This window comes from Neophocaena asiaeorientalis, unplaced genomic scaffold (assembly GCF_003031525.2).
Source record: "Neophocaena asiaeorientalis asiaeorientalis breed wild unplaced genomic scaffold, Neophocaena_asiaeorientalis_V1.1 scaffold521, whole genome shotgun sequence".
Classification (NCBI taxonomy): Eukaryota; Metazoa; Chordata; class Mammalia; order Artiodactyla; family Phocoenidae; genus Neophocaena; species Neophocaena asiaeorientalis.
In genome coordinates, this window is record NW_020174712.1 from 3565332 (window position 1) to 3637420 (window position 72089).

The following is a 72089-nucleotide window of genomic DNA, read 5'->3' on the forward strand; positions in this document are numbered from 1 at the left end:
TACTTAAAACCAGGGAGATCTGATCGTCCTCCTACCTTAGATGACCTGAGGAAACTTAAATATCTGGAATGTGTTGTTAAAGAGAGCCTTCGCCTTTTTCCTTCTGTTCCTTTCTTTGCCCGTAATCTTAATGAAGACTGTGAAGTTGGTAAGAATTCTATAATTTGAATAGGAGGGAGAGTGGATTATTTTAATGTTTGTCTTGCTCCATCCTCATGGCCTATTGACTACTTCTTGACAGCGGGCTACAAAATCGTGAAAGGCTCTCAAGTAATCATCATGCCCTATGCACTGCACAGAGATCCAAGATACTTCCCCAATCCTGAGGAGTTCAAGCCAGAACGGTTCTTTCCCGAGAATTCGAAAGGACGTCATTCATACGCATATGTGCCCTTCTCTGCTGGACCCCGAAACTGTATAGGTTTGTATCTGTCAGAACTCGTTTGACCTTTCAGGCCTGCAGAGTAGGGGGTTTCACACAAAAATTTCTTGAGATGTAGCAGCCCATAGGCAACTGTCTTTTTAAAAAACTGGCTTCCTCTTCCCTCCACTTTACTATACATTATTGTTTTAAAATATGACTGTCATAAAGTGTATTAGTTTGCTAGGGCAGCCATAACATGGTACCACACACTGGGTGGCTTAAACCACAGGAATTAATTTTCTCCCAATTCTGAAGCTAGAAGTCCAAGATCAAGGTGTCAGCAGGATTGGTAATAAATACCTACTTAGCTTGTAAGTGATCTTCTTCTCCCTGTCTCCCCACATGGTCTTTCCTGTGTGTGTGTCTGTGTCCTAATCTCTTCTTTTTATAGGGACCACCAGTCAGATTGGATTAGGGTCCACCCATCTGATTATTTTATTTTATTTTTGACCATTTTAATTTAATTACTTCTTTAAAGTTCCCATCTCCAAATAGTCATATTCTGAGATACTGAGGTTTAGGACTTCAACCTATGAATTTGGGGGGACACAATTTAGCCCATAACATAAAGCATAAATAGTTTGAAAATGTTGTAGCTTTTAGATTAAAATAGAACACACTTCATATGGTACAAACCCTATTTATAACAATTAGTTATATTTAGCTTAATTTCTGTGTTTGTTGATTTTAAGAACTGCATTTTGCAAAACCAAAACACAAGATGCTTACCACAAGGCCAGAAGTTCTTAAGCAAAGTGAATGCACGTCACCATGCATTATAAAGACTATCAGCTTCAGAATCTCTAGCATTTCATTGTTTATGTAAATGCAGACATTTGTAAATTAAGGCCAGATTTAAATGGATGAATCTGACGCTTATTTAGTACCTCTAGAGTAAATTAAATTTAAGTTAAAGGCCTAAATAAGAAATCAGTCGAGAGTAGTGATTCTCATGCTTAAACAAGCCCAGGATTCATCTCAGGTTTTGCTAAAATACAAATATCTGGCCCACTTCAGCTGTTCAGATGCACTGGGTGGGAACAGGAAGGGCACTCAAGAATCTTCATGTTTTACAAGCATCCCAAGTGATTCTGATTCTCCCAGGGCCCACTTCGAAAATATGAAATTGCTTGCTTCCTCTAATTGGACTTGTGATTTCTCACATTTGAGATACATCTATCATTAAAGTGTTGCTATTTACATTAATTTGAAGGTCAAAAGTTTGCCATGATGGAAGAAAAGACCATTCTTTCCTGCATCCTGAGGCATTTTTGGGTAGAATCCAACCAAAAAAGAGAAGAACTTGGTCTGGCAGGAGAACTGATTCTTCGTCCAAGTAACGGCATCTGGATCAAGTTGAAGAGGAGAAACACAAATGCATCCTAACTATGCTACTGGGCTGCTCTCTTACCACAAAAAGGTCTTTCTTTAAAGGAAGCTTTGCATTTACAATTTGTAGATCATGAACTCAATATTCTTAATCCCTAAACCTAATTTTTTTCTTGTCCCCATTTACCTTGGGGTCAAGTCTACCAAAGCGCGAGTTTTCATATCTCCATCACCATCATAGCTCTGACCCCTGGTCTTGATCCCAAAAGTAAACTGATGACTGTACCCAAATAAACACATAAAAGCTTCTCAGCAGAGGGATCCACAGGCCAATCCAATTTCAATCAACGGACCCAAAGGATATAATTTAAGTTCCAGAATATTTTTAAGGTATTCTTGTAGACTCAGGAACATATACATGCATGTATATATATACATTTGTTTGAAAAGGGTGAGTAATTAAGTACTTAGACATAAGGAGCTTAAGTTTCAAGAATTATATCAGTGGCATCAATTATGAGAAGAATAACCATTATGATACTTTTCAGATTTAATCATCTACAGCAAATCTCTTATAAATTGACTCAGAGGTTCTGTTCCTATTTCCCTTTGGACGGTGTACTTACAGCCTTCCTTTCATTCCTCAGAGCATCACAATTACCTTTTTATATCATGTATTGCTGGAAAAGATTCCTCTTGGTAATCTCCCGTCCCTCACAGTGATTCAGGGAGTTGATTTATGGCTTTTGGAGCTCGAAGGACCTTAGAGTTTATCAAGTTATGCCGTGGGCTCTCCCTATCCACGAATTCTGAATCCATGGATTTAACAAATGGCTGATCAAAAATATTTGAAAAAAAATTCCAGAAAGTTCCAAAAAGCAAAGCTATTTACATAGCATTTACATTGTATCAAGTATTATAAGTAATCTAGAGATGATTTAAAGTATACAGTTGGAGGTTCAAGATGGTGGAGTAGAAGGACACGCGCTCACTCCCTCTTGCGAGAGCACCGGAATCACAACTAATTGCTGAACAGTCATTGACAGGAAGACACTGGAACTCACCAAAAAAGACACCCCACATGCAAATACAAAGGAGAAGCCCCAGTGAGAGGGTAGGAGGGGCGCAATCACAATCAAATCAAATCCCATAACCACTGGGTGGGTGACCCACAAACTGGAGAACACTTATACCACAGAAGTCCACCCACTGGCGTGAAGGTTCTGAGCCCCACGTCGGGCTTCCCAACCTGGGGGTACAGCAACAGGAGGAGGAATTCCCAGATAATCAGACCTTAAAGGCTAGTGGGATTTGATTGCAGGACTTCAGCAGGACTGGGGAAACAGAGACTCCGCTCTTGAAGGGCACACACAAAGCAGTGTGCGCATCGGGACCCAGGAGGAAGGAGCAGTGACCCCATAGGAGACTGAGCCAGACCTACCTGCTAGTGTTGGAGGGTCTCCCGCAGAGGCGGGGGGTGGCTGTGGCTCACCGTGGGGACAAGGACACTAGCAGCAGAAGCTCTGGGAAGTACTCCTTGGCGTGAGCCCTCCCAGAGTCCAACATTAGACCCACTAAAGAGCACATAGGCTCCAGTGCTGGGTCGCCTCAGGCCAAACAAACAACAGGGAGAGAACTCAGCCCCACCCAACAGATTAAAGTTTTACTGAGCTCTGCCCACCAGAGCAGCACCCAGCTCTACCCACCACCAGTCCCTCCCACCAGGAAGCTTGCACAAGCCTCTTAGATAGTCTTATCCACCAGAGGGCAGACAGCAGAAGCAAGAAGAACTACAATCCTGCAGCCTGTGGAACAAAAACCACATTCACAGAAAGACAGACAAAATGAAAAGGCAGAGGGCTATGTACCAGATGAAGGAACAAGATAAAACCCCAGAAAAACAATTAAATGAAGTGGAGATAGGGAACATTCCAGAAAAAGAATTCAGAATAATGATAGTGAAGACGATCCAGGACCTCGGAAAAAGAATGGAGGCAAAGACTGAGAAGGTGCAAGAAATATTTAACAAACACCTAGAAGAATTAAGGAACAAACAAACAGAGATGAACAATATAATAACTGAAATGAAAAATACACTATAAGGAATCAATAGCAGAATAACTGAGGCAGAAGAACAGAGAAGTGACCTGGAAAACAGAATGGTGGAATTCACTGCCATGTAACAGAATAAAGAAAAAAGACTGAAAAGAAATGAAGACAGCCTAAGAGACCTTTGGGACAACATTAAATGCACCAACATTTGCATTATAGGGGTCCCAGAAGGAGAAGAGGGAGAGAAAGGACCCAAGAAAATATTTGAAGAGATTATAGTCAAAAACTATAACCACCCAAGAGATAACCACCCAAGTCCAGGAAGCACAGAGAGTCCCAGGAAGGATAAACCCAAGAAGAAACATGGTGAGACACATAGTAATCAAACTGACAAGAATTAAAGAAAAATGATTGAAAGCAACAAGAGAAAAATGACAAATAAAAAAGAAGGGAACTCCCGTAAGGTTAACAGCTGATTTCTCAGCAGAAACCCTACAAGCCAGAAGGGAGTGGCATGATATATTTAAAGTGACATACAATGGAGAAAAGACAGTCTCTTCAATAAGTGTTGCTGGGAAAACTGGACAGCTACATCTAAAAGAATGAAATTAGAATGCTCCCTAACACCATACACAAAAATAAACTCAAAATGGATTAAAGACCTAAATGTAAGACCGGACACTATAAAACTCCTAGAGGAAAACATAGGAAGAACACTCTCTGACATAAATCATAGCAAAATCTTTTTTGACCCACCTCCTAGAGTAATAGAAATAAAACCAAAAATAAACAAGTAGGGGGTTTCCCTGGTGGCACAGTGGTTAAGAATCCACCTGCCAATGCAGGCAACACAGGTTCGAGCCCTGGTCTGGGAAGACCCCACGTGCCGTGGAGCAACTAAGCCCACATGCCACAACTACCGAGCCCACATGCCATAACTACCGAAGCCCATGCACCTAGAGCCCATGCTCAACAAGAGAAGCCACTGCAATGAGAAGCCCATGCACCGCAATGAAGAGTAAGCCCAGCTCGCTGCAACTAGAGAAAGCCCACGCACAGCAACAAACACCCAACGCAGCCAAAAATAAATAAATTTATTAAAAACAAACAAAAAAAACCAGATGGGACCTAATGAAACAAAAGCTTTTGCACAGCAAAGGAAACTATAAACAAGACGAAAAGACAACCCTCAGAATGGAAGAAAATACTTGCAAATGAATTAACGGACAATGGATTAATCTCCAGAATACATAGACACCTCATGCAGCCCAATATTAAAAAAACTAACAACCCAAACTAACAACCCAATCTAAAAATGGGCAGAAGACCTAAATAGACATTTCTCCAAAGAGGACATACAGATGGCCAAGAAGCACATGAAAAGCTGCTCAACATCACTAATCATTAGAGAAATGCAAATCAAAACTACAATGAGGTATCACCTCACACTGGTTAGAAAGGGCATCATCAGAAAATCTACAAACAACAAATGCTGGAGAGGGTGTGGAGAAGGAACCCTCTTGCACTGTTGGTGGGAATGTAAATGGATACAGCCACTATGGAGAACAGTATGGAAGTTCCTTAAAAAACTAAAAATAGAATTACTGTATGACCCAGCAATCCCACTACTGGGCATATACCCAGAGAAAACCATAATTCAAAAAGACACATGCACCCCAATGTTCACTGCAGCACTATTTACAATAGCCAGGTCATGGAAGCAACCTAAATGCCCATCAACAGATGAATGGATAAAGAAGATGTGGCACATATATACAATGGAATACTACTCAGCCACAAAAAGGAATGAAATTCAGTCATTTGTAGAGATGTGGGTGGATCTAGAGACTATCATACAGAGTGAAGTTAGAGAGAGAAAAACAAATATCGTATATTAACACATGTATGTGGAACCTAGAAAAATGGTACAGATGAACCAGTTTGCAGGGCAGAAATTGAGACACAGATGTAGAGAACAAACGTATGGACACCAAGCGGGGGAAAGTGGTGGGTGGTGGGGGTGGTGGTGTGATGAATTGGGCAATTGGGATTAACATGTATACACTGATGAGTATAAAATGGATAACTAATGAGAACCTGCTGTATAATAAAATAAAATAAAATTCAAAAACAAACAAAAAAAGGATATTGACAAATACAGCTCTGATTCTAAGGACCCTGTATTTTCAGTTTATTCTGATGTGAAATCCTCCGTTGTTTTCTTATTTCTTTAAGAAAATATTATCTCCTAATAAAAAGAAAATATGTTCATTATATAAGATTTATTTGGAAATTAGAGATGAAAAAATAGAAATCATCCATAAAATCACCCTATGGAGATAGTAGTAATATCTCAGTATATCTATTTCTAGTGTTGTCCTATACCTAAATATAAATACATATTTACAAAATTAAGAAAAAAAATAAAGTATACAGTTGGATGTGTGTATCCATATGCAAATACTACACCGTTTTATATAAGGGACTTAAGCATCCATGGATTGGTGTCTGCGGGAGGTCCTGGAACCAATCACTTGCGGATACCCAGGGATGACTGCACTCCCTTTTATTAGAAGGGAATGAGTTCAGTGGAAATGTACGTTTCTTCCCAAGTTTAGGCCACTAGTGGGTGATAAGGTTGGCAACAGAGGTCTTTAAATCTCTCCACTCCCATTATGATGACACTCCTACAATATGCTCTTGCTTTATGGAACTCATGTCTCGATATGTCATTAGAACACAGATGTTCTGCCTCTGATTCTGGCATATTTCTTCTAGAATTCTTTCATGGTTAAAGGAAAAGAGAAGCCATTCATCTATATTAGGTAACCCAGTTATGACTCACTTAGTTTAGTGTTGGACTTTCAGTAAATTCAATCCTCCAGAACATACCTGTCAAGCTGATAACTGACACCCACTCCCTGAATTTTTATGCCATGGACAACATCTCTAGTCCCTCACTCAGTGACTTTTTAAAACTTCATTTAATAAGTAATTTTAATAAAATTGTTTTTTCAGTTTTTCCAAGGCCATAGCTGATAGAAATGACAAATTAAGAGGATGGAAGATGTATTCTTCAATGCATATCAAAGAAAGAGCTTACAAAAGCAAAGCCACCTGGGAAACACCATAGGCTGCAGCCCACTTTAATATCCAAAAGACACCAGTGTAGACCACCCAGCCCCTAAGCTGGTCGGAAAAAGTCAGGGACACATGTGATGCAAGTAGAAAAGAGTCCCATCCTATGGTTAACCTTCTTATCTAGAAAGTGGATATACGTAGAAAATCTTGTTCCCAGATGACCTTGGATAATTGGAGTTTTATTTGTGGAAATCAGTCTTATTTATCAATTTTATGCACTTATGTTTAATCCTTTGTGTTTGTTTGTTTGAAGTGACCCTACATTAAATGTGAAATTCAATGTAAAGTAAAATATTGCTACATGTTACCTTTTGGACTAAAATCTTCATTTAGCCCCAGAATAATCTGTTACTCATATTTTAATTGGAAATTCTCCAAAACCGTGTCAGAGTTGGAAATGAGAAATTATATCATCTTCTGTAGTATGGATATGCAGATGCTGATTTTTTTAAATTAAAGGATGATCAAATATCCATTTATATCCCCATTACCTGTCTTACTTCTACTCAAAAGAGGTATCTCAAGAAAAATATTAAACATGGGTGCTACATTTTATTCTAAGAATTGATGTCAGTTTGAAATATGAATGATTTTAAAGGATAAGTTAGTGGATGACTGAGTCATAATGTAATTAAAGTAAAAGCACTTTTGAGTTGATGTCATTAGTGTCACTCAGGCTTTCTAACAAAATGATCCTCACGCTGTTATCACAGACTGATTTAGAGTTTCCCATACTCTGAAGAATAAACTAGAGGAGAAGTAGAAATACCAGAACGTTTTGCTCAGCTGATAGCAAAAAGTAAAATCTCTTAGGGCTACCTGGGAGTCAGCAAAAACCATAAGCATCATTGGGTCACAGGGATTTACAGCTTAGAAATCTCTCCAGGTGGTGGACTGTTGAATTGATGTTCTATTCCTTGCCACAGACAACCAAAGAATGTCAGCTTTGAACCAACAGACCTTTCTCACAAAGAGATACTGGGCACAGAAGGGTCAGTTTTTACCCTGGAAGGTATCTGGATCAAATGCATTTATTTCCAGCATCTAATGAGATGCTGACAGAAACATTTAACTTTGACCCCCTTTTGCTAGGAACAGCACCTTCTTTATTTTTGGAGTTATCGTGGGATATCCCCACCTTCTGTTCTCCTCATCCTTTTGCTTCCCCAAACCACACCCGCTGTAAACATGTGGTTCTAGAGGAAGCAATGGAGAGCCTCCCTCCTGCCCAGTCACTCTCACTCTTTGAATCTCTAGGTCTTCTTTTATACTAACAGCAGAAGGAAACTCTGTTTTTAAAGGGGTCACGTGACGAGATTAGGCACACCCAGATAAGCCCCATTTTATTAGCTCAAAGTTGACTGTTTAGTAACCTTAATTACATCTGCAGAATTGCTTTTGCCCTGTAACATAGCGTAATCACGGACAGACAGGGTACCCCAGCTTCTTCAGTCCCTGGGATCTGAGTGGGAAATCTTGGGAGACATTTCAGAATTCTGCCTACCACTGCCTCTTTCCAACTTCATTCTGATTTGGTTCTTCTGAATCTACAAAGAAATTTTTAGTTTTAATGTATTATGAGAACATATGTTTCACTGTAAGAAAAAGTCAAAAGAAACACAGAAGTATATTTAAATAGGTTAAAATTGGTAATTGCACCTTTTTGGGAAACAACCTCCGAGGGTTTCTGCTGTGATTCGGAGAGAGGGTAGTTTTTCTCCCAGTCATCTTTTTTTCCTGATGAGGCCAGTAGCAGATGAAATCTCCAATTTAAATTCTTTAACATTGCACAAGCCAGAGGATTCCCTTTTGTCGTTTGCTGGTGTACCAGGTGATACCCTGAATTTAAATGGCGGTACAGCAGGAATATTTGAAATATGCTACTTCATTACAGCCAGAAACTATTTTATTGGCAACATTATCCTACATTTTTAATAAACACTCTTCTGCATTGCAGTAACATGCATTAAATATTTATTTAAGAACTAACTCCCTAAAAATCTAATTTACTAGCCAGAAAGATGTATTGCATTTTTGAAGAATAGTTAGAAAACCAAGGGGATTTAGTGGGCAAGGGATTATAGTCTTTAAATATTTTTAAAAGCACAAAAAAGAGAATAAATCATTTTGTATGGATCTAGTAGGTTAATCTAGGAATGATGGATAGAAGTGGCAAGGAGGTATATTTCAGTATATAGGGAGACTTTTTCTTAAAAATAAAAATAAAATACAATTCCCTGAACAGGAACAGGCTCCTAGGAAAACCAGTATGTTCCTTGCAGGTCTAGGTGTCCTGACAGAGAAGTCTAAACTCTATGCTAGGAGTGCTAACTTTGTCTGACAAGGGGCAGATAGTAAGTCTTTTCAGCTTTGCAGGCCATACTGTTTCTGTCACAACTACTTAACCCTGTAGGGTGAAAGCAATCATGGATAATACAGGAATGAATGAGCCTGACTGTGGTCCAATAAAACTTTATTTACAAAAACAGTCTGTGCACAGTGGTTTGTCAATCCGTGCTATGTCTTATTTCCTGAACTGGATGGGAGGAAGACCTAAAAATTGACCAATTCCCTTCCATCCTTAAAACTTCAGTGTAAAAAAAAAAAAAAAAAAAAAAAAACTTCAGTGTTACAGGATTCCTTCACTAGGATATAGGAAGGCATGGATACCATTTGCCAAAAGGGTCTTCATGCCTTCCAGGATGATCTATCCATTCCCACCCCTTATTCAGTTGTGTATCCAGGTTATTATATTGGAAAAGTCTACTTAAGATTTATTATGACTCCAAATAACTAGGAATGTTATTATGGATCTTTTAAAAAATGGAAGCCTCTACATGAATTCTGTGGTCTTATTATGAAATAGTTAATATATTTAATAGCTGAACACAGGAATGGGACGTTCATAGAATATGTTGACAGGACAAAAAGTTGAAACTGTTGGCAGAAAACCAAAGTCAATATCGGAGCCAAGCAAATACTGCCTGCCTAGAGCCCCATAGGGAAAGCTCAAAGACTGACCATTTTTAAGTGGCGAGAGACACCCTCACCTCCAGAACCACGAAGCAATTGTGTTTTCAGGTAGAGAATTTCTGTTATTCTGATTGCTTCCAAATAGTTTTTTTTTTTCTTTAAGCATGAAGAAACTACTAGTTGATGTTCTAATTCCCTGTGTATCTAGAGAATGTAGAAGGAATTAATATTCTTATATGTGGAAATATTTAAGTGGAAGATATTTTTAAATCAAAGAGAATACTGAATGATTTAAAAATTTTAAACGGGCTTGAAGATTTTGAATATCGTTCCTTAGGGACTCTGGACCAATACTATTGCTGTGGTTTACAATAATTTTCTTTTTGTTCAAATCAAGAGGCTTCACAAGTGTTTAATTGCCATAATTACTAAGAACATAGGTGCCAAATGAACAATAAACACAACAGTAGTCTAGAGGTCTCAATTTGTATCTTGTGCCAAGTCCTTGGGTACAAAATGTACAGAAAACCCTTGCTTTCTATACTGGTAATTGTGTGCTTAGATTTGCTATTCAGACATTTACAAGAAAATCTGTAACACCTTAAATTAAGGTTCATGTTGAATATGATCTACAACCACTAGAGTTATGTGTGTGTTGCCCTCTCTTTTAGGATGATTTCATTCAGACAAGCAGCTTACTTCATTTGCTTGTTTGCTACAGTTTCCTGTGGTGAGTGGATTATCTATAAGACATAAAGTTAAGGGTGAATGTCTCTCTTCCACTGCTCATTGATAATTCCAGCATGAAATATTACCTGTATTGCTGCACAGACCTTGCAGTCTGGGAAGTAAACTAACCCCTTTTTCATGCTAGCACTCCAAAACATATTGGAATGTGTTTATTTCAAGTAGAGTTTGATAGTTTAGTGATGTAATAAAAATTCTAAATCCCCTAAATAATGGGGCAGTTGCCAAAAATGGAATATTATCCTTCAGAACTACCCAGCCCAGACTTCGAAAACAAACTTATGGTTACCAAAGGGGAAACATGGAGGGGAGGGATATATTAGGAGTTTGGGATTAACATATACACACAACTGTATATAAAACAGGTAACCAACAAGGACCTACTGTTCAGCACAGAGAGCTCTACTCAGTATTCTGTAATAACCTATATGGGAAAGGAATCTGAAAAAGAATGGATATATGTATATGTATAACTGACTCACTTTGCTGTACACCTGAAACTAACACAACATTGTAAATCAACTATGCTCCACTATAAAATAAAAAATAAAAAAAAAACCACTACCCGGCCCAAATTGATGATTTACTTCCAGAAGGGAAACTGATTGAATTTGCTCTATGCGTTTTATTTGGACAGCTTGCCACCGAAACATTTATAAAGGAATTGATATGAGAGGAGTCAATTTCAATGTATCTAAGGTAAGCAGTGTTGAAGAATGCCAAGCAAGGTGCACCGATAGCATTCACTGCCCATTTTTCACATATACCACGCAAACCTTCTTCAGTGCAGGGCACCCGTGAGTAAAATTCACAGTGTCTGTTCTCTCTCATGGTGTTTTTAGGATTTAATTGTATTCTTCATAACCTTTTATTTTTTTCCCAGCTGAAAACCGGACAGGGCTTTTAGATCTAACCATCCCTCTTATTTACTCAATTTTGGCGCCATTTCTCCTGAAAAGAGTAATTTCCATTTGGTCTGCAAATTTCCATTTGTGCTTGCAGAATGAGGGTTCAGCAAATAATGCAGAAGAATGGCTCCCACTGCATCCTCACCTTAACCCTCCCTCTGCAGAGGGGGGATGTCTATTTGATGAATAACACAGAACCCTAACCCAGTCACCACCAAGGTCTTGCTTTGTTTATTTTCCACTGACCATGGATCATTTTCAACTGGAAATGGACTTCTGCAGGTACCTGGAAGTTTAGGAAGCAAAGTAACCTCTGCTTTTCACATTCAGGAACAACTGCCTATTAAAGTACAGTCCATGAGGGACACCTACTAGTATAAAGGTGCTGGCTAACGTGGAATCTGGATTCTCACTGAAGCCCTGTGCAGACTCAGAAATTGGTAATTGTATGGCTCCTACTTCACTCTGTGATTGTAGTAGGCAGAAAAAGAGCCCCCCAAAGACATCCACATCCTAATATCTGGAATCTGTTACCTTACAGGGCAAAAGAGGTTTTATTAAATATGTGATTACGTTAAAGACTTTGAGATGGGAGATTATTCTGGATTATACGGATGGGCCCGATGTAGTCACAAGCGTCCTTATAAAAGAAAGAGATACCAGAAGGGACAGAGTCAGAGAGAGAGAGAGAGAGAGAGAGAGATTTGAAGAGGTTACACTTCTGGCTTTGAAGATGGAGGAAGAGTCCATAAGCCAAGGAATGCAGGTGGCCTCTAGAATCTGGAAAAGGTAAGGAGCCCTGTCGGCCTGTTGATTAAAAAGCCCAGTAAGACCCATTTCAGACTTCTCGACTGCTGATCTCCAGAACTGTGAGATAATACATCCGTGTTGTTTTAAGCCACTACATTTGGGATAATTTGTTACAGCAGCCATAGGAAACTAGTACAGTGACATTGTAGAGAAAACTACAACGTCATTTCTTGGCGGTGTCTGTTATCTAGTGAAATGACTCTAGCATAATGAATCAATGAAACCCTGTAGTCTCAGACACAGAGGTAATTTTAACTGAATTATCCAGAAATTTGCTATGACATTCTACCTTATTTAGCATATCAGCATGTCAATGATAACACGTTATTGAAGCCAAATAGCCAACAGTCACTTCTACACAGTTGTCAAGTGCCGACCCTGTGCCAGGCCCTGAATGGGGAGCTCCTGGGAAGACTGGGAAGTTGGCAACTATGCACACCTTCCCCAATCTGTTCCCATCCTCCCCAGACACACCTCCTCCACAGTGTGTTCCAGATTCATTGCTTCAAATTAACTGATTATTTAATTTTTTAATATTCAGATTTGGTTTTTTTAAAAAATATAATTTCTTTCTCTTTCTTGATATTCTCTATTTGGCGAGACATTGTTTTCATACTTCTCTTCAGTTCTTTAGATGTGGTTTTCTTTCATTCTTTGAACATATTTAAAATAGCTGATGTAAAGTCTTGGTATAGTAAATCCAATGTTTGTGCTTCCTCGGCAATGGTTTATACTGACCTTTAATTCTGTGTAGGGGCCATAGCTCCTTGTTTCTTTACATGTCTCATAATTTTTTGTAAAAAAAAAACAATCAGACTTTTTAAATACTAGCATGTGACAACTCTGGAAATCAAATTCCCTCTTCCTCAGATATTTTTGTTGTTACCATTTTGTGTTGTTGTTACTGTTTGGTGACTTTCCTGAACTAACTGTGTAAAGTGTTTAGTCTTCGTTATACATGGCCACGGATGTCTCTGCTTGGTTTTCTTCATAGTTAGCTAATGATGGGACAGAAGTTTCCTTCAGTGCCTGGAACCAGTGAGTTTCCCAGCCTTGAACAAGGGGCTTTTTGTGAGAGTTAGGGCATGCCTACATTGCCTCCGCAGGGATTTTGCAACTTTGCCCTGGTCTCCACTTTCTGCTGACACAGAGCTCACAAAGGTCAATGTCAGCCAGCTCAGGGCTTCCTCAGATCTCTCACAGGCTTGTGCACAGCCTCGGTCATGCATGCAGTCAGCTCTATACATGCTCATGGCCTTCTAGATGCCCAGGAATATGTCAGAGATTTTCAGGCTTTCCCTGGTTTTCCTTTTAAGACTTTTATTGGCTTGTGGTTTGTCCCAGCTGTTATTGCTGTCTTAGGCAGCTACAATGTTGTGTAATGGCCATACTTGTTTTTTGTGACAAATACTTCCAAGGAAAATGCTGTTAACACTGAGGAAGCTCTGAGTCAGGTGAAAGAAACTCAATCCTTGGGAGTGGGGTTTTCCTGAGAACTTCCACACAGTCAAATAATGACAATGATCTGGGGACAGAGCTTTGGGGCAGCTCCAGCTCCGATCTGCCCCCTCCTGGGGCTGTTAGGCTGCTGGATTTCCCCGTGATTGAGGGTGTTTTCAAGGCTTCTGTGGAGCTGGGGAGAGGGGCTGGGAACAGGGCAAGTTAAAACCCCACAAAACTTGCTATTCTTATTGAGATTCGGCTGGTTTTCTTGAATAAACTCTCCCTGGACTTTTATAAACCTCTGGTTAATTCCTAGAGTTCTGAAACAACGTTGATTTTGACAATTCTGCCAGCGCTCTCCTTACTTTTATGGAGGAGAGGATTTGGGGAGGTCCTTACTCTGTCATTCCCACTAACATCCTGTAGTGCTTTTGGTAAACGAAACAAATGAAAAACAAACTAGCTTTAAAAAAGAACATGGTCTTTGGAACAAGATAGCCCTTGTCCTTCAGTCATCTGGACAGGTCAGACTGTGACTGCACTTTCTATTCAGCTCTGTGTTCCACATTTTGTGTGGAGCAACAGACAAGTGGAACACTTCAAAGGAGAGTAACCCGAATGGTGAGATATCTAGAAATCATGGAAAATAAGATACAGTTAAAGAAGCAGGTTCTTTAAACCTGAAAAAGAGTCAGGATGACTGTTTTAAATTTTTGTTTTTGAAGGACTGTCACTGGGAAAAGGATTAGATTAATCTGTGTAGTTTTATAAGGCAGATACTACTATGATAAAAATAAGAAAAAAATTCCAACACCTGCAGTGATCCACAAGTGAGCCTTGTCATGAGGTAGTCAGCTCCTTGTCACTATAAATGTCTTAAATAAATGTTGAACAACTTGTCAAGGGTATCCTTGAGAGGATGCAGTTATAGGTAGGTATGGATGACCCATAAGTTCTCTTCCAGCTTCAAGAGTCTGGTTTTTTTTTTTTTTTTTTTGAAAAATATAAAAAACGATGTAATTAGTTGAGTTCTAATTTCCTAAACTGCCCATCTGAAGATATTATGTTATGGTGAACACTCCCAAAATATGTCCAAGGGGAGCCTGGACACTGGTGGAAATTAAACTATTTGTAAATAAATTGTTCTTTGTGAAAAATGCTCACTTACATTTACTCAAAGAACAAAATATTCTTCTATTGTCAAAGGTTTGGTTTTTTTTCAAAAATTATATATGTATACTTTTTCCAGTTTTATTGAGATATAACTGACATACAATTATAAACTTATACATGCATAAGTTTAAAGTGTACAGCATAGTGTTTCGACTTATATGTGTTGTGAAATGATCACTGCTATAAATTTGGTTGGCATCCGTCATCTCATACAGATACACACACCAAAAAAAAAAGAAAGAAAGAAAAAAAAAAATTTTCCCCCTAATGGTGAGAACTCTTAGGATCAACTCTCTTAACAACTTTCAAATATACCATACAGAAGTGTTTTTTATGGGTGAATAATATTCCATCATATATATATATATGCCTATATATATGATGGAATATTTTATATATATATATCTCTCACAGTGTCTTTATCCCTTCATCTGTCAGAGGAAACATCTTAAGTTTCCATGTCTTGGCTATTGTAAATAATGCTGCCGTAAACATGGGGGTGCAAATAGCTCTTGGACACAGTGTTATTTCCTTCCAATATATTCCCAGAAGTGGAATTTCTGGATCATATGATAGTTCTGTTTTCAATTTTTTGAGGATTCTTCATACTGTCTTCCATAGTGGCATTTGTTATCTCATATCTTTTTTTTTTTTTTTTGCAGTACGCAGGCCTCTCACTGTTGTGGTCTCTCCCACTGTGGAGCACAGGCTCCAGACGCGCAGGCTCAGCAGCCATGGCTCACGGGCCCAGCCACTCTGTGGCATGTGGGATCCTCCCGGACCGGGGCACGAACCCGTGTCCCCTGCATCGGCAGGTGGACTCTCAACCACTGTGCCACCAGGGAAGCCCTCTCATATCTTTTTGATAATCATCATTCTAACATGTGTGAGGTAATATCTCATTATGGTTTTAATTTGCATTTCCATGATGATAACTGAGGTTGAGCACCTTTTCATATACCTTTTGGCTAGTCATTCTCTTTGAAAAAATGTCTATTCGAGTCCTTTGCCCATTTGACAATTAGATTATTTGGTTTCTTTTTTTTTCTTTTCTTGGCTTTTGAATTGTGTGAATTCTTTAAGTATTTTGGATATTAACCCCTTATTAGATAAATGTTTGCAAATATGTTTTCCCATTCTGTAGGTTGTCTTTTCATTTTGTTGATAAAAATACTAATTTTAAAATTATTTTGAATATGTAAAACAAAAACTGAAAGATAAGAGTGTCTAGGCTTTCAGAACATAGGCAATAAGAGGGAATTTGAGAGATTTTTATGGAGATGAGAGGATGGCAGAGAAAAAGAAAGTTCTTTGGTCAACCTAAGGCTCTAGGGTGGTCCCAATGCTGCATCAGAGCCCAATACAGGGCTCTCTCTCTCTCTCTCTCCTTCTCTCTCTCCTCTCTCTTCGTTTGTGTGTGTAACTCTACCTTCTCACCTTTACTATTTTTATCCAAAGAAATGACCTTAATGTAAAAGTCATCATTCTCATTTGTTTTAAGACTGTAGTCTTACTTCTCTATTTATTTTATTGCCTCCTTCTGAAGTTGTACATTGTTTACCTCATAGGGAAAATCCAAAATACCCTACAAAAGACAAATGTTCCTTTGGTATCAAATGAAGAATGCCAGAAAAGTTACAGAGATTATAAAATAACCAAACAGATGATCTGTGCTGGCTATAAAGAAGCAGAGAAAGATGCTTGGAAGGTAATGCATTGGATTATGAAAACACATAATAGGCCACTTGAAAAAAATCATTTCAAAATATATTTTTTCCAAGAGTACTTCACTATAGTTTTCCAAATAATTCAGAACCAAATAATCTGAAAACTTCACAAGAAGTCTTTAACAAATTGAATATACACATATAATTTTTATATATTATATATTATACATCTCACAATCTTTGCAGGAGCATGCCATATCTAAGGGAAGACAATTGTAATACAATAATTGTGCTAAAATATAAGAGCATTAGATTTATCTCACCTTGGGTGATGATGTCAAAATTTCTTTGTTGGAATGAACAGAAAATGCAGCCATACGCTACTGACTTAAGTCACTTTCACCCCATTCAACAGCTGAGGCACAGGAGTATCTGAAGAACTGAGAAATTTTTTGTGTGTGGTGTGACTACAGAATTTTAAAGGCACATCTGTCATAACCTATCATTTTATTTTTTCTACTCACTGTGACACAGGGTGATTCAGGTGGTCCCTTGGTTTGTAAACACAATGGAATATGGCATTTGGTGGGCATCACCAGATGGGGCAAAGGCTGTGACTGCAGGGAACAACCAGGAGTCTACACCAAAGTTGCTGAGAACATGGACTGGATTTTAGAGAAAACACAGGATGGCGATGGTCAGTCTTTGATGAAGTAGGCAGCTTAGAGCATTCGATTTACAACCTGCGTTCAATTCAAGTACTGAGCCTTGGGGTCCTCATCTGCAGAAACGTGGGGAGTGGTGTCTACCTCCTGTCCTTGTCATAAGGGTAAAAAGGGCTGAAGCATAACGCTTTCAACTTTCAGTAGTAATGCTGTAATGGGAGAGAAAACAACTGAGGATCTCCACGACTGTTTGTTGTGAAATAAAATGGCAAAAGAGTGTGATTAAAAAGTGCTTTCTTCTGATAGTGAAACAGACTGGAAGATATGTGACTCCAGATTCTAGCACAGTGCCTGGGATCATTCTAATCTCACCATCTCCTCTGGGTCTCAGTCTATCTCAGAGATACTAAATTCTCCTCTCGACCTCACCTGCGTGGTTGTTCATACCTACTACTGCCTGCCTCACTTGGGGTGAAAAGCCGGTAAGCTTGGATTTTGTTCTGCCGGGTAGAATCGAAGAAACCTGTGTAACGTGCACCTCTGCAAGGAAGAGGTGGGTTACCTGAGCCTAGAAGAATAGTATAGTACACCTTTTTACGCTGGCCTCCTACCTTGGGGCTAAGCTTCAAATTTACCTTTTCCTTACTGTCTCCTTCAGTAAGTTCCATTTCCCCCACACGTCCCTTCCTGTAAGAGCTTTGAAAGGACCTGCCAGTGTTCCCGATCTGGGGTCATCTTTCTACATAGGCATTTGGCCACCAGGCACTGGCTATTCCACACCTTCAGAAACTGTTCAGATAACGGCAACGTTGTTATGATAGACATAAAATGAGATTGTCTCTCTCTGTCTCCAAATATTGAAATAAGCCAAGTAAACTGGCAACACTTTCTAGATTTGGAAGATCACACTCATATCAGCAATACTGTCCCTGAACAAAACACAATATTTCCTCTGGTACCTATAACTTCAGCAAGCTCTGAAATGGGGACTGACTTGTCATTTTATTCTTCTCTTTGTCTTCAGAATATTTTTTTTAAATCATGACTCCATTTATAAACCTAAGATCTTGTTTTGCTTTTCTCTGGAAAATATGAAGTCTTCTCTGAACCGTAACATCTTTCTCTAAAATTTATTTAAATCAAACGTATTTTAAAAGGTTGTAAATTTTTTATTTCTTTTAGGTTTTCAGGGGACCACATAGAGATCCTTAGAGCTAGTTATTGTTTAATGTTCTAAGCGAGGACCTGAAGTTTGGAGAGAGAAAGCAGCTTGGCCAGGGAAGCATGGGTAGCTAGCATAAGTGCAAGAGTCTGGTTTCTGCTTAAGTTATATGACCAATAAACTAATGAAAGATCTGGGTAAGAGAGGACATGCACCATCCTGATTTCCATAGAGTCCTTGTTCAAGGGAAGGCTCTGAACAGAAACATAATTAAGGGAAACCCCACAAAGTATTTCACAAGCTTTCCTCTCTATGAACTGCAACAAGTCCTACCACTAGGAGGTGCCCTTAAGGACAAAGGGAACTGACTTGCTGTCTTTGGATTGCTTGTCACTCAACAGCTAGACAGTCACTTCTTAGCTCTCCATTGGTGTCTTAGTGCACTGAGATCTAAAGAAAGTTATGTGGACTTCCCTGGCAGCACAGTGTTTAAGAATCTGCCTGCCAGGGCTTTCCTGGCGGCGCAGTGGTTGAGAGTCCGCCTGCTGATGCAGGGGACACAGGTTCGTGCCCCGGTCCAGGAAGATCCCACATGCCGCGGAGCAGCTGGGCCCGTGGGCCATGGCCGCTGAGCCTGCGCGTCCGGAGCCTGTTGCTCCGCAATGGAAGAGGCCACAGCAGTGAGAGGCCCGCGTACAGCAAAAAAAAAAAAAAAGAATCTGCCTGCCAATGCAGGAGACATGGGTTTGATCCCTGCCTGCCAATGCAGGAGACATGGGTTTGATCCCTGGTCCGGGAAGATCCCACATGCTGTGGAGCAACTAAGCCTGTGTGCCACAACTACTGAAGCCCACGCACTCTAGGGCCCACATGCGGCAACTACTGAGTCCATGTGCTACAACTACTGAAGCCCACACGCCTGCTCGTGGTCTGCAACAAGAGAAGCCACCACAATGAGAAGCACACACACCGCAACAAAGAGTAGCCCCCGCTCACCGCAACTAGAGAAGCCCGTGTGAAGAACCAACACACCCAAAAATAAAAAATTTAAAAAAAGAAAGCTATGAAAATCACATATTTTTCCATTTTTCAAAAGAATTTTAAAGTCTAAAGGCATTCAGTGTTTGCAAGTGGGATAAAAGAGAGCTGGGCTCATTAGAACGAATCCTACCTTCCTAGGCCTCTGAGGAGGTAACACTATATAAATGGAAACTGTGATTGCAGAAGAGCAGGGCATCTACAATCGGCCCCTTACTTACGACCCACTCTGTAACCCCAGAACAGCTGAGTTTCATTTCTCTGCTATTCTAGGCATCAGTAAGTCCATCAGACTTCCCTTGTTTTCTTTTTAAATGGTGAGACTCAAGTTAGCCTGGAATTAATGATTAACAGTTGCTATTTGAAAGTGTGGTTAAGTGCAGCTTTGGCCAGCAGGCATCCCAATTGTGAGTTTGACCAACTGCTAAGGCACATGGGCAAATTCAAGTTCTCTAAGCTTCTCTGTATGTCACTTGTTTGAATGCATAGTAAAATAAGAGAGAAAAAATTAATGTATTCAAAAAGCAAGCACCTCTACCAAGGTATGTGTTTGATATGCAAAGATTTTCAGGACTTTCACAGGCATGCTGTACAAAGAGACGATGTTACATCACACTGGGAACCAGTAAAAGTAAATATTAAAGTTAAGTGAACATTACCTGCAAAATCTCATTTAGAGGAGGATGAAAACCATTTTGGAAAAAGAAAGACATTCTTATTAAGAATTGCAGCAAACAAGGAGTTTCAGGTATGATTTCAAAAATTATTTAAGATTTCCCTCAAGCAATTATTCCTTGAAGTGCCTTTTTCTATTGTACCATGGGGTTTTAAAATTTTTTTACAATAGACAATGACTGATTTTTAAAATGTGTCTGATTTAACATTTTGGAGGTTTTTAGTTAATAACCATAAGCAATGTGGGAGGAGGTGCAGAATGGAAGAAGAGTAATAGTTTGTACTCAATAGCAAGTATTTTACAAATTAAAAAGATTTTCAAGAGTAATATGAACAAATCAGAAGACTTGATTTGTCTCACAGCAGGTTTTTCATAGAGCTGTCAGTTCAGGGCTTTGTGGGGATAAGTACATGTACGAGTGACCAAGACAACCTAGGAATAGATTTGTAACATAATTTTTAAATTAGAAAATTTTGTTAGTAAAAAATCATTTATAGCTTCTTTGACAGATTTAGAAAAGAAACCTCAAAGATGGAAAGAAAGGAAATGAATTGAAAGAGAAGAAAGAAATGGAAAAATTGGGATGGGGAGAGAGTCAGATGATGGCAGTGAGAAATGTCTGATTAATAGTGAGCTGGAGGCCAAGGAGAGGGAGGGAAGGGAGGAAAGTGAGAGGACCCTTCCCTTTTAGCCCTTGGTCCTTCCCAACCATGAACGTGTTGGCCACTGCACATACGGCCATGCTGAGGAACGCTCTAGGCTTGGGGAAAGATAAAATTCAGCTTACGAGAGGAGCTCTGTGAACACTACTGAATTAACTACTCCTCTCCCTCCGTATTTCTCGTAAACTCTGATATCAGTAAATTAACTATAAATTCACATTTTGTGTTCTAAACACATGTACATTTTTCTTTTTGTAGGATGACTTTATTATATCAAATGGTACATTTCATTTTATTTGCCTCAGTTTCTGGTGGTAAGTAGAGTTTTATCTTTAGTATGGACTGGGAATAGCTTGGTTCCCTGACTTGTGATGAGAAAACAGAAGGGTATAAGCCCAGAGAGGAAAATCACACTATTGTTCAAAGCAGGGAAGGAAACTGAGGTAAAGGAATTGTTCATGATACTAAGAATCTATGTCTATCTATATCCATATCTATACTATGTTTATGTCTAAATCTATATCACACATTTAACTGATATTTAAGACCAATATTAAAAAGCAGAAATCTTGACTTGCCTCACTGATTAGTCAATTTTCCATAAAGCAGTCAGTTCAATGCAACACACGCACACACACACACACACACACACACACACATACAGAGGCAATTTTGGACTGAAAAATGTCCCCCAAAATTGCAAATATCCCTACATAGTTTATGCATTTCAATAATTTAATCACTGTTGTGAATTCTCCACTCTACATCATGTCCACTAAGTTTGTTTATAAATTACTTAACCAATATTCAGAAGGACATATCAGTTCAAGTATTTTTAGCCCTTATATTTATTCTTTATTTAAAATGAAAGTTTAAGCATTCCTTTTAAAAAAAGCCTTACATATATTACATTTAATTTCTGCTACTCTTGCTAGCATTTAATGCACAGTAAGCTTTTTTTCTGGCATATGTGGAAAATGGTAAATCTAGGTAGAGATTTAAAATAAAACACTACAGTTCATAATTTCATTTTTCTTTGTGACAAGATTCTTACCCAGGTTATTATATTCCTTCATTGTCATCATTATGAAATAGTATTGTTATTTAATTGATAGGTCAGTAGTAACTCAATGGACATATTTTGAACATTGGACCCAAGAACTGCATCTCTACATATATACATCCTTTACATATGTGTATGGAACATTTACAAAAATTGACCACATAGGGGCTTCCCTGGTGGCGCAGTGGTTGAGAGTCCGCCTGCTGATGCAGGGGACACGGGTTCGTGCCCGGGTCCGGGAGGATCCCACGTGCCGTGGAGCGGCTGGGCCCGTGAGCCATGGCTGCTGAGCCTGCGCGTCCGGAGCCTGTGCTCCGCAACGGGAGAGGCCACAACAGTGAGAGGCCCGCGTACCGCAAAAAAAAAAAAAAAAAAATTGACCACATAAAAGGCCCTAAAGCAAGTCTCAACAAATTTTAAAGGATTAAAACTCTACAGAGCATGTTATCCAATCACAATAGAATTGAGATAAAATGTAAGAAAAGACAACTGGAAAATCACAAATGTTTCAAAATTAAATAATACCCTTTTAAATAAATATCAGTCAAAGAAGAGATCACAATGGAGATCAGAAAATGTATTGAACTGAATAATAATGAAAATATGGCTTAGCAAAACTTTGGGACATAGCTAAATTGGTGCTGAAATCAAGTGTGTACACTTACATGCATATATTAGAATAGGGAAACTGTAAAAATTAATGATGTAAGAATCCAGTTTAAGAAGATGGAAAGAGAATAGCAAATTAAATGCAAAAAAACTAGAAAGAAGAAAAAAATAAAACAGCAGAAATTAAGTAATTGAAAAACAAACATATATTAGGGAAGCTTAACTAAGTCACAGTCTCCAAAGCATTTTGTAAGGCCAGTGTGATCTTGATACCAAAACATGACAAGGACATTGAGACAGGGATATTATGACATTTTGACAAATCATAGGCCTTTTTTCCTTGTGAATGTAGATGCAATTATCAGAAACAAAAGAATTACCAAACATCACCCAGCAGTATGTTAAAAGAAACCCAAAAAGGATGATTACATTGTGACAGGTTTGGGTTTATTCCGGGAACGAAAAATTAGTTTAGTGTTCAAAAATCAATGGATGGGGACTCCCCTGGTGGCTCAGGGGTTGGGAATCCGCCTGCCAATGCAGGGGACACGGGTTCAAGCCCCGGTCCGGGAAGATCCCACATGCCGCGGAGCAGCTGAGCCCGTGTGCCACAACTACTGAGCCCGCGTGCCCCAACTACCGAAGCCCACGCGCTTAGAGCCCGTGCTCCGCAACAAGACAAACCACCACACAGTAAGAAATCCGCGCACTTCAACGAGGAGTAGCCCCCGCTAGCCGCAACTAGAGGAAGCCCTCACCCAGCAACGAAAACCCACCGCAGCCAAAAATAAATAAATAAATTTATTAAAAAAAAAAAAATCAATGGATGAACCACTTCTGGGTATACATCCAAAAGAAATGAAAGCAGAGTCTCAAAAAGATATATTCATAGCAGCATTATCCACAATAGCCAAACAGTGGAAGCAACCCAAGTATCCGTCAACAAATGAGTAAACAAAATGTGGTATGCACGCATTAATAATGAAATATTATTCAGCCTTGAAAAGGAAGGAAATTCTGACACATACCACAAAATGGACGAACTCTGAGGATATTATGCTAAATGAAATAAGCCAGTCACAAAACAACAAATACTGGATGATTCTACTTATGTAAGTTATCTAGAGTAGTCAATTTCATAGAGAGAGAAAGTAGAATGGTGGTTGCCAGGGTTTGAGGGGAGGAGGGATGGGCAGTGTTTAATGGATGTAGACTTTCAGTTGGGGAATATGAAAATGTTCTGGAGACATATATGTTACTACAATAAAAAATAATAATTTAAAATACATGCAGAAAAATATATAATAAAATTCCACTTATGATAAAAATTCTTAGCAAACTGGAATTAAAAGGGAAGTTCCCTCTTCTGTTAAAGGATCTCTTTAAAGAAACAAACAGACAAAAGTCTAAACCAAAAATCTTCACGAAAGCTAATAATAGTGAAATACTGAGTTTTTCCTAGGAATTGATAATAAGACAAGAATACTCACTATTAATTACCTTAAACATTATACTGGCCTAGTCACCGCAATAAGAAAAGAAAAGAAGTAAAAGGTAAAGGATGAGAAAGAAACTCTCATCGTCCATGGATGATATTATTATGTCCCTCAAAAAGTCCAAAATAACCAACATATAAATTAGTTGAGCCAATAAATTATATGAGCAAGAATTCTGGAATACAAAGTCCATATGCAAAAACAGGCACTTTCTAGTTCACCAAAAACAGATTAACCAGTTTTTACTGGCACTAAGAAGCTGTGTTTGGATTTTGAAAATCAATCTGCCTTGTAAATTTAAATGATCCAATTAGTAGGTGGTATATTTTAAGAAATACAGCACCTATTTTAAACATGTAAAATCTGTTTAATTTACCAAATAAGTAATAAGCTTCTTAAAAGTAACATTTTAATATAGCATGCTTGCTTTGCACTAAAAGGTGGGATTTCCTTGGTCAATGGGACTATTTCGAGGTGCGAATAGACCCTCTATTAATGGAGGCTGCCATACAGCTTCCTTGGAAGCAACACAGAGCCTGGGGAGAGGAGGAAGATTCTGTTCACCCTCAGGTCATTCTCAGGGAGCTGCCAATTTTGGAGAAAATCATGTTATATACAGAGGTTATTATAGATGGGTAATACAGAAGGCATATGGGGTGGATTTTTGAGGAGAGCTGTGGCAGGATCCTTGACTCTCTTCTCCCATGTATCCCTTGGCAGTTTAGTGAACTGGACTCCATCCTCAGAATAATGTTTTAAAGAAATAGTGAAAATACATAGGATTACCAAACAAATAAACTGTATTTAAATATAGTTAGTTAAACTGTAAAAAAAAAATTTATATAGAAATAGATGTGCTTCTTATTAACACTTTATGTAGTAAGATTTAGTGGTGGGTCTAAAACTGCATAGTAATTACCATCAAACTAGGAATGAGTGATAATGATATTTTGAGATAACTGCAACTATAGTGTTTTTAAATCTGCGATTTTTATTATGACAAAGGCACAGATACTGTGAACCCTAATGCATTTTTTTCTTACATTAATAATGGAAAGATATGCCGTATTTTAGTTAGAAGCTGGGGAAAATAAAAATGAAAATTTCCCCCATTTAAGTCCATGGACTGTATAATCCTATAAGCCTTAGTGATAATTTCTACTGTTTTTTTACCTATATACTTTCCCACATATTTATTGGTATGTTGGTTATTACTACAATAGAAATTAGTTATTTTTAATTTTATTTATTTTTGCTACAATAAATTTAAGTGATGTTTTATTCTGTCCAAATATTTTATTTTTGTTATATATATTTATATATTTGTTTTTATATTAAGAAAACAGGGTTATATTGTAGTATTTGTCAATAAAAATATACCAAAATTAAAAACTACAACACTTTTATTCAGTGACTAAGTAATAATGACCTAGAACTCCACAATCTGGAATATTCAATATCTCTTTCTAGAAACAGAAGCAAATTTTAATTTTATGCAATTTAGCTTTGTTTGTATTTTTAACTTACTTATGGTTTCAGTGGAAGGGGATTCAATAATTTTTCCAAGAGTCTTTTTCCTGTTCCTGTCTATTTATTTATTTGTTTGGTTTTTATTTTTCTTCCAGTTTTATTAAGGTATAGTAGACATACAGCACTGTATAAGTTTAAGGTGTACAGCATGATGATTTGACATACATACATTGTGAAATGATGACCACAGTAAGTTCAGTGAACGTCCATCACCTCATAGAGATACATTAAAGAAACTGAAAAAAATGTTTTCTTATGATGCAAACTCTTAGGATTTCCTCTCTTAACAACTTTCATATGTAACGTACAGCAGTGGTAATTATACTTATGCCGTACATTATGTCCCTAGTACTTATTTATCTTATAACTTGAAGTTTGTACCTTTTGACTTTCTTTATCCAATTCCCCTCTTCTCCAATGTCTGCTTCTGGTAACCACAAATCTGATCTCTTTCTAAATGAATTTGTTTGTTTGTTTTTGAAGTATAATTGACCCACAAGACCATATTAGTTCTTAAAAAACAAAACAAATGAACAAACATAACGAAACAGAAACAGTCATAGAAAAACAGAATAAACAGGTGGTTGCCAGAGGGGAGGGGGATGGAGAGGAGAGAAACAGGTGAGGGAGATTAAGAGATGCAAACTTCCAGTTGCAAAATAAATGAGTCACAGGTATGAAATGTACAGTGTGGGGAATATAGTCAATAACTATGTAATATCTTTGTATGCTGACAGATGGTAACTAGACTTGTCATGATGATTACTTTGAAATGTACAGAAATATCCAATCATTATGTTGTGGGACAGGAACTAACATAGTGTTGTAGGTCAATTAAACTGGTCCATTTAGGAAATAAAACAAAAATAAACAAATGGGGCCTAATGAAACTTAAAAGCTTTTGCACAGCAAAGGAAACCATAAACAAGACGAAAAGACAACCCTCAGAATGGGAGAAAATATTTGCAAATGAAGCAACTGACAAAGGATTAATCTCCAAAATTTACAGGCAGCTCATGCAGCTCAATATCAAAAAAACAAACAACCCAGTAACAAAAAAACTGGTCCCTTTAATATAGTGAGGTGATGTAGTACATTATCACATCCAGGGCCATCGGATGCCACCCGAAGATGATCAGTGTGGAGCCTTTGTTTCCTATAAACATGGAGTTTAGACACGGAGCGGTGCTGGGGAAAGGGAAAAGCAGAGGTCATTCTAGACCTGTGAGCATTTTTGCCAGTGAAGATCTGAGAAATGAATCAATTGCTCACAAGGCACCCACGTCTCCCAAGACAATCATTCAGAAGCACCATTCCATTGAGGCACACGTGCCATTTAGTGATTTTCTTTTCTATCTGGGGCTGCTTATCCAATAAACTAAAAGCTTTTATTGCCCTGATTTCCATGTTCAGGCATATTTCCTGTTAAGTAGCCCTACTTCACTTGCCTTTGTGAGATTATTACCTGATTGGGTATGTGCTCACTAAAATCCCAAATAACACGTGTCATGTATTATAACACAGAGTGTGTGACCAAGCTGTTCCAAGATGCCTACTTTAAAGGAGGAGACATTACTGTTGTTTTCACACCAAATGCCAAGCACTGCCAAATAGTCTGCACCCACCATCCAAGGTGTTTGCTCTTCACTTTTATGGCTGAATCATCATCTGAAGATCCTACCAAGTGGTAAATGTTTGCTTTTCTACATAGAGGAAATAGATTTTATATGACAGACGGACAGACAGACAATTACCAACAATAAATTGCCGTCTACCATTTTATAAAATTTAATGTTAACAACTGGAAAATGTATTTTCCTTCCATTGAAATTTTAAATATTACAGAAAAAACGGTAGTGTTTAGGCAGGTCAGGAGGAACAGACATGCCCTTCAGTGTGGTTTCTTGTGGTCTCAATATTAATGATACTTTCTCTCTGATTTCTTTCTACTTTAATGCCAATTAATCATTTTGTTCTTTGCTTTTCAACTGATTATTGATATTTGATATGATTTAAACTGGTACTTTTCCCTCAATTATTTTATTAGAAAAAAATTCATTATTTATAAAGGTAATTTGAAAGACTAGTACAATGATTTCCTATCTCCCCCAAGAATTTTTGCCATTTTTGTCTTCCCTATTATATATGTGTAGATGTCCAACCATTTGAAATAATTTGAAACCATCATAACACTTCACCCCTAAATATTTCAACATATATTATCTTACACAAAAAACATTAAAAATTAATAAGAATCCCTTTATATCATCTCAATTGTCCCCCAAGTGTAATTTATAGCAATTAACCAGAATCTTATTAAGATTTGCAAATAGCATCTGGTGGTTTTGTCGCTATAGTCGTATTCTTAAAAATTTTAGGACATTCCATCCATCATTTTTGTTTCCATATTGAGCTTGAAAATTTAATGATAAAGCTTTACTGCAGAATGAAATTATTAACATCTTTGTGCATTATTACTGCATTCATAGTATTTACATAGTGCCCTGAACTTATAAAATTTACTATTCTAGAATCTAGATTGGCAAACTTCTTCTTAACAGGCAGAGAGTAAATATTTCAGGCTTTGTGGGTCCAGAGGCAAAATCAAGGGTATTATATAAATACTTACACAATGATTTCAAATGTAATCATTAAAAAGCATAGAAACCCTTCTTAGCTCATTAACTGTACAGAAACAGGCAGAGAGCTGCATTTAACCAACAGGCCATAGTTCACCCACTCCTGTTTCCAGTTAGGAAGGAGCATTACATGTGATCTTTTCAATGTCGGGATGTTGGGATGGAAAACAAGCTCACAGTCTTGCTAAGAATATATTTGTTTTGGCATGAGATAGAGAAGTTTGTTTCCTTCTCTTTGACTTTCTGTGTGCTAACTTTTAAGACCCATTATTTTAAAACATAGATTTTCACCCAGTAATGTTATTTTTTTAAAAAACAGGTTTACTTGCATCCTGAAAGACAGTGTTGCAGAAACACTGCCGATGGTCAATATGACGGGAGCAATTTCTGGATATTCTTCCAAGCAATGCTCAGACCAAATAAGTGGTAAGATGTCTTGCTAGAATTGATATATACTAGTTATTGTGATGTGTACGTGCAGTTACATCAGGTATGTTTTTGTGGCTATGAAATAAAACCCTGCTATATGGAAACGAGGTCTCCTAATGAAGTTCTTTCCTCGTAGAGGAAAAACTAGCATACATGCGTGTCCCCCCTACCCCATTATAGTTCATTAAAATTTATCTCATAGGACGTATCTAACTACACCAGTTCATCATTCACTTATTTTTTCTCCTTCCCAGCTTAAAGTTTTATATGAAAGTCCTTATTAAATATATTAATTCAAATCAAAGGAAGCAACCATAAAGGTTAAGATGACCCTTGTCCATTAAGTGAGATATACCAGATACTTGAATAGGTTAATTAGTGAATCAATCCATCAGTGGAGTTAAGGAGACAAGAGACGTCAGTTCATAAAGCTGAAGCAGAAATGTACAAGTCTAATATTGCTGCAGTGCAAAAAGGACACTGACATTCTCTTACCGTTTCCATGTGAGAGTAGGAGTTGAGCAGATTAAAATAAAACTAGACGCCTTCTGAGGAAGTCAGGGAAAGAACTGAAAGAGCAAAATCTGGAGGGACGGTTGCTAAGATAGAATTATCAGATGCCCCCAGAGACTGGAAGATAACCGTATTTTCTGATTTTATTTCCAGCTTGCAACAAAGATATTTATGTGGACCTATATATGAAGGGCCTGAACCATAACAGCTCTATTACCAAGAGTGCTGAGGAATGCCAAGAGAGGTGTACGAATGACAGGCACTGTCACTTTTTTACATTTGCCACAGAGCACTTTCCAAGCATAAAGTATCGGTGAGTGAGCTGTGGACTGAGCCCAAGGACATTAGATTATCCAATAGAAAACAAAATGGGATTCTTTTTTTTTTCCTTCAGCTTGTAGGGGTTAAAAATTTATTTTTGACCCCCACAAGACAATTCTATAAGTACTCCCAGTTTTCTTGATGGAAAATGCATTTAAAGTCCAACTTGGATGCATTTCATTTTGTAGTACGGAGTCTGTCTTTCAATGATGCTTTTAAAAAATGTTTAATACATCTCCTAGCTAATTTGAAGAGTCCTACATTTTTAAAGTGGCAATTTTGAAACAATTACAGTGGTCTGACAGTTCCATTCTCAGCCTAAAGGATGCTACAGTATGAAGCTATAGAATCAAAATGAAAAAGCTACTCAGATATCCTTCCAAATAACAGTTCCCCACCTGAGACAAAGTAACTGAAACCCATGTGAAGTATTTTAAAACTTGCCCCCTACTGGATTTAGAAATATTCCAGGTATAAACCTCCTGTGTAAGAATATAAAAGGATCTGATCTGTAATTGATTAATCTCTTTTCTCTTAAAAAATATTTTTAGGGAAAAATATCATTAACTTCTTTATTTAGAAATATTTGAGATGTTCTGGATTTGTATAGGAAACTACACTTATCTGAAATCCAACAATGAAAGAAAAGTTCAAATGACTGGTATTTGGATTTTAACATTCTGCTCTACACATTCACAAAAAAGGAGATGAGTGGCAATAAAGCGTCAAAGATTTGTTTGAAGAAAAGCAATGATAACACAGAATGAAACCCTCAAATTAATAATTAAGTTTTCATGGCTTTTCTTTAGCTCAGCTCAAACTACACCTTTTTACATATTTTATGTCTAAGACTCAATGCAGCATGAACAGCGAGCCAGGAAGTCGTGAGTTGCTACGTATTATAAAAAAGTTAAAATGCTAAAATTGAGAAGAGCTTGATAAGTCATCAATTCTTATACCTCTACTCTTCATGTCACCACCCATCTAAAGCGGCCATTTTACTGATGAAAAAATAAAGTTGACAAAACTCACAGGACCACCAGCTCTTGGCAGAACTGGGACCCAAACTAGCTGTCCAATCTCTCAAATCAATACCTTTCAGAGCAATTCTTTAGCTATCATGCCCAGGCTGTCTCTAAATGTGCGTTTCTTATTATTTTATGTTTTTCCATATTTGCATTTGGAGGGATAAAATATTTGTCCATTTTGGTCTTTATTTAGTAACATTTGTCTGTTGAAGTACACCCAAACGGGGATGCCAACCAACATAACAAAGCTCAGTGAAGTGGTGTCTGGATTTTCACTGAAGCCCTGTGCGCTTTCTAATCTGGGTAACTATTATTTTCTTAATGAGGTAGTTTAGCCATTAAATAGTAGGTACTGATTATGTGTACGATGGGCATAACTTAGGATACCAATTTGTGCTTACTGATGAAATGGACCCAATGATCTTTCATCTTCTTCATGAGAAAAAGTTCATTATGTTCTATATGATTAAAGCTTATATTTGAATTTAAAGCTTAAAACAATCACTTCAGTTATCCTAATTTTTAAAAATGTAAAAGATCTTGGGATAAACTAACTTTTAAAAATTACTAAGACCTTGTTTCTTTAGTGCAATTTTAGGTTCTCAGCAAAATTGAGGGGAAGGGATAGAGATTTCCCATATACTCCCTGCCCAGACACATGCACAGCGTCCCCTGTTACCAACGACCCTCGCCGGATGGTACATTGGTTACAAGTGACGAACCTACACCGACACACGTATAGTCACCCGAAGTCCACAGTTTACATTACGATTCACTCTTGGAGTTGTACATTGTATGGGTCTGAACAAATATGTAATGGCATGTTTCCATCATTAGAGTATCATTCAGAGTACTTTTCACTGCCTTAAAATTCCTCTGTGTTCTGCCTATTCATCCCTCCCTTATCCCCCAACAAACTTGTTATATGGAATTTACGAATACCATGAGTGGGATTTTACCTTTACTGATGCTGCTGGTGAACTGACTTTCTAAATATGGTTTCTTCTGTTGCACAGCTTGTATTAGGGACATTTTCCCTAGAACGATGTTTGCAGACAGTAACATTGACAGTGTCATGGCTCCAGATGCTTTTGTCTGTCGCAGCATTTGTACTCACCATCCCAGTTGTTTGTTCTTTACCTTCTTTTCTCAAGAATGGCCAACAATATCTGAAAGGTAAGGAGTTAAGATTGTGTCATGTGTTATCTTTTCAAACAGTTGATGAAAAGCCACCATTAAAAACTCTGAGCAGGGGCTTCCCCGGTGGCGCAGTGGTTGAGAGTCTGCCTGCCGATGCAGGGGACACGGGTTCGTGGCCCGGTCCGGGAGGATCCCACATGCCGCGGCGCGGCTGGGCCTGTGAGCCATGGCCGCTGAGCCTGCGCGCCCGGAGCCTGTGCTCCACCACGGGAGAGGCCACAACAGTGAGAGGCCTGCGTACAGCAAAAAAACAAACTGCGCAACTACAAATTTTATCTAAATGTCTGTCAAGGATACATAAAAGTTGCAAATAAGAATTCCTAGTTCCTCTTTCTTTCCATTCCCCACCTATTGACTGCAAATCTGGTGTTACCCAGGACTCTCGCTTTTCCTTATGTTAGGGAGGTCTCTGCCTTCAGAGAGTTGCTAGTTCTGAAAGGAATGACGAAAATAAGGATGGTGATCTTAGTTCAGTGCCTGGTTAAAATAACTGAACCTGGAGCAGAAAGAACTGGAAACATCAGTGACTTGTCAAATCCAAAGTGGAGAGGGGTGGAGTGATGGCCTTCATCAACAGAAGCGTGGGTAACAGTGCAGGGAGATTTGAGAATTTCCCTACTGCTTCCCTACTGATGGGTATTAACATTGGAAACCACAAAAAAGCACAGGAAATTGCTATGATCATCAAAGGGATGTTTGCTGGGGTTGCTGCTCCTCACTAACAAAATTCACTAAAAAAAAGAAGAAGAAATCTTAAGATTATTTGCTTAAAAATCTAGATAGTATGTATTATCTTAATCTGAATTCTCAGAGCCCTTGTTATTTGCTTGACATTGCTGTTCATTGTTGGGGAGAGTGTCCCCCAGAGCCATCCAGCCACAGTAAGCCCTTGAGTTCCTGTTTATCAAGCAAGAATGGTTTTTTATCAAGTGAGGATATAATTCCGGAAGTACAATGCTAGGTTTGTCACATGAGAATATATCTGTTACTTTCATTTTCTCAACATGGTTCTAAATGCGGGGATACCATTAGTCAACTCAATAGATTAAAAACCCTGCCCTACTTGGACCAGAGTGGAAGTAAAAGAGAAGTGATTAGATTGGGATATATGGTCAATGTAGAGCCAGTAAGATTTGCTGATGGATTGAATGCCAGCTGTGAAGTAAAGAGTCAATGATAGCTCCAAGATTTTTGGTCCAAGAAAATTGGAAGGATGGCAATGCCAGTGAAGAGATGGGGGAAGATTTCTTACAGAGATGATTTCAAGAGGCAAGAGGTGCCTGGTAGCCATCCAGAGAGAAATATTGAATTGGTGGTTAGAAAGGGAAGTCTGGGATTTAACAAGGGAGGTTTACGCCCTAGATCTGTGTTAGGTGTCACCAGGATACAGCTGGTAATTAATGCCATTGAAACTGATGAGGTCACCAAAAAATTGAGTGCAGTCAGAGAAAGAGACGAGATCAAAGATTGAGCCTTGAGGCATTGTAAAGTTCAGAACTTAGAAAGATGTTTTTGTAATGTGTTATTTTGTCTTAATCACTGCTCTTTTTTTTTATTCCTTTTATAAAATTCCCAATCAATACCTATAAGAGGAGCAACACATTTAATCCTCATTACAAGGTGAGAGAGGAACATGGGTGCTACAAGCCAAGACTTGGTTTCTTAAATATACGTTAATGAATATTAAATAAAACTAAATACCCATTTCCTCAGCTGTATTAGCCACATTTCAAGGATGCAGCATATGGCTGGCTAGTGGCTCTTGTATTGGCTGGCACAGACGTTGAATATTTACGTCATTGCAGAAAATTATGTTCGACAGCACAGCTCCAGACTGTGATTTTGTGCTAATTAGGAAAAGCTACTTCCTCCCAGAAAGATGCTGCCTGGGTATGGAGTCTGTGGTGGATTTTGCTTATCCCTGTCTACGCCTACAGCAACTCTGGGTAGCAGATTTGTAGGTAGCATGAAAATTCTTGAATCATTGAGATAGTCTAGGAGAGTTGAGAGAAAGGAAATAAAAAAGGAAGGTACTAGGAACAGTGATGTTGAATAGAGCAAGCTTAGAAAATTTGGAGGCAGTTTGGTAAATTTGTCTACAACCTATGGATCATGGAGTCTGAGTCAGTGATTTATGAATATAGTACTTTCAAAATGGGAACAACTTCCCTATTAAATGCCAACAGGAGCTGACTTCTATATGTGCCATGAAAATGTCTTCTTCTTTGATATGTTTTACATGATATCTCTATATTTCCCTTTTTTACTGTTAGAAATCTGTGTCTACTTAAAACGTCTACAAGTGGGTTGCCAAGCGCACGCATTAGAAAGAACAAAGCTCTTTCTGGTTTTAGTCTACAAAACTGCCGGCACAGTGTCCCAGGTAAACGATGAAAGCTCTTCCTTCTGATTGACAATCAACAAATGTGTGCTAGGGTTTCACATCTCATATCTGATACGTGCTTTGCTGTCTAGTGTTCTGCCATTCTTCATTCTACCGTGACACTGATTTCTTGGGAGAAGAACTGGACATTGTTGACGTGGACGGGCACGAAGCCTGCCAGAAAACATGTACCAACAGCATCCGCTGTCAATTTTTTACCTATTCTCCATCTCAAGAACCTTCCAACGGAGGGAAGTAAGACGTATGATGAGTTCCACAGATGCTCCTGCCCCATCTAGCTGCAGGGAGGAATTATGTTTATACCATTTTGTTTCCAACCTGCAGGGGTAAATGCTACTTAAAACTTTCTGCAAATGGATCTCCAACTAAAATACTTCATGGGAGAGGAAACATCTCTGGATATACGTTAAGGTTATGTAAAATGGATAATGGTGAGTTTAATATCACTTGAAAAAATACATCCCCTGTATACTGAGTATGTCATGACTAAGAGAGTCAGCAGTAGCTACAGAGGGGAGAAAATTAGTAAAGTAATGAACTTAGATGCAATTTTCTGTTATTTTCACTGCTATCACTCAGGCTGACCTGTTTTAAAGGTAAATATTGGGCTTTGACTAAACTCTGTGTTGCACGGCATTAACTGAATGTGTGTTATAATCTGATACATTTGTATAACCAGTATTTCCTGGTGAGACTCTGGCTCAGCCAAAATTTTTATGTCTGATTGTTGTTATCAAGGTCAATAATCTTTCTTATTATCCTTTATAATAGAAATATCAACCAGCATCTTGGTTAATCAGATTAGTCATTTTCTTTCTATTGGCTATTACTTGATCTTTAATTCAAACACAGTCATCATATGTTTGGAAAATTATGTATCTGTGCAAGAAATACTCAAGTGGCTCCTTCTCCAGGGCCTTTAGATTTCCTGCAAGTGTTCTGCATATTTATGAATATTAGCAAAAGTTACAGTAAAACCTTATTAATTTGTAACAATGAGTATAGCAGGGTGGAAATAAAAAGATTGTCTATATTAAACAAGACCTATAATAACATAAAAATTATAATACACATCAGATCAGCAGTGCTTCCATTCCAGTAGCCAATTTCTGAGCATAGAAACAAAAGATGGTTTGTAGGCAAACAACACTGTGTAAGAGATGAAACAGGAAAGAGCCTGATACACACATTCCTCTCTAAATTATTATAATAACCTATTATGACTTTAATGTTCATTGACTTACATACACTACATGTTTTTAGACTTTTACTGCTTACTGCCCAATATTATAATGCAGTATAAATTAAGTTGCAACTGAGATTTAATGAGTGAAATGGAAGTGATAATTATGCTTTGTCATAGATTTCAAAGTATGAAAATCTTCCGTGTCAGAAATATTGGCTCTACTGAGAGGTGAATAAATCCTTAACTTCTGAGAACTTGTTTTGTATAATGGAACATACAATATGACTGTATACTGTGTCCAATGCTAGCATCCTAGCTGGGAAATTCTGCCTTTCTAGGGCTTAGAGGGGCTCTGATGGGAATCTGGATGGCTCTAGCTTCTTTAAAAAGACAGCAAATTGAGTTGTATCTCATACATTCTCTGTTTTTCTTACAATAAACTTACCTAAGATAAGAAGGAGTATTTACAATCATTCTGTTGTCTTGGTTCTACCAAGCAATAGAAAGGATGCAGCAAATTTTGCTGTTAGTGATGTTGACATAGTTTAAAAAAGGGAACCAGCACTTATACCTTTAATTGCAGAATTCATTCTCTACCCTCCTTCCTGCTCTTTTCTAATGAATCTAGGGACTCTGGTCTCTAGAGGTTACAGAATAAATCAGGGGTAGATTGATAGCTAAAGCAGAAAATATAAGATAAAGGAAAATAAAATCTTATGTCTTTTTAGTGCATCTTCTGAAATAAGTGAAACTAGATAATTAGGTTTGGCTGCATTATATTAGATGAAATAATACCCTAAAATGAGAGGGAATATCTAACTGAGATGTTTATCATATCTTGTACTGTCATTTGTCTACACTATAACTTACCTTTGTGAAGATACAGAGCAACTGCCATTCAAAGAAACATCTCTTAACACAAAATGTAAGGCTAAAAACAAATATTTAAAGCATTTTTTTGAACTGAGAAACCAACTAGAACGAACACCAAGACCTATAACTCATCTTAATAAGGTCTTTATTTAGTTGTTCTTAATATATTTTAGTTACTGATCTATTAATTTTCTAAGGCAAGAATAAAAACAGAAGGGTGAGTTTGAATCAAAGTCCTTGGAAACATCAAAGGTTGAGCAGAAAACCCCAGTCTGTCAACAAGACCAAAGGGCAGACGCAGCTCACAAACAGAAGAGCAGCCAGGTCTGGGTGTGGGTAGAGCAGGAGTGACTGGGACCAAAGGGCAGCTGGAATGGAAGGGGATGGGGAGGAATTGGACAAAGGCCACAAACTGAGTGGAAGGTGCTGAACTTTTCTTTGTAACAGTAGTTCTTAAACGTTAGTGAGGCTGATTAAAACTCAGATGACTAGGGTCCACTGTCAGAGTTTCTGATTCACTAGGTCTGAGGTGGCTCTCACGAATTTGCATTTCTAACAAATTCTCAGGTGATGCCATTGGTCGGGGGCCACATCTGACAACCATTGCTTTAAGAGAACCATTGAGGTTAGCATTTGATGGAGGGTAAGACTGCCTTGCCGCCCCAGATGAGGCATTACCTGGGGGCATGCGATTACAAGGTGACTCATCATTCAGTTTCTATGTGCATGTTGTGCTTTGCCAACTTGATTCTAAAGTGTCTTCAAGTCAAGGTCATGGTAAATTATTGAATCCAGGGAAGGTTTTTTTCCCTGTGTGCCTGAAGGAACATTACTGTTGGAAAATGAAGATGTAGGAACCAACTCACCGCAATCCTTCTGTTGTAGCATGTACAACGAAAATCAAGCCCAGAATTGTTGGAGGAACCAAGTCTGTTCTTGGAGAGTGGCCATGGCAGATAACTTTGTACATCACATCACCCACCCAGAGACACCTGTGTGGAGGCTCCATCATCGGAAACCAGTGGATATTAACAGCTGCTCATTGTTTCAGCGAGTCAGTACCACTGCTGTTTTCACTCGTTCACCATACTCACACATATATTAAATGTATCCCTAGTATTTTAGGACAATTTTAAAGATGTAAATTATCCTATTTGCTAAATTAATTTTCTGTCTTTAGTGATAAAAAGCAAAAAGGAAGAGCCACTCATGATCTACCAGCATCAGAACAGGTGCAGGAACATGGCTGTTTGACTTCATAATATTCCACTTTTCCAGTTAAATGTATACTCATCCCCAGGGGAGTCCTGGTTATTTCCTATTAAGAGCGTATCATCTTCTGTGCACTGTCTGGGCATTGGGTCCAGAACTAAACTCGGAGACAATTTCCTGCTCCCTGAATCTAATTTCCCGTTTATTTCCCCTCTTCTTCTCCCTTCCCCTCCCCCTCCCCCTCCTCCGTCTTCTCCTCCTCCCTTGTCCTCAATCTCTCCCTTCCTTCTTCTTCTCCTTCTCCCTCTCCTTCTTCTCCTCTTCCTCTTCTTCCTCTGCTTCTTTCTCTCTCTCTCCTCTCTCGTTCTCCCTCCATCTCTCTCTCTTTCTCTCCCACTGTGTTTCTAGACCCATAAGGAAGAGTTTATTGTACATCATCAAACTGGATTCCCGGGGCTTTCCTGGTGGCGCAGTCGTTGGGAGTCCGCCTGCCGATGCAGGGGACGTGGGTTCGTGCCCCGGTCTGGGAGGATCCCACATGCCGCGGAGCGGCTGGGCCTGTGAGCCATGGCCTCTGAGCCTGCGCGTCCGGAGTCTGTGCTCCGCAACGGGAGAGGCCACAGCAGTGAGAGGCCCACGTACCGAAAAAAAACAAACAAACAAAAACCAAAAACAAAAACTGGATTCCCTACTTAAGTCAATTTCAATACTGGTAAACTTAACAGCTCCATCGGGAGAGCATTCAGAGTATATGTAACCCAGGGAATTTTAGCTGGCCAAACTTCCTCTTTGCACCTCAGTATCTTCTGGGTTGTTTCCAGACACAGTTTTGTGTTTTTGTTTATTTTATCAGTATGCAACTTACTCATATTATTACTCAAAGATTCATTTGAGGTCAACAGTCTCTTTTACCCTTTACATATGGGAAAATGGAGTACCAGAAAGTCCAAGAGAATTTCTCAGGGTCACAGCCAACGACCCCAGCAATGAAACTAAAACCCAGAACTTTTTTTCTTTTATGTGTGTGTGTGTGTGAGTGTGTGTTGAAAGGCAGAAAAAGTATTCATTGATTTTTGTGTGTTTAACATAAGGCAAATGATAGCCCAGGACATTCCATATAGGAGGACTATGTGACTGAAAAATCTTAGCATAAAATCACTTCTTTCCACTTAAAAGCCCACCGTTGGCAGAAAATAGTACCTAGTTAGTAACAGTCAGTTACATAGCACTGTACCTCAATGCTTGGGAATTATTCGGTAAAGGAATTTTCTTTTCCTCGACTGCTTACTCCTTAGGGTAGAGTCACCTAAAGCTTTGCGTGTCTATAGTGGCATTTTAAACCAAGAAGAAATAAAAGAGGATACATCTTTCTTTGGGGTTCAAGAAATAATAATTCATGATCAGTATGAAATGGCAGAAAGCGGATATGATATCGCCTTGTTGAAACTGGAAATGACAATGAATTACACAGGTATGGAAAATTTTAAACAGAAAGCTGTCTACAGTGACTACATGGAGACGATGTTTCACGCTCCCAGATTCACGGCCAGACCCTGGCAATCTCTCCATGTGTTATTACCATGAAAGGGGGAGGGGATGCCGAGCTAGTCTTAAGACTGTTGTGCTTTCCTGACGACTGCATCTTATTTTGGGGTGTGGGTGAAATGGTAGGTTGTCCCCAGGCTTCTTCAGACGCACAGAGTGACATAACTTGATAATATACTGGAATATTAAAGAGGATTTTTATCTGCTTTTTAAGGAAGAAAGGATTGTGGGTCCGAATGATGAAGCAATTTCTACAGGGTCACAGACCTCGCGAGAGTGACGGAGTTAGTGGAGAGGGCTGTGGCTTGTCTCTCTCGTTCTCTCATCCTGGGATGTGTGACAGATAACGCTGAACACGAGGGATGAAAATGTATGACGAGGAGGCAAAAAAAAAGAATATAATAAACAGGGAACACACGAAATAATGGAATGTGAAGGAAGTTTTTCCTGGGAAAGAAGATGTATTTTGTTTCTGATCATTAAACTGTGATTTTTAAAATTTAGATTCTCAACGACCCATCTGCCTACCTTCCAAAGGAGATAGAAATGTGACGTATACTGAGTGCTGGGTGACTGGATGGGGGTACCAAAAATTAAGAGGTAAGAAATGATGTTTCTCTGTGTGCTCCAGCTCGAGATACAGAACACAATTTAGTCGTAAGCTTTTCCGCTATATCAATTCATACAGCTAAAATGAGAGTAAAATAATAACATTATTCAATTGCAGAAAACATATTAATAAAGATGGAAAGACAAAAATCACTCAAGTGAAGACGACACCTCGTCTGTTTGACTGGAAATTTTAAATATGACAATCTCTTAAAGAAATTGTTTTTAATGCAGTTTAATTCAAAATCTAGCACTTTTCAGTAAATGTCTTAGCCTGTTATCCAATTATTTTCTCTGGGAAGTAATTCCAGTTAGAGCCGTGATTAATTTTGGACTTAATTAACATTAACAAAATGGTACTCACAATAGTGAGAATAATATCTTCTCCATACTCTGTAATTATATAAGATCTATGAAGCAAACCTAATATTTTTTTCCTTCTAGATTTTTAGATAGGTATGGCTTTGATTTTAAATACATATATTTAAATTTGTATGTGTATTATATATATGTGGTTGTTCCATTAACAAACTAAACATTTTTTTCAGACAAAATACTAAATACTCTCCAGAAAGCCCGGGTACCCTTGGTGACAAATGAAGAATGCCAGGCAGGATACAGAGGGCATAAAATAACTAATAAGATGGTCTGTGCAGGCTACAAAGAAGGAGGGAAGGATGCCTGCAAGGTAACAGTGTTCTCAGCCAATTGAATATACTCACATTAGAATGTTTCATGCATTTTTAAAGCAGTCTTCTGCCAATGAGCGGGGAACACAGTGGATTTGTTTTCCTTACCCTGAAATCTGATAGACTGAGGGAAAAACAAGAAATCCAGTTCTTTGAAGTTTATTAAAGGGCCAAGACAGAATTCTAGGTGAAATCACTCTGATGAAAGTGTATTTAAGATGAGAAGTATCTGAACTGATCTGCGTGCCTTTTCTTTTCTCCATGTGTCGTAGGGAGATTCGGGGGGCCCCCTGTCTTGTAAGCACAACGAGGTCTGGCACTTGGTAGGCATCACGAGCTGGGGCGAAGGCTGCGGCCAAAGGGAGCGGCCAGGTGTTTACACCAACGTGGTCGAGTACGTGGACTGGATTTTGGAGAAAACGCAAAGCAGCTTGAAAGAGCCCCCAGATGCCATTTGGCTCCCTGAAGGGTAAGCCAGGTTATTCCCTGGAAGAGGGTTTGGATTTCACCCAGGAGGACACTGCACCATCATTTCCCTCCACAGGCTACAATTCCGAGACTGTAACAGATTGAAGGGGCTTGGTATTGGTAAAAACACACCAAAACTGTCATTCTCAAAACCCCCAGTTCCGCCATCATCAGAGGGCGATCAGCACCCAGGCTCTTGCTTGCTGGTTGCACCTTTCCTGAGCCAAACGAATACTGTAAGATTAAGATATTTGAAGATGAAAACATACCCAGATAGACCAGAAAAGAATCAGGTAGTGGCACCAAAGGATCGGGGAGAACTGCTCAAAGAAACCACTGTAAAAAGATTTGTTAAATGAAAAATGAGAACTGGAGAAAATGGAAACAAGGGCAGTCACCATCAAATCGCAAGACTCTGGGCTCTGCGTACACACACACATCTCTTTTGTAAAGAAAGAACTTGACTGAATTTGATGGCACGTTTTCAGAATAATCAAGAATTCCTGTCATGTCATTTTTTAGTATTTTTTAAGTTAGTCTGGGTAGAGACAAGCTATGAGTGAGTGTGAATGTGGGTTCCAGAATTTCTGTATGGGAAAGGATTAAAAGCAGCAATTCACCTGGAAGTGGGAACTTAGGGGACGAATCTTAAAGGTGTTCTTGCCTAGAAAACTATTTGTGCGTGGATTTCATATTTATTTGCATAGTTTTGGGTAGGGGAGGGCTGATGAAGATGAGGGGCTAAGCTAAAGACCTCCTAAGATAAGCTGCCTCTGTGAGTGTGGGTTTACAAGTCTACGTTTAGAGATGATAAATGCATTGACAGAAATCAAAATAAAATACATCCATACTACGGGGAAAACAATTTGGGAATAAATGGATGGTTACAGTAACGTCTTCAGCATCTTGAAAGTATTCTCAGTACTGGGGTGTTCCCTGTAAATATTTACCTGGTTATTTTGCTGATATAGTTTAATAATCTAGAATTTTCGCTGTCTCCACCAGTTTTCAATCCGTGTCAACAACTTATGTCAATATTCAATCCAATATGTGCAGTCTTTCTTGAACAGACTGAGCTGGTGGGATACAGTAGTGAGCCAATAAATAGATCCCTACCTTCCTGAACCTTCCGGTCTAGCTAGCAGGAGCCACAAAAATAAAATAATTACACATGTATAAAATATATAAATGGAAATGAGAGGGAAGCACAGGGTTCTACAAGAAGTTAAGGAAGAAGAGAGTTTAGGGAAGGTTCAAAGGCTGGGATAAAAAGGAATTTGTCTGAGGAAGAAACAATGAAAAAAAAGCAAACAAACAAACAAAACCCCCCAATCAAACAACTGGAATGGCATTAAGGCCTGAGCTACTGTCCTACCTCATCAAAGACTCAGGGAAACTCTGATCCATTCTGATGAAGAGGCATGTCCCCAACTGGTCCTGTTCAGACCCTCTTCTCCCTTTACCTTGTGGGTCCTGCCTTGTCCTCTAATATTCCTTTCTTATGGGCTTTTCCCACATCCTCCATCAACCTGAGTCAGAATGGGCCTTTCCCTGTCCTTGTGCGAGAGAATTTTCTACATTCTGGTTAATGTCTTTAAAATTCACATTTAGAGAATTTACCTACTGCCCTGAGGCTCCAGCAGCAGTGAATGGTGGCCCTGTGCTGAGGCAATGGTTTCCTTTCTTAGCTTGCCTCTCCATGAGACGTTCTGAGGCCGCCAGGTACCCTGAGGAAGGCTTCTCTGGGGGCCTCTCCCTACATCCAACCCATTTCCCTCACGGGGTATGTACGCGGTACTCATTCATCAGAGCGGGGCAAGCTTCTATCTTTCTTTCTGTCCTTCCCAAAGCCATCGACAAACTGAAACTAACTCTTCTGAGCAATTTTTCAATTAGGAGTGTGCCCGTGTGTATGTGTGTGTGTGTGTGTGTGTGTGTCTGTCTGTCTGTCTGTCGGGGGGCGGGGGGAGATGAGTTGGGGAGAGAGACGGAGAGAATGAAAAGGAATATTTCCAGTAACCACAATACTTAACACACACTCAGCCTCACTGCCTCTCTTGATGATCCCTCATCTTCAGATACAGTTTTAATTTCCTAGGGTTTCAGTAACAATTTGCCACTAACTGAATGCTTTAAAACAACAGAAATTCTTTCTTTCACAGTTCTGAAGGCTAGAAGCCTGAAATCCAGGTGCCCCCTCTGAGGCCCGCAGAGGAGGGTCCTTCCTGGACTCTTCCAGCTCTGGTAGCCCTAGGCCTTCCTTGGCTTGTGACAGCACCACTCTGATCTCTGCCTCTGTCTTTACATGGCCTTGTCTCCTGTGTCTCTCCGCCTCTTCTCATAAGGACACCAGTCATATTGGATTAAGTGCTCACCCAACCGTGTAAAAGTATGTGCTGCATGAAGTATAGGAATTATTGTCATTATCCATTTAGTTCAGACTTTCCGAGAAGAGACTATATTCAAAATACCCCCTGCAGTAACTGGCACAAAACAGATACTCAATGAACAGTTCTCTCTTTTGCCCTTGAGCATCAGACAATTTTATTATAAATGTAGCAGTATGTGGTGGGATTCCCAGGTGGAGATTATGACTGTGCATATATGTGTGTGTTTTACTTGCTCTTTCTAAAGAAGTGTCAACATTTATCTTTCATCTACTGAGGCAGCTTCCCCACTGCACCCAACACCCCCGGGGAACGTGTGCACACTTTGTAACTCCAAGAAACTTTCAAAGGACACTGTGCTGTACCCAGGCAGAAACTTCCATATCCTGTGAGGATCTGTGTTAATGCTCGGACATTGTGAAATAAACAGTCAAGTGGCACTCGTGACCTTGGTTGGGAAGGTACCTTAAAAAAGAATACAGGGGGGCCTTCAAGATGGCGGAGGAGTAAGACGCAGAGATCACCTTCCTCCCCACAAATACATCCACACGTGGAACAACTCCTACAGAACACCTACTGGACGCTGGCAGAAGACCTCAGACCTCCCAAAAGGCAAGAAATTCCCCATGTACCTGGGTAGGGCAAAAGGAAAAATAAAACAGAGGCAAAAGAATAGGGACGGGACCTGCACCAGTGGGAGGGAGCTGTGAAGGAGGAAAGGTTTCCACACACTAGAAGCCCCTTCGCGGGTGGAGACTGTGGGTGGTGGAGGGGGGAAGCTTCGGAGCCGCGGAGGAGAGCGCAGCTACGGGGGTGCGGAGGGCAAAGCGGAGAGATTCCCGCACAGAGGATCGAGAGATTTCCGCACAGACGATCGGTGCCGACCGGCACTCACCAGCCTGAGAGGCTTGTCTGCTCACCCGCCGGGGTGGGCGGGGCTGGGAGCTGAGGCTCGGGCTTCGGTCGGAGCGCAGGGAGAGGACTGGGGTTGGCGGCGTGAACACAGCCTGCATGGGGTTAGTGCACCACGGCTAGCCGGGAGGGAGTCCGGGGAAAAGTCTGGACCTGCCGAAGAGAGAGAGGAGACTTTTTCTTCCCTCTTTGTTTCCTGGTGCGTGAGGAGAGGGGATTAAGAGCGCTGCTTAAAGGAGCTCCAGAGGCAGGCACGAGCCGCGGCTAAAAGGGCAGACCCCAGAGACGGGCATGAGACGCTAAGGCTGCTGCTGCCGCCACCAAGAAGCCTGTGTGTGAGCACAGGTCACTATCCACACCCGCCTTCCGGGGAGCCTGTGCAGCCCGCCACTGCCAGGGTCCCGGGATCCAGGGACATCTTCCCCAGGAGAATGCACGGCGCGCCTCAGGCTGGTGCAACGTTACGCTGGCCTCTGCCGCCGCAGGCTCGCCCAGCACTCCGTGCCCCTGCCTAGCCCCGGCCTGAGTGAGCCAGAGCCCCCGAGTCAGCTGCTCCTTTAACCCCGTCCTGCCTGAGCAAAGAACAGACGCCCTCCGGTGACGTACACGCAGAGGCGGGGCCAAATCCAAAGCTGAGCCGCTGGGAGCTGTGAGAACAAAGAAGAGAAAGGGAAATCTCCCCCAGCAGCCTCGGAGCAGTGGATTAAATCTCCACCATCAACTTGACGTACCTGCATCTGTGGAATACATGAATAGACAACGAATCATCCCAAAATTGAGGCTGTGGAATCTGGATGCAACTGTAGACTTGGGGTTTGCTTTCTGCATCTAATTTGTTTCTCGTTTTATGTTTATCTTAGTTTGGTATTTAGAGTTTATTATCACTGGTAGATTTGTTTATTGATTTGGTTTATTGATTTGGCTCTCTTCCTTTTTTTATATATAGATAAATGTGTCTTTTACTCTTTTTGTGAGTGTATATGTGTATGCTTCTTTGTGTGATTTTGTCTGTATAGCTTTGCTTTTACCATTCGTCCTAGAGTTCTGTCTGTCCTTTTTTTTTTTTTAGTATAGTTTTTAGCACTTGTTATAATTGGTGGATTAGTTTTTTGGTTTGATTGCTCTCTTCTTTCTTGCTTGCTTTTTTGTTTTTTCTTTTTTTATTACTTTTTTCTTTTCAATATTAATTTTTTTCATTTTCATAACTTACTTCCTTCCTTCCTTCCTTCCCCTCTCTCTCTCTCTCTCTCTCTCTCTCCTCTCTTTCTCTCTCTCTCTCTCTTCTCTCTCTCTCTCTCTCTCTCTTCTCCCTTTTCTTCTCAGCCATGTGGCTGACAGGGTCTTGGTGCTCCAGCCAGGACTCATGTCTGAGACTCTGAGGTGGAAGAGCTGAGTTTAGGACACTGGTCCACCAGAGACCTCCCAACCCCACGTAATATCAAATGGTGAAAGCTCTCCCAGAGATCTCCATCTCAACGCTAAGACCCAGCTCCACTCAACGACTAGCAAGGTACAGTGCTGGATACCCTATGCCAAACAACTATCAAGACAGGAACACAACTCCACCCATTAGCAGAGAGGCTGCCTAAAATCATAATAAGTTCACAGACAACCCAAAACATACCACCAGACTCATTCCTGCCCACCAGAAAGACAAGATCCAGCCTCATCCACCAGAACACAAGCACCAGTCTCCTCCACCAGGAAGCCTACACAGCCCACTGAAGCAACCTTACCCACTAGGGGCAGACACCAAAAACAAAGGGAACTACGAACCTGAAGCCTGAAAAACAGAGACCCCAAACAGCCACCAGGGAAGCCCGCCTTGGTAAATTTAAGAAACTTGAAATCGTTTCAAATATCTTTTCCGACCACAACACTATGAGACTAGATATCACTTACAGGGAAAAAATTTGTAAAAAGTACAAACACATGGAGGCTAAACAATACAGTACTAAATAACCAAGAGATCACTGAAGCAGTAAAAGAGGAAATCAAAAAAAAAAAAAAAGTGAACAACTTGTTAAGTGGATATCCTAGACTTAAAATTCAGTGGGCCCAGCAATTAGTATCGTTAATAAATATAGTAACACCATTTTGACTAACAAGAATAAGAAAAGAATGCAAGTAAGAATATTACAATATGGGACTTCCTTGGTGGCGCAGTGGTTAAGAATCTGCCTGTCAATGCAGGGGACATGGGTTCCAGCCCTGGTCCGGGAAGATCCCACATGCCGCGGAGCAACTAAGCCCGTGTGCCACAACTGCTGAGCCCGCATGCCACAACTACTGAAGCCCCCGTGCTCCCCAACAAGAGAAACCACCACAATGAGAAGCCTGTGCACCACAACAAAGAGTAGCCCCCACTCGCAGCAACTAGAGAAAGCCCACACGCAGCAACGAAGACCCAACACAGCCAAAAATAAATAAGTTAATTAATTAAAAAAAATAATATTACAATATGTCCCTCTTGTAGAGTGCCTGCTGTGTGTTTTACTCCTTGTACCACCATGCAAGATAAGGTATTATTATTATCATTATAACATAATATCATGTTGTTGCTTTTACAGGGGGAAATAGAAAGAAAAGACAAGAAGTTTTGCAAGTATTTTCTGCTCAATTCTCCACTTTCCCTCTAGATGGCACTTTGATACCTCCTTTTGCCACATTTTAAACCATAGCATCTGGACAGAATGCATTTAATTTATAAGTAAACAAATTCTATGTATATATAGTATCTGGAAACATTAGATCAAATCAACTGCTTCAATTCAAGTTCGCTTGACTTTTCAAATATAATTGTTGTAAATATCGAGTCCCTAGACAGTAGTTTGTCTTTTAAACCACGTGCTCCAGAGCCCCCACCCCCCGCTTTGGGGACCCCTCAGTTCCCCTTAGTGACTAACTACAGGAATCCTCAGCAGCGGGTGACACTGGGTCCTGGGTACCAAGGTGTGCTCCTAAAGACCTCTAGGACTGCAGAGGGAGTGATCAACTATCTTCCACCAAGCCATCCCCGTTCTCACTTGCCACCTTGCTGAGTCACAAGCCTCAGGACTTCTTGCCATCTCTCTGTGGCTTCCCTTCAGCTGTTGCAGCGCTTTCTACCACCCCGCAACCGTCTGGTCATTTCCAGTCTCTTCCCCACCCTTGCTTTGCTCCACATGTGAACGGAATCCCCTCCCTTAATTACTCAGTATTGTAAAGATCACGATGCAATATTTAAAACAAACAAGCAAAAACCTTTGAGTTCTGAGGGCTTGGTGATAGGAAAAAAAAAAAAGAAAAATACACCTCCCCTCAACACACACACACACACATCCCACATTTGGAAGTGGATGGAGATATAACCACTCCAAGACTCCGTGAGTCAAGTTCCTCCTCAAGGTTTCCCTTCCGGCTGTGTGTTTCCCTGGCCCCCGGCGGCTTGCAGAGACCAGCTGGCTTGGGGCTGAAGCTTATACTATTTCACGACTTTGACAAAGAAACCCTCTTAGGGACAGAACGTCCATCAGTATTTGGGTTTGTCCACTATGTGTGGACAGAGAAAAGGCCTGGGCTACAAATCTTCCCTGACTTGTGGACAGTGTCTAATAAGTCAGCCAGCTGGCTAGTGACTTCAAAAAAAATTTAAAAACTGGTGGGAAGAAAATCTAGGGAAGAGCGATGTAGGTGCAAGTCGTGGAAAGGGCACAGTGTGAAATCGTCAGAGCTTCCACGTGTGCCCACCAAAGGGCGCAGCAGTTAGTCTGTGAACGGAAGACTAATTCTAGACTCTAAAGTCTAGAATTGAGAAATTTCTTGACGCCTTAAATGTCATTCCCCTCGCTGTCCTACCTTAGCGTGTCTTCAATTTGTAGCCCTCGAGTTTTCAAAAATTACTGGAGTCTAGTGTTAGTTCGAGCACCCTATAAAAAATTGTTATTCCTACTAACCAGAGATACTTAAGTATTGTCAAGGGCAAGTTGTGCAGAGCCCATGAAAAGTGACAGGTAGTACCTACCCGTCTTTATCTGGCTCCCACGAAGCTCTTTAGAAACTTCTACCCCCAATCTGTGCCTGGACATCGCAGGGATGGGCTCGAAACACCTCCCCAGTTCGGCCACTACATCATTAAACTAGAATCACCATCTGTGGAAGAAAAAAGATAGGTCCCTTCGTAAAGTGAGTCTAGATGGTGGCCCTCTGCTAAGAGGTGCCTGTTGGGCAGATATTTATTTGAGTGCCACATACTTCGGGGGTAAATGAGGCCTTAGGAAGTCATATTTTACTCCAACATTGCCATTAAACCGTTTATCTAAGGAAGAGAGTATAGTCATAGAGTACACAGCAAACTTTCACATAAAAGTATTATTTCAGAGTGAATTTCAGCTCAAGATCTGCCTTCTAAAGTTACCCCAGGCAACAACAGCCACAAAGCAGAGGACTCAAAGATGCTAATGCCAAAAATATTCGACTCTTAGCAACAAACTAACAAAATGAACTGTGTTGCCAACTAGCCAGTTCAGCCAAGAATAATCATTACAATAGATTTTGAGGCCTATAACTGTCATTTTATTCCTGAGTGTAAGAGATTGGGAAAGAAACTTTTAAAACGCAGTTGTTAATTATATGAATGGGACATGTTAAATGATGTTTCATTGGGAGAACTTATTAAAATGATATTATAGTTCAGAAATTTTAATTTTTTTCTTTCAAAAACAATGAGTGAATCTAAAATATAATTAATGAATTTTAAAATAACACCAACTTTTTTTTTAAACATCTTTATTGGAATATAATTGCTTTACAATGGTGTGTTAGTTTCTGCTGTATAAAAAAGTGAATCAGCTATACGTATATATATATCCCCATATCCCCTCCCTCTTGAGCCTCCCTCCCACCCTCCCTATCACACCCCTCTAGGTGGTCACAAAGCACTGAGCTGATCTCCCTGTGCTATGCGGCTGCTTCCCACTAGCTATCTATTTTACATTTGGTAGTGTATATATGTCCATTCCACTCTCTCACTTCGTCCCAGCTTACCCTTCCCCGTCCCCGTGTCCTCAAGTCTCTAGAGAAAGCCCACGTGCAGCAACGAAGACCCAATGCAGCCAAAAATAAAAAATAAATGAATAAATAAATTTTTAAAAAATGAGATGAATACGGAATTGATAAGCCGGGACAGGAGCTCCAGCACCACCCGTGTCCCTGGAATGGAGACTGAGAAACCCCTGGGGCACTTTGGAAATAAGTTTCAAACCAAGAATAATCAATACTTGTAAGAAAACAAATCCAGAAAGCTTCCAGGGTCAGCTAGTGGCAGGGCCTGGTGGTCCCTCCCCTGCACCCAAGGCTCCAGCACTGCAGTGAGATGTCCTGCCATTATATATATTATGTATAATATATATATATATACAAAATGCATAAATATATACAATGGAATATTATTTAGCCATAAAAAAAGAAAATCCTATAATTTGTGGAAACTTGGATGAACCTTGAAAGTATTACCGTAAGTGAAATACGTCAAAGCAGCACAATTACTGAATGATCTCAATTACATGTGAAATCAAAAAGCCAAAGTAACCGACACAGAGAGCAGAATGGTGGTTGCTAGCAAGTGGGGGAAATGAGGAGTTGTTGGTCTAAGGGTACAAACTTCCAGTTACAAGATGAATAAGTTCTGGGGACCTAATTCACAGCATGGTGATTATTGTTAAGAACACTGTATTGGGGCTTCCCTGGTGGCGCAGTTGTTGAGAGTACTGAATGATCTCAATTACATGTGAAATCAAAAAGCCAAAGTAACCGACACAGAGAGCAGAATGGTGGTTGCTAGCAAGTGGGGGAAATGAGGAGTTGTTGGTCTAAGGGTACAAACTTCCAGTTACAAGATGAATAAGTTCTGGGGACCTAATTCACAGCATGGTGATTATTGTTAAGAACACTGTATTGGGGCTTCCCTGGTGGCGCAGTTGTTGAGAGTCCGCCTGCTGATGCAGGGGACACGGGTTCGTGCCCTGGTATCCTTGAAAGTTGCTAAGAGAGTAGTTAGGGAAAACATCAAGGCTCATAAATCAGCTACATTTTACAGATGCAGAATATGAGGCTCAAGAGATTAAGTGATTTCCCCATAATCACAAAGCTAATTAGTGATAAATCTGAGTTTAAACAATGGATCTAAACTTCAGTTTGGAGCTCATTTTATTATACATGCTGCCATCGTAATCGCCAGTTATGGTAAGATTTTCAAAATCCTAAAGACCACACACTTAACATTAGAACAAAGAGAACTCTGTTCTTTCTTTTTGGAGCGTCTCCTCAAATCATCACCTTTTTATGGGAGAGCATTTCTAGCTGTTACTCCGTGCAGACGATGTTCAGATTTGCTGTTCCTTCTATGTTACAGTAAATACTTAATAAAAACACTTGCTTCAGTGTCTTTGTTTAGCTGAAGAAATAATGTCTTAATACTAACTCTTCAAAGATATTGTATAATGTTTGCTGAAGACAAAAACTATATGTTACCTACAATGAAGCATAATAACAAAAGGAACACCTGTGGACTCCTCTCCTCGCCCAAATACCTTTAATCAACCTGTGTGAATTTTCTTCATTTTATTACTTCCTCTTCCCCCAAGATAATGCTTAGCATTACCTCTTTTAAAAACTTAAAAAAAATTTAGTCACAAAATGGAAAAAATTATATTTAGTTTGTTTTAAGTTACATAAAATTTTTTCCTAGACTGTATGCAGTTTTCAGAAAATTGCCATTTCATTCAATATTACATTTCCAAGATTTTTTCAAGTTATTTCATGTAACAGGAGCTAACTGATTTTCTGCCAAATCATGTTCTACCGGGCAAAATACATTTATTTATTTTTTTATCAGTGGATATCAGGTCATTGACAATTTCTATTGTGAACAATGATATCATGACACTTTTATGCTAGTCTACTAGGCAAGTATTCAAATTTATGAGATACTGCCATATTGATTGTTATAATAATTTATTATATAAGTTGCTGTAACAACTTGAATAATCAGATCTTTATTTTTCCAAACTAATGTTTATAAAATTGTGCTTCATTGAGATCTCAAGACGTATTTCCTGAAAAGTTAGTGAGGGTAAATATTTTGTAGTTATTTGTAACTTGGCTTCCTTCTCTTTGAAATAACTCTTCATGTCTTTTGCCTGTTATTCTACTTGTCTGGGGGTTTTTCTTTTTGATAGGTAGCAGTCTTAAATATGATTCTTTTCTCAGTTATATGTATTGCATGTATCTCCTCCCAGCTTACGAGCTGTCCTTTTTTATTTTATTTAATTTTTTGGCCGTATTGCCCAGCTTGCGGGATCTCAGTTCCCCAACCAGGGATTGAACCTGTGCCACTCGCTTTCATGGCAGTGAAAGTGAGTCCTAACCGCTGGACCGCCAGGGAATTCCCAATGGGTTGTCCTTTTAACGTTCTTTATAAAGTCTTCTGATGTACTTTAAGTAAAAAATCTGATATAATTATAGTTATCAGTCTTTTATTAGTAGTTTTAGGTCTTATTGAAAGCCCTTCTTCACTATTAAGTTTATAAAATGATTTTCCTAATTTTCTTCTAAAAGATCTGAAGTTTTTTTTGTATTGCATTTGAGTCTTTCATCCATCAGGAACTTATTTTGGGATATGGTGTGTAGAAGGGGGTCAATTTTCCCCACATGGATAACCAACTGTCCCAGGGCTGTTTTGAAAGCTTGATCCTTTTTTCAGTTATCTGCAATGCCACCACTGCTTTCTTACTTCGGTTTTGCATATACATGTTAGTCTAGTTCTCGGCTATTTATTGCGTTCCTCTTCTCAGTTTGTTGATTTCAGTGTCAGCACCACATTTTCTTAATTGACCATTGCTTTGCAATATGTCTTCCTCTGTGGCAGAAAATGATTTCTCCAATTCTCTTTCTTCAGCATCTTGTCTATTCTTAGGTGTTTGCTACTCCATCTTAATTTTAGAACCATACTGTCAAGTTTGTCAAAAAAAAAGAAGAGAAAGAAAAAACAGAAACTATAGGGGTTTGACTGGAATTGGGTTGAATCTATATTAATTTGGAGAGTGAATACTATTGAGCACACTGCTTGGAGCTTTATGATATTGAGTTTCCCTACCCAGGAACATAGAATTTCTCCGTTGCTTTTGTCTTTATTATTGTCTTTCAGCACAGTTTTTTAGTGTTCTCCATACTATTTTTAAACATCTCTCACTAGATGTATTTCTGAGCATCTGGCTTTTGTGGAAGATTTTACTTGTAAAGCCATCTGGGCCTGTAATTTCTCTGTGCAAAAAATTTTGATTACAGAGTCAGTCACTTTAATGCAAAAATATTTGGTTTAATTTAATACTTGAAAAGCCTGAGTGGTCGCAATGTTTTTCTCTAGAGAGGAAATGCATCTTCTTTTGCCAAGATCCAGGGAGCACTTCTGACTTAGAAGCACTTCAGCTTCATGGAGGCAGGGGTGGGAGCGGAGTGTAGTCCGGGGTACCACTCACCTTTCTGGTCCTGATTGCTGTACCTTACAGGGACTTTGCTTTTATGTGAATAAAACTTAGTACTTACAGCTCTGAAAGATGTTTAATGCAGGACGTAGGTGTTTTCCAGTGAAAGGGCCCCTCAGAATATCTAGTCCGACATTCTGCCAAAAGCAAACATCTCAAGGTTGACTCTTAGGAGGCCACTTAGCATCATTCATGGCTCCCAATTGCTACAAAAAATAATGTAGGAATGTTGATCCTGATGGAAGGTGGCTGAAGGGCCTTCTCTTCTATTTAGAGGGTATGCTTATTTGAGGTGGGCATTGATGAAGGCATCCCTTGACACTGCTGCTACCCTCTCTGGTTTTCCACACATCTACGAGTCGGGGAGTGGTGAAATGAGGCCATTTCAACCCGACAGTGATGCTTGTGGGAGTGCTTAATGCATTTAGGCACTACATAAAGTCACGTGATTCCTAGTTCTGCTTATCAATGTACTCAGTTTTGCTGAAAGAATAACCCTGTAAATGGTTATTGAACTCCAGTGAGGTCTGCATGTCACAGCCTTGACCTTGGAATGAGCAGCGATGCTATTATTTGTGATTAGGCTCCAATCTTTCCTCTGCTCTCCTTTGTTTATGTGGACCTGCACTTGAGCATTGCTCTCGAACATTTTTTCTGAGAGTTCCTGTCACCCACCACCCTTGACATGAACAACTATGCCTTATTCATCTCTATGTCAACCACTTAGGCTGGCAAACGTTTGGTGTACTGAACTCTTCAAAGAGTGGGGGAGTGAAGGTACAACTTGTCCCCTTTCTACATAGTCTTGGTTATACATACTGTTTAAAATCAGATGCAACAAGATCCTACCTACTCATTTGTAACTTGGTTTATATATAACCTTTTATTGAGTACAACAAATAAGTTGAAGCACAAATATCTTTGGGAGCATCACCCACAGGAATACATAAACTTGGCAAGTAGGTGAATTGCAGCTCATTCTAAATGTCAGAAACCTGTCTGGAAAGTACTCATCAGCCTCATTTGAGAGGCGAGCTCCACCTACACAATGCGGCCCAATTAGCACTCATGCTTGTGTTCTCTCTGATTTTACACTACATGCATATACAGTCTGGATTCTATCTTATCTAATTCGTGAAATAGTTTTCACCATTTATTCTTTCAAATAACAAACATACAGTGATTTTACTAAGTGTACACGATGCTGGATATTAGGAATACAATAAAATGAGAGAGACCAAGTACTGACCCTATGGGATCTCACAGTCTCCAGGAAGAGACAGATACACAGTTGTAGGAGTGTAAAAAGTACTTTGAAAGAGGTACATACGCAATACCCAGGACAATCACTGAGAGTAATGAATTCTGCCTGACAGTCAAGAAAGGCTCAACAGAAGAAATTATATTTGAGTCAAGTGGCAAAAAAAATATGCAGAGATTTTCCGGGATGAGCACAAGAGGAACATCTCAGGTGGAGGCACAATTATGATGTGGTAGCTATGAGGACAGTGGATTGGAAAGAGAAAAGCATGAACTCACATCTGGCCCATTGCTCCTTGCGCTTCCGTTGAAAATCATTTTCCTCTGAGAGAATAATTTCTTCTTTGCAAATTAGGCATAATTACCTACCACACAAGGCTGTTGTAGGTTTGATTGAGATAAATTAAAAAATGCTTAGCATAGTACACTGGTTTATAAAAATCAGTCCAAAAGTGGTAGCTTTAACTCACAAAGACAAGTAAGTCATGATAAATCATTGTCAAGAAAGGAATTGCAGGTCAATCATTGTTTTTAATACTTTCCAATGAAGTCCAAAGTGTTCAGAGACCCATCTCTCATTGCTAATTTACCACTGCTTTTTAATCTGATTCTAAAAAGATTCTAAAAAGGAGGAGTAAGGAGAGTTTTTTCTTCCCCCACACTTAAATTTATCTTAGTTCTGATTCACTGTGATATCAAGCAATGGTGATTTTAATACTCTGCAGCATTCAGGTTAAAACAGACTGGAACGTAAGTGGTTGACACTTGATAGCACTTGATGTTCTGATAATAACAGCTGGCTGCTTTGTATTTCAAACGTCTTTGAACTTCCAGCTGACTTCTCCTCGTTCTTAGGAAGGAAAGGGTTATTAGCAGGTCTGTAAACAATTTCTCCCTCCTAATGAACACCAGAAGCAAACCTGGCCAGGAGCAGAACCCTGTGCAAAGGTGAACCGTTAAATCGGGGTCTCTCAGGGTTGCCATACACGGATTACTCATCTAGTAACGCTTTTAGCATGATATACCGTGTCTGTCTAGAATAGATCACATACTGTCAATAAACTTGCAATGTGTGGGCTGCAGCTGTGTTGAAGAATAAACACTGGAACCAGAAGAAGCTACATGATATGGAAGATAAGTAAGCTGAGAGACCCCTACACGCAGCTTTGTATTACCTATTCTCCACAGATTTCTCTCTCAGACACCAAACCTCATCCTGGCAGAAACGGGGACTCAGGAAGCTCTGTGTCATGGGTCTGGGCACTCCTGGGTACCGATGTTGCACATACTATTACTTTTGTTATATATTTTACTAATCATGAGTAACAGTCTGTGCTGGGTATGAGATGTATTTTGTGTGAGTCTGATTGACAGGTAAGGGCTTCGTGTTCATTTGATTTAAAAAATCATAGGGAAATTCAACCTGAAATTGTCTTCACACAAAGGAATGACTCTAACCACACCTCAGACTGAAAAAAATGTAACATTAGGTTAATATACTCTTACTGTTGTTTGGACCCAGAAGTTCTGGAGCTGTGTCTCTGCTCTGCTGTTACCTGCTTCTTCTGTAGTGTTATGAAGCGTGTAAGAAGTTCTACTGAAACAAATACTTTACATTTACTAGTAAAAATAGTTGCTCAGGCTGAACTTTTCTGATAACAGTAATGATCTCATCAGTTATTTAAATAGCTTAAATAGTGCCTTGGAGAGTAAGAAGATCTGCCATTAAGAGAGGAAAAGGCACAGCTGAGTTGTCTCAATGAGTTGAGATGCTCATTAGCTAATCTTCTCCAAAGTCTCCAATGATGTCCTGTTTAATGGCCACTAGAAATACAGAAGCATTTTAGTAGAGGGTTCTCAGTCTAAAACCTTTTTAGCTGTAACATCGATTACTCTGTACATAATAAGAGTAACACACATAAGAGCAGCCAACTTTTACTGAGAGCTTACTATATGCCAGATACACATGGGAATAGAGAATCCCGGAAAAGACATACTGCATTAGTTCATTTGGCTAGCCACTGGATGTCTAACTCAAGTTATGTGTACATTTATTAAGTTGGGTCAACTGACATAATTGGCCAACTGTTCAAAATTGTGCAGATGGCAAGTACAGGCAGGTCCCAAAGGATCATGATTTATGAGAAGATACATATTGCATCCCGCCTCGATAGAGAAGAGAACTGCTTTCTCCCAGGCAGCACAAGTCTTCATCCTGGGGTAGTAAAGGAGAAGGTTCTGTTGTTGCTCTAATCATTTTTATCCTTAATCTTCCTAACTTGGATTTCAACAATCCAAAATGAACAATGAATATTCACTGACTGAGTGTAACGCTCTACAGTTGGGTGGTATGGAAAAAAGAAAGTTCCAGAGTCCTTCAATAAAACCTCCAACAAACCCAGCGGTTGATTCAGATCATCTAATTCTCATCAAATTCTAAGCAGGACAGAGTTGGTCAGAGGATTTCACCCCTAGTGGAATCTGGTAGCACGGGTGTGGACAGTCGGAAAGAAAGCCTGCGCTCCAATCCACCTCTGCTTGTGTGACTTTGCTTAACTTATCAAATCTTTCAATATTTCACTTTCCTCACCTCTAAGAGTGGAGACACTAGTAACTACCACGTTGGGTTGTTGTAAAAATTGAATCCAAGTGAGACGATATACATAATGTGCCGGGACACACCAAGCGTCCACTAGGTGGTGGCTGTTATTATTTTTATGGTTATTGTTAGCAATGGGAGGACCACTTGAGCCAGTTCATCGCAGTGATATTAGGCCTCAATTTCCTCTGCCTAAGATTTCAGTACCCTTCCTGCCAACTTTGACTTGAACCCTGCCCCAAATCTCTATTCATCTACCTTAAGCTTCCGTAGCAGACCCTGCTTCCTTTATATCTGTACCACCTATACCATACCTCCTCCCTCCCCCACGGGCTGTATTTCTGCCACAGAGTAAAAAGTCAAAATGATGCCAGTGCCCGTTTGGTTTTTTAGTATGAGCTGACATAGTAAGTTTCTTCTCTATCGCTGCCTTACTTAACAGCTGGACATCCTTAGATCTCAGAAATAGCCTCCACTAGGGCTAAGCTTGCCTTTTGTATAATGAGTTACTTGGGGGCTATACTTGCTATAGTTGGCGGCATGAATTGGATTAGGTTGTGCTTCCCAGGCTCCTTGCTTAGCTTCGGTCTCCTCTCTGTCTGCTTAGATCCTGGCATGCGACACGTGTGAGCATTTTATATATAAGGACACGCAAAGGAAAAAAATCACGGCAACTTCAGCAAAGAAACTTACAATTTACTTTTCAACATAATCTTATCATTTACTCCAAGAATACTTGAGTAATTGACACAAAACCTATTATTATTTTACTACTATTTCTTTATAGGTAGAATTCTATTAATAAATACCAGCATAGCATCCCATGCAAACCTGTGTTTTATCCTACCTTATACTGGTGTGCTAGTGTGGATATACAAAGTGCAGTTAAGTCAAAAATAGAGGTGTATCTCAAAATCCTTATCCATTTCTCTCAGTGTATAGGAAAAGTACAGCAAAAACTGTATTTTCATACCACTATAATGTGTCATTAATAATATTCAGCATTATTTTAGCAGAAGGAGTTCTGGGTGTTTTTCTGAGATAAAAAAAGTGCTTCTAAGTAGAAATCATAATGTTTCCCCCACAACCAACTCATCCTCTAGATGCTTCGTTTCTCAGTAGGTTTTATTTTTGTCCTAGTCATGCAAGCTTATAGCCTTGGAGGCATTCGAATACTGTTTTAGCAGAAGATACAAATATACAACTGGATGTATGTTTTAGATAGCACTGTACTGAAACTAGCCAAACGATATCTCATATAAACATTTTCTTTGTGTGTTATTCCTCATAAAAACCTTTTTAAAATATTTATTTATTTTGGTTGTGCCAGATCTTAGTTGCGGCTCGAGGGCTCCTTAGTTGTGGCGTGCAAACTTTTAATTGCGGCATGCATGTGGGATCTAGTTCCCTGACCAGGGATCAAACCCCAGCCCCCTGCATTGGGAGCGTGGAGTCTTATCCACTGCGCCACGAGGGAAGTCCCTAAAAACTTCTATTGAGACAATTTGCAGAGCAATTTTAGGTTCACTGCAAAACCGAGGGGAAGATGCAGTGATTTCCTGTGTACCCACCTGCCCCCACATATGCACCGCCTCCCCCATTGTCAACGTCCCCCCACCAAAGTGGTACATGTGTTTTAATGGATGAACCTGCACTGATGCATCATAATCACCCAGAGTCCACAGTTTACGTGAGGGTTGGCTCTTGGTGTTGTACGTTCTTTAGGTTTGGACAAACGTATAATGACGTGTATCCACCATTATGGTATCATAGAGTGTTTTCACTGCCCTAAAAATCCTCTGTGCTCTGCCTATTCATCCCTCCCTCCACCTCCTACCCTCGGCAACCACTGAACTGTTTACTGACTCCACAGTTTTGCCTTTTCCAGAATGTCACACTGTTGGAATCGTACAGTATATCGCCAGTTCAGATGGGCTTTCTTTACTTAGTAACATGCCTTTTAGTTTCCTGCATGTCTTTTCATGGTTTCGTGGCTCATTTCTTTTTGGTGCTGAATAATATTCCATTGTCTGCATGTACTACAGTTTATCCATTCTCCTCCTGAAGGACTGCTTGGTTGCACAAAGGCTTTTTGGACTGTATTTAGTGCTAGACAAATGATATTCCATAATCAAAGCAGTACCCCCACTTCTCCATACACTGTAACAATTAGTATCCCTTTTATTGAGGCTTAGATTTACTCTAATAATGTCAATATGACAGACAGACACAGGCGTGAATTAGGCAATGTTTTACTGTACAAACTCTATGAGAGTAGTGTGTGGTTTTTTACCCTTCTGAAATATCCTACATAAAACCACGCATGCTTGTAAAAGGCCTCTATGAAAATGGAATTCCCCCCACCCCGAGTGGGTATAATTTTGACCACAGCAGGATGAGGGAACTTTCTGAAGCAATTGTTGACATGGAAATAAACAAAAAGGCTTTGTGCACCGGTGACCAAAAAGAAAAATCCAAACTTTAGGAAGAGACGCGATGGCTTCCCAGTTGCAGGCACACTGAGCACACATTCTACCAACTATTGGCATGTTTTGTTTTTCTGTAACAAAAAGCTTCTTTATATAATATAGGTAATTAGTCATACTCAGTTGGGGGTTCAGCTCAGCTTCTGTCTCAGTAAACAGAACCAGGGAGGGATTAGCTCTGCTGCAGGATGCCTGCCAAGTGCTAACCCCTACTGGACGGATGAAAATAAAACATTGTTAAAAAGTCTTGCTCTGGCCTTAAACACTTCCCTACGTTTTCGCTGTACTGCCGCAGCTAACACACGTGGTTCCTCAAACTGCATCATCCTAGGGGTCGCTGTTCTCCTGGGACAAACTTGTTTCCCACGCTGTATTTGTATGTGGGAAACCTTTCGGTTGGTTGCTAAGTGTGTTTAGTCATTCCAGAATGGTCTTTTCATAAAGAAAACCTGAATACGTAATCACCTTGCTTAAAACACTTAAAATGGTTCTCAGTGCTTCTAGGATAAAGATCCCAATCCCTCCTGTAGCCTCTGGAGCCTAACATCATCTGGCCTCTGATGGTCCCTGCAGCCTCCACTCATATCACGTGCCCCCGCCCCTTGCCTTCTGCTCTCAGCATCCACCACCTTCTGTCACCTCTCTCCACAGCCCTTTCCCATCTCTCCCAGGAGTCTGTTCTTCTCTCTAGTTGTAGCTCAACTGTTACTTCCCCAGGAAGCCTGTTCTGACCATTCAGAGTATGTGATAATCCCTGGTGCAGGCTTTCTTGGGGATGTACCACTTCTCTGCACCTCTTTTCATCACATTTCATATGTACATGTGTCACACAGAGATATATGTCACACACAGAGATTTGGCATAGAAGGTAGTGACTAGGGTGGAGTCTTTTTTCCTAGATATTTCTCTGAAAAATGCAAGGCCTGCTGGTGAGAGCAGACTTGCGGTGGTGACCGTTGGCCTCTGCTCTACAGAGATTTTGTAACTCCTTAGAAAGAATAGAATCAATCATTCTCCCTTTCAGTAGCTATACATTTAGAGTAGTTGAAACATGTGGGAATGAACCTCTGAGGGCCGAAAATGCGACATATTTGGGAACAATTCTTAAACTCTGTTTACCTACATAGAATATAGTTTTGTGAACTCACTGCACTGATGCTATAAAAACTAGACATCGTAGTCTATCTGTCTCTCATTTAAAGTGTTGTTTTCTCTCCTTCAATATTGCTGTAAACAGTGGCACCCATGTAGCATATGTTTGATTTTTTTAATGTTTCATATAAAAACTACAAACTACCTTCCTGCAAATAAGCTTACCTTCCTATCCAGACATTTTTGTTGTATACGTGTTCTACCAGTTAAATACTTTTGCAGGTTTAATCCTGTATTATTTCTTCTATTTTGTTTTGAGTAAAAGGGGGAAAAATTAAAAACCTGGAATTCCCCTCCAAAAATGTGATGTTAAAAAGACATATATAGGTTATGCATATCTGTATGGTTAATATCTGTCTCATGTCCCAAACTCCAAGCTTCACAAAGCAGGAGACTATGTGGATTTTGCTCTTCATGGCGTTTCCAGGGCAAGCCTAGTTCCTGGGATGTAGCTGGCCTCCAGTCACACATTTCACTGAGGACAGGGAAGGATTAGAAGTTAATCGGCCTTTTCTGTAAAGAGAGCATGGTCATTCCAGTCAGCACCTCCCAGGTCAGGTTCCAGCGCGCTACTTCTGCAACTTTCTCAGCTGTGCCCTGCTGTTGGCTACTCACTCTACTCACTACCCTCATTTCTCCTGCCAATTTTGCTTGCATCTTTCTCACTTCTATTTATTATCTTGCCTGGTAACCTGCAAGTCATTGATCCCTCATTCAGCCAGGCTCTAGTCCAGGTCGCCTTCTGTACGTGCTGAGCTTGACACTTCATATTGTTACCAGGAAGCGCTGATGAAGCCATGCACAAACCCAGGTGATGGCAGAGGTGAGGTCAATTGTCCTATGAAGGCCTCCTGCACCTCAGTTGTTTCACGGCAGGGAGCGCTATGCTTTTAGGTTTTTGCCGCAGGCAGTGATTCACGCCTTTCAGGGCATTACCTGTACCAACTATTCTGACAATCTTTGCACACTTGCATTAATTAAAAAGGACTCTTAGGTTTGTCGAGAAAAAGAAATCCATGAACTTCAGAGGTATTTGCATTGCTCAGAGATGTAAACTGCTTCCTCAAAGCTTTGACAGGCAAAAACACGATAGTATTTACATGTAGACAGATTCTTTGGGAAGGTCAAGGGTACATAATTTCAAACTAAATGTTCTAAGATGTTAACTGCCTTTTTTTTTAACCCTTGGTATCATAGGACTCACCAGTGAGGCCCCAAACAGTATCTATTTATAGAGATGTATTGATAGTCCTGGTTTATTAAAGTGTAACTCAAATTCAGTCTGAACTTGACCTAAATTCTAAGTGAATTCTGCACCCTCTGCATAACAAGTCATTGGCCTTTGGGAGTGAGGGGAATGGGCAGTCCTAAGTCACTTGACTGTTATGAAAGTCATTCACAGCCAAGTCAACAAGCTGGTCAAGTTGCCAGCATTACGACTACATCAGAAGAAAGCTAGGAAAAGACTGCATTGTTCTTGAGATTCAACCCAATCAAGATCTGAACCTTAAAATTTAAGTAATAATTCAAAATAAATGTTCCTGAAGTAAAAACAAGACCAAAATCTATGAAGTTGAACCACATTAAGTTGCCAATATTCAAGAATAATTTACCTTTACCAATGGCAATTTCATCTTACTGAATATATACTCATTTAAAGAGCCCACCACGATCTGGGCAAAAAAGGACCCATAATTCTCAACCTTAAAACACATGCCAGTAAAATTACTAATGTTTATAGATCAAGAAAAACATATTTCTGTGCCTCTAAAAAACAAACACAAAAACAAAGCCATTTACAACGGGAAGAAATCTTGATTCACATCAGATTTCTCCCTGGCATAAACAAAGCAAAAGAACACTGAAATAACATTTTCAAGAAACGCAAGGAAAGAAAGTATGACTCAATTACTTTCTATCCAGCGAAGTTTTTTTTTTTTTCCCCAACTTCCAAGGCTTTGGAAAATAGTTTAAAACATACATATGCATCTGGAATATTGCAACCATAATTTTTTTCTGAGGAATCAACTACAAGACAAGCTTCATCAGAACATGTGGTTATAGGCGGAGCTTTGAACAAAGTACTGAGCATTAAGTGTATTTACATGTAAATCTAAGATTAAAACAGGATTAGGATAAAGATGGAAGAATAGTGTGCAGACGTTAAACACTCCAAGAAAGTGAAAACGATTCCACTTTAAAATGAGAGAAGGAGGGAGAAAATAGACTAAACTCATTGACTGCTGCATGGAGAAGAGATTATAGAAGCTAGTGAACCAAACAGTGAACTCCTAAGTCAGCAAAAAGGAAACTAAGGGGTTTATAAGAGATATTAATGTGAAAGTTACCACCAGGAGAAAAAAAAGCAAAGCTTTTTAGAATCCCATAGAAATACAAAACCCAAGTATAATTTTATTTTTTAAAAAATATGAGCAAAGGAGTGGTTGCCAGAGGTTATGGATGAGGTGAGAATTTAAATATAAAGGGTTAGCACAGGGAGTGTTTGGGGCTGATGGAACTGTTAATGCATCTTGACTGTGGTGGGTGTTATACAAATCAATGCGTGTGTTAACATTTATGGAGAGAAAATGTCTACGTTACTGTTTAGTTGATTGATTCATTTTTTATTTAAAAATATAACAAAAGCATGTTTGTCAACTTACTGGATAAATAAATGAATAGCCACCTTTCCCACTATTCCCCCAAAATGAGCCAAGAAAATAGACGGTATGGTGAAAGACACATTATAAACATAATTCATACAGTAAGTATAACTTAAAATAATGACATAGAGAGCAAACACATCAGTCCTATCAATATGTGTAAACTGGCTTTACTCCCCTGTGGTAGGCTTGTGAAACAATCTACAAAACACTGTTCCACACTGTAATTTGAATGCAGCCTCCATCTTCTTGCATTGTTATAACCTCTCCAGCAGTCAGCAGCAACCCACTTACTCATTTTCTTTCAAAGCTCCATCTTTTTGTGGATCATCCCGTTACTTTGCTATTTCTGGTCTGAGGAACCTACCTGGTTATCAGTCCATTTATTCATTAGTTCATTCTTTTGCATAAAAATAACTGGTGGAAAACATCAGGATTTCATCTTACTAATTCTTTTTCAATTTTAAAATAATTACTGTATTAATATGTTAGGACTGCCACAATAGAATACCACAGGCTGGGCGGCTTAAACAACAGAAATTTGTTTTGTCACAGTTCTGGGGGCTAGCATGCCAAGATCAAGATGCCATCAGCGTTGGTGTCCAGAGAGACTTCTACTCCTGGATGGCAGACGGCGGCCTTCTTGCTGTGTCCTCCCACGAACTTTCCTTAGTGTGTGCACCTTGAGACCTCTGGTATCTCTCCTTAAGAGAAGGAATCCTACCTCCCTACAGGCCCTATCAGTACCAGTGCCCTTTCATCTTTTCACTTTAAGTGCCTGACTAAACCCCATCTAAAGGTAAATCTAATCCTCTGCCTTCTCTGTCCTTGTACCTGGACAACTGAACGTGATTGTCACACATTAAATTCATGTCCATGTACCTCAAGGGGACCATTAGGGGGCCAGACAACTCTTCTGCACTTCCTGAATCCATCTGATCTTTCATTGCCCTAGATAATTATTTTCTACCTTTATTTTCCTCAGATCTCTCAAATGTTACTTCTCATGTTTGATTCTTATTTCAGTGAGAAAACAAAAGCTATCAAAACATACCATGAAACTCACCTGTTTAAAGTGTACAATTCAATGGTTTTTATTATATTTAGAGTTGAGCAACCATCATGTAATCTAATTTTAGAACACTGTCATCACCCCAAAAGTAATATATGCTATTTTCTCTTTTATTCTAAAAATATATCTATTTATTTAGTTTTGTTTTTTTAATCTGCTCATTAAAAGCAAAAAAAAAAAGACATTAAGGGGAAAGTGAAATTTCTAGAATTACTAAGAATGCCAAGAAGTTATAACTCACAAAGTGTTTCACTTAACTGCCATGCATGGCTGAAATCATTTAATTAGCCAGGCCAAAATGCACACTTTGTTGTGGTGTATTCTCTTGAGTGCACGTCCAGGGCCACAACTTTGAACGTTTTCCAGTTTGTTGTGTCTTTCTCTAATGCCACTGGGCTCTTCCGTGGGTTTGGCAGAGATAATATAGCAAATTCCAGATTGCTAATTCCCACAAGGCAGTCATTCTGTCATGTGCTTAGGATGGCACCACATGCACATGTGTATTTAATACACGTTTTCTTTTTTTTTTTGCTGTGATGGAAACCCTTTAATTTTTATTAGCTCAATTTACTGCAGGAAGGAATGACATCAATTAATTCCCGCGTGAGGTGACTGCAGCCACATGGAAGCTCTGGGCTCCTGAAGCTCAGCCCCCATGGCCCACAGGCAATACGCTGCCAAGTCAAGCTGAGGGCTCTCTGAGCCTCTCACTGGCTGACTCAGTGATGTGCTAAAACTGCAGCGCTTAATCTGGCTGCACAGGAACTTTAAAAATATCCCTGTGCCTGCCCCCATCCTCACACATTTGAATTTAATTGTCTTAGGGGGCGGTCCTAGCAAGGGTAGTTTTTAAAAGCTCTCAGCTTATTCTAATTTGCAACCCAGGCTGAGAACCATTGTTCTACGAGTGACTAGGTCAGGATCATGTTAATCAGTCGAACCATGTGGAATTGCCGTCTTCAGGGGGCAAAACCAGTTCAATATTGGCAATTTCATACAATTCAGTCTAATTTATGGGCAACTGGTTTTCATTTTTGAGGGGGAGGTGAGATTGTCCTTCCAAAGTCATTCTACAGAAAACCCCCGTCCAGTGATAGGGAAGCCAATGATCTATTCTGTCAAGATGCTGCCCCTTGATGGACCAGACCCCCTGCATCTCCCCTTCCAGTGGAGCTTAAACATTCAGAAGCCCGAAGCTGCCAGGCATGAAGGGAAATGAGCAAAGCAGGCCAAGGGTGAGACAACCAGAGGTTTTCAGGGAACATGACAAAGAGAGAAGCTTCGTGCCTCCTTCAAAGGCATTTACATTTAATAATATATATATTTTAGGGGCTTCCCTGGTGGCGCAGTGGTTGAGAATCTGCCTGCTAATGCAGGGGACACGGGTTCGAGCCCTGGTCTGGGAGGATCCCACGTGCTGCGGAGCAACTAAGCCCGTGAGCCACAACTACTGAGCCTGCAGGTCTGGAGCCTGTGCTCCGCAACAAGAGAGGCCGCGACGGTGAGAGGCCCCCGCACTGCAATGAAGAGTGGCCCCCGCTTGCCGCAACTAGAGAAAGCCCTCACGCAGAAACGAAGACCCAACACAGCAAAAAATAAATAAACTCCTACCCCCAACATCTTAAAAAAAAAAAAAAGTATATATATTTTAAATACAGAGCAGGCCAAATAAAACACATGGACCGGGGAAATCTGGTGCTCAGGCCTGCAGTTTGTGACCTTGTCCTGAAAGGTAGATGTTTATGGAAGAGGGAGGTGGCCCAGAACAGGGGAGGACAGGATACTTGACACAGCGGGCCTAGGAGCCCAGGGAGAAAGCAGCTAACAGCTCACTGCCATGCCTGGTGTGCCCCGGGGGACCCTGTGAGAGAAACAGGGAGGCAAGACACGTTGGCACGGGGCCCTTTGGGGAAGGGAGTGCAGGGGACCCATGAGGGGGTGTGCAAGCGTTTTGAGAGAGGCTAGCACAGCCCTGGCAGAAATGGTACTACCAGGATAGCATTTCCTCCATGACAATGCATGGGAAAAGAAAAACAGTTTAAGACAATGCCCAGACACCCACTGACCTGTTTCGCCTCTGGCATTCTGGTTTTCATTCACTGTGGCGTGCACTCACCCAAACCCGAAACACTGGGTGTCCTAGATGCATTGATCTCACCCCCCTCCAATCAGCACCAACTTCCACCACCCCTGGCTCCTGAAGACTCGAATCCAGCTCCTTCCCTCCAGCCTTACCACCACTGCTCCTGTTCAGGCTCCCTTTTCTCCCCCTGGATTATGGCAGTGATCCCTTCTCCAGCCTCTCTGTCTCCAATCTTTCCACCCTGACTCCTTGCAATCCGTTCCAGAATATCCTTATAGGCAACTCCATCTGGAAAGATCTTTCCAAAAGGAAATCTGAACCACATTATACGCCTGCTTATAACCTTTCAGTGACCCAAAGAATAAAGCCGAAGGTTCTCAGCAGAGCATATAAAACCCCCAGGGTTGGGACCCACTTGCCCCTATAGCCTTCTCGGTCTTCTTTGCCACACACTTTACATTCTGGAAATACTGAACTGTAAAGCCTTCCTGCACACCCCATGCTAGTTCATGCCTGTGTGCTTTCGCTCAAGTTGTTCTCTGTTTGGAATTCCCTTCCCACATTCCTCCAGCCTTTCTCATCCTTTAAAACGTCATCGTTATGGAAAAGTAAGTACCCCATCTCTCAGCTCCCCTAAGCCTCTGTATGTCCCTCTATCTTATAGTGATTTAAGATCTTTCTTCTGTTTAAAATATAGGCATTTACTATATGTTTCCCTCTAAACTTTAGATACGTCCTATAAATTTTGGTAGCTTGTATTTTGTTTTCATTTTCTAATTTCCCTTGTGATTACTTCTTTGATCCACTGTTTTTTTTAGGAGTATGTTGTTTAATTTCCACGTTTGTGAATTTCCCAAATTTCCTTCTGTTACTGATTTCTAATTTCATTCCATCATGGTTATAAAACATACTTTGTATGACTTTAGTCTTTTTAAAGCTATTGAGCCCTGTATTACAGCCTAACACATGAGCTATCCTGGAATGTTTCTACCACACTTAAGAAGAATGCACATCCTGTTTTATTGGGTGGCGTGTTCTATAGATCTCTAGGTCTAGTGGGTTTATAGCATTGTTCAAGTCTCCTATTTCCTTGTTGATATTCGGTACAGTTGATCTTCCCATTACTGAAAGTGGGTATGTATTAAAGTCACTAACTATTATTGTTGAATTGTCTATTTTCCCTTCAATTCTGTCAGTTTTTGCTTCATGTATCTTGTGGCACCATTATTAGGTGAATATGTGTTTATAATAGTTATGTCTTCTGGATGGATCCTGACCCTTTATAGTTATAAAATGTCCTTCTTTGGGACTTCTCTGGTGGTCCAGTGGTTAAGACTCCACATTTCCATTGCAGGGAGCATGGGTTCGATCCCTGGTCGGGGAACTAAGATCCCACATGCTGCATGGTGCAGCCAAATTGGAAAAAAAATTAAAATAATAAAATGTCCTTCAATCAAATCAGAGAATAAAAGAATATAGTTTGAAAGAGAAGGAATGAACATAGTATACTCACCTGCCATCGTCCTCATTATTTGGAAACAGAACATTTGATTAAACAAATAATAAAGTGTCAGTTCATCTTTAACAAACTACAGTTCCATTAAAATATGACATCAGTCTAAAGAAACAAATGAATGTCTAATGTGCTTCTGCTTATGACACTTTTATGTTATGTGATTCTTGATCACTTCAAGAACACTGCAGTTTGTAGACTTTGTTTAATGACCCCGAATTGTGTGGTTGGCTATTCTAATTTTAAAAGCCAAAAACTACTGCAGCAAGAACAGGAGTTCTTTCTACGAGGGTGTCTTCATTGGAGGAATTCAGGGTTGCTTTTTTTTTTTATTACTGTTAGTGAATTGAGATAAATATTTCTATATGAAAAAAAATGGAGTTAGTGGGAAACAAGGTAGATGGGAAACGACTTCATTGAAGTAAAAAAACAAAAAAGTTTGTGAAAAATGATCGAATCCCTATTGTGCAGGTCTTGTGCTGGACACAGGCCATGCTTCTGACCAGTTCTTCTGAAGGGCTCCGGCTGCCCCTGCCCGTCCCTGCTCCTCTCTTCAGCTCTCCCCCAACAAAGTGCTCTCTCCTCTCAGCCAATGCCTTACTCAGCGTTCTCCAGAGAAACAGAACCAATATGTGCCTGGCATACACTGGGTGATCAATAAACATGTGAATGAATGACACACATTTCTTTTATGCATCTATTCCCCACGTGAGTGTTTTGTATCGTTCACTTCATTCTAGCTTTATTTTTTTCCAATTTTTATTTCCCTGAGTCAAACTTCTCACACTTTACCAAGATATTAATTATCTATACAAAAAATTGTCCTTATGACTATTATGTAATGATTCAACACTGCACATGTATAAACATTGCTAAAAACCACAGTCTCCTTAAGAGCTGTTTCCTATAGCTGGTTTGATCTATAACACTCAAGACTATGCTTTCACTTACTTAAATTCAGTGGTTATCCCAGACAGATGGTCTTTACCAATAATAGGAACCAAGTTATTATAAACAACATCTAATTGCAAAAACAATTTTTGCTCTTTCACTACATTTTCTTTTGTATCTTTTAGTTATCCATTTTTCATAACTACAGTGGAAAATCATATGGTTCAAGTATCTTATTTTATGTGCCCAAGTTATTTAAGGTGAGAAAGAAGATATTTTCTGATTCCCATTTTGAGTATGTACTAGTTATTGGAAACATAGCTGTAGAATAGGTACAAGGTGTACTTTAGGAAACTACAAGATGAAGCTGGAATTAGTACCAGAAGATGAAGAAGTGCTCAAAAATGATAGGACATATCAAAAAAAAAAAAAAAAAAACCCAACCAAAACAAAACAAACAGAGAAGACAACTTTGATGGGCTCCTATATGCCAGACTGGGGGCGAGTGGAGCATTGAAATAAATAACAGCAGTAACAAACTCTATCCATTGAACTAAATAGGAAAACATGAGTTCATCCAAATATAAATACATGAATATTTTGAAAATTTGGTGAGCAATAGGGTATTTATATAATCTCAAAGTACTTCCTCACAAAAATACTAATTATAAAGAGTAATTCATCAAGTGTTCAAACGGACATCATTAGTTTTGGGACAAAGTGAAATCCTGTGACACCTAATAGGACGAAACGAAATAGGATTATCACGTCCAGCATAATCCTGCCAGAAAGCATACCCTGAACCTAGTCGTGAAGAGATCATGGAAACCCCCCAAATGAGGGACACAACAAAATAACTGAAATCTTCAAAAGTGTTTAAGTTATGAAGTCAAGGAAAGACTGGGGTATTATCCCAAACTTACAGACTTAAGAGACATGAAGCATAATTCTGAACTGGATCATTTGGCTAAAAAAGAGAGGCGTAGATGAGAGTAATGTTTCAGAGTCAACTTCCCACTTGTCATGGTCCTATTGTAGTAACAAAGGAGAATATCCTTGTTTGTAGGAAATACAGACTGAAGTATTCAGGGGCATTAGGTCAGCAATTTTCTCCCAAATTCTTCAGGAAAATATTTTCTTATACTGTATTCACAACCACAGTTTAGTTATCCATTCGTCTACTGAAGGGCATCTTTGTTGCTTACAAGTTTTGGCAATTGTGAATAAAACTGCCCAATTGTCACACAAGAACTGTACATGTGCTTTTAGCAGTAAACTTAAAGCCAGCAGTGATACACAACATAAGTAATCATACTCTGTGATAACTTCCCTAGACAATTTTTTCCATCCTGAACATTGGGGTCAAAAATAGTTTGAAAACAAAAAATAGCTTTCCATTAGAATTCTTTAAATTTCTTGCCCAATTCAGCAGTATGACCTGAAAGTTATCAAATGTTTTCCATATGATTTGTCCCTTCCCCAGAAGCAACCAACCCTAGGACAAAATTACTATCAACATTTTTCCTCAACAAAAATATTTCCATTCTTTATACCTTCTCTTGCTGACAACACATATCCTACTTGCTTTACACACTGAAATGCTTCCCTTATCGTTTTAGTAGCTTTAATTACTAAAATGCTATAATTTTTAACCCTTAAAAGCCTTAACCAAGAAACAAATAATTGAACTGTTATACCAGGATTTACTTATTGGCAAACTTAAGCACATATTTCATAACCTCTAAAACCTTACATTTTTCTCATAGCATAATTTCTCTTTCATGTGGTTGGTACAAGATGCGTATTTAATAAACCCAAACATCTTTTGAAGTTCTACTAATTAACCCAAGACCAAAGTCGAAGGCAAAGTGGGCTGTGTTTGTATTTTAAGGACATGATAAGAATTAACTTCAGGCTTTCTCTTAGGCATATTTTTGTTCTCTTCGGGTCAGAATTTTGAAACAGTATTTTATCAAGCTAGCTCTCTTTAACTGCATATGCAAAAAGAACCAGTTTTGGAATTTCAAAAGAGTTTAATCTTAACCATTTTTTTCCGGAGTCTAAAGAATACTGTCGTCATATATTGTTAAAAAAAAATTACCTTTCTTTTTCTTTAGTCATAATCTCACAGCTAAAATTTTTCTAATGAAGTTAACCTGAATTTCCCACTTTACAAAAAACAACAAAGATACCAATCACACAAATGGAATATACACTCACCTACCAGAAGACAGAACTGTCACAAATCTCAAGAAAAGGAAGAGGAAGACCCATACGGAGTCCCAAACAAATACCTCCCAGACACAAACGGTCCTCGACATCAGACACACATCAAAACCAACTGACACAATGCCCAAAGAGTGCTTCGTGGGCTTCCCTGGTGGCGCAGTGGTTGAGAGTCCGCCTGCCGATGCAGGGGACATGGGTTCATGCCCCCGTCCGGGAGGATCCCACATGCCGCGGAGCGGCTGGGCCCGTGAGCCATGGCCGCTGGGCCTGCGCGTCCGGAGCCTGTGCTCCGCAACGGGAGAGGCCACAACAGTGAGAGGCCCGCGTCCCACACAAAAAAAAAAAAAAAAAAAGGGTGCTTCGTACTCAGAGCAGAAATTAGCCTGGGTGCACACCAGTGGACTTACTTGGTCTTGGAGCTCATCAGCTTGTCCAGACGCATGTCTCCGTTCCACCAAGGAAAAGCGTACATTGGCAGCCAGTGCCCAGCAGGGGAGAAACAGGGAGGATCCCCCGAAACAAATGTTTTTAGCAGCTGCTAGGAACGTCCCCTGAAATCCCCTTCTCAGGGCCAGCGCAAGCCACAGGTAGTGGGCTCCTTGCAGCCGTCGTGGCGTGTCGTCACGGCCTCTGCGGCTCGGCTGGGGCTGGGGGTTGGAAATCCCGGGAGCCAGATGTCGCGAGAGCGCAGCCCCACGGTGGGTGCCAAAAACTGTGACTACAGGTGGGGTCTGGCTGCCCACTGCGCAAAAGCCAATAAAGAGAGAAGGCTGATGGGAAGGGAAGTCCGCTTTATCTCAGAGGCCAGCGACCCGGGGCGGGGGCGGGGCGGCAAACTCCCGTCCAAAGGCCAGCTGCCCCCACTAGCAATCAGCGGACAAGAGTTTATCGAGACGGAGGGAGGGGCTACGTGCAGGAACAGCAGAGCCGGCTCTCACAGTCATCTTGAAACTGGTCCTTGGTGGTCTGACCAGCGCCATCTTGCTTTAAGTATAGTTTAGTCTTCAGTTCCAGTTCAGTCCCAGGGTCGGTTTGTTCCCATTTCTCTGAGGCCAGCTCTCGGAATTGTGGCAGCTTACGTCAAGGCTACAGCCTGGTCATCATGGAGTTAACTCCTTCCGCCTGGTGGGCGTTTCAGTATCTCCAAAACAGCTCAAAGAATAGAGTTCCTTGAGGAACTAAAGGTCCTTGACTTTGCTTAACGTCTAAACTATTATTATTTTGTCTTGTTGGACTGTTTTCCTTTGTTTCTGTATTTTCTCACTGAAATCTGATTAAATTTCTTCTTTGGCTAAAGTTTTTCCACGGACGAAAGGCAGGCTGAGGACCTGGGGGGTGGGGGTGGGGGCTGAAGGACCGACCATAGGGTCCTGCTCTGTTTCAACATCAATTTGAATGTCGCCTAATGTACTTGAATACAGTGACAAAGTGGAGTGTGAACACGTACGTACACACACACACACACACACACAGGCACACACGCAAAAATCCCCATGGCCGATAGTCATCAAGAATTTTCCTACAGCTTAAAGCAACAGACAGTTGTCAAGAATTCAGTCAGCTTGGTCTTCCTCATTGTAATATTGAATACAAGCCAATACAAGCCCTGAGTTCTGCTCTAGCAAGGCTAAGACCT

At 39.9% G+C, this 72089-nt stretch overlaps 2 protein-coding genes across 2 annotated transcripts in view; both read left to right on the plus strand.

Annotated features, from left to right (window-relative positions):
- The window catches only part of CYP4V2 (cytochrome P450 family 4 subfamily V member 2), a 16778-nt gene extending 14704 nt beyond the window's left edge, over positions 1–2074 (plus strand). The window contains exons 9-11 of the mRNA XM_024759932.1: positions 14–148; positions 242–421; positions 1638–2074. Coding sequence (XP_024615700.1) covers positions 14–148; positions 242–421; positions 1638–1810 — 488 coding nt within the window. The 3' untranslated portion in view covers positions 1811–2074. The remainder of the gene's footprint in view (positions 1–13; positions 149–241; positions 422–1637) is intronic.
- Positions 2075–19986: 17912 nt separating this feature from the next.
- LOC112409698 (coagulation factor XI) lies at positions 19987–41310 on the plus strand. The gene is made up of 15 exons (XM_024759986.1): positions 19987–20280; positions 21129–21184; positions 27093–27255; positions 28527–28633; positions 29303–29462; positions 30692–30801; positions 31515–31674; positions 33972–34081; positions 34174–34336; positions 34427–34533; positions 37047–37215; positions 38669–38844; positions 39423–39518; positions 40076–40215; positions 40489–41310. Exons 2-15 carry the CDS (start codon positions 21130–21132, stop codon positions 40687–40689), a joined length of 1917 nt encoding a protein of 638 aa, XP_024615754.1. The 5' UTR covers positions 19987–20280; position 21129; the 3' UTR covers positions 40690–41310.
- The last annotated feature ends 30779 nt before the right edge of the window (positions 41311–72089 follow it).

Excerpts from the sequence above, each read along its gene's own strand:
- LOC112409698 (XM_024759986.1), top strand. The coding sequence starts at position 21,130 with ATGACTTTATTATATCAAATGGTACATTTCATTTTATTTGCCTCAGTT. Across the intron at positions 21,185-27,092 it reads ATTTGCCTCAGTTTCTGGTG|AGTGTGTGACCAAGCTGTTC; the intron begins GTAAGTAGAGTT and ends ATTATAACACAG. Across the intron at positions 39,519-40,075 it reads GGGGTACCAAAAATTAAGAG|ACAAAATACTAAATACTCTC; the intron begins GTAAGAAATGAT and ends CATTTTTTTCAG.